Source organism: Papilio machaon, chromosome 21 (genome assembly GCF_912999745.1).
Source record: "Papilio machaon chromosome 21, ilPapMach1.1, whole genome shotgun sequence".
Classification (NCBI taxonomy): Eukaryota; Metazoa; Arthropoda; class Insecta; order Lepidoptera; family Papilionidae; genus Papilio; species Papilio machaon.
In genome coordinates this window covers 6,723,446-6,795,534 of record NC_060006.1, presented here as the reverse complement: position 1 = coordinate 6,795,534, position 72,089 = coordinate 6,723,446, and the positions used below count along the sequence as shown (strand labels likewise).

General features: G+C 34.5%; 4 protein-coding genes across 4 annotated transcripts in view; 2 read left to right on the top strand and 2 right to left on the bottom strand.

Moving 5' to 3' along the window:
* The window catches only part of LOC106712956 (somatomedin-B and thrombospondin type-1 domain-containing protein), an 18,056-nt gene extending 12,872 nt beyond the window's left edge, over nt 1-5,184 (bottom strand). The window contains exon 1 of the mRNA XM_045683200.1: nt 5,020-5,184. The gene's annotated coding sequence lies outside the window, so the exon portion shown is untranslated. The remainder of the gene's footprint in view (nt 1-5,019) is intronic.
* Nucleotides 5,185-25,531: 20,347 nt separating this feature from the next.
* Nucleotides 25,532-26,816, top strand: LOC106713006 (NPC intracellular cholesterol transporter 2). Its single transcript, XM_045683282.1, has 4 exons — nt 25,532-25,659; nt 25,885-25,998; nt 26,219-26,400; nt 26,585-26,816. The coding sequence occupies exons 1-4, from the start codon at nt 25,593-25,595 to the stop codon at nt 26,726-26,728; spliced, it is 507 nt and encodes a 168-aa protein (XP_045539238.1). The 5' UTR covers nt 25,532-25,592; the 3' UTR covers nt 26,729-26,816.
* Nucleotides 26,817-30,035: 3,219 nt separating this feature from the next.
* On the bottom strand, nt 30,036-31,942 carry LOC106712958. Its single transcript, XM_014505646.2, has 5 exons — nt 31,653-31,942; nt 31,076-31,173; nt 30,913-31,003; nt 30,690-30,767; nt 30,036-30,130 (listed from the first exon to the last, which is right to left on the bottom strand). The coding sequence occupies exons 1-5, from the start codon at nt 31,915-31,917 to the stop codon at nt 30,036-30,038; spliced, it is 627 nt and encodes a 208-aa protein (XP_014361132.1). The 5' UTR covers nt 31,918-31,942.
* Nucleotides 31,943-41,409: 9,467 nt separating this feature from the next.
* LOC106713011 (fatty acid synthase-like) lies at nt 41,410-62,262 on the top strand. Its single transcript, XM_045683291.1, has 41 exons — nt 41,410-41,497; nt 44,876-45,028; nt 45,434-45,626; nt 47,435-47,555; nt 48,035-48,238; nt 48,335-48,451; nt 49,040-49,203; nt 49,349-49,491; nt 49,693-49,896; nt 50,225-50,414; nt 50,593-50,752; nt 50,923-51,092; nt 51,350-51,501; nt 51,775-51,958; nt 52,228-52,376; nt 52,586-52,770; nt 53,116-53,235; nt 53,565-53,674; nt 53,755-53,945; nt 54,066-54,235; nt 54,715-54,978; nt 55,152-55,272; nt 55,357-55,647; nt 55,721-56,164; nt 56,264-56,434; nt 56,516-56,646; nt 56,759-56,909; nt 57,064-57,235; nt 57,355-57,467; nt 57,544-57,705; nt 57,876-58,004; nt 58,154-58,233; nt 58,525-58,680; nt 58,977-59,228; nt 59,462-59,615; nt 59,889-60,093; nt 60,333-60,483; nt 60,865-61,036; nt 61,194-61,370; nt 61,448-61,550; nt 61,629-62,262. The coding sequence occupies exons 2-41, from the start codon at nt 44,876-44,878 to the stop codon at nt 62,219-62,221; spliced, it is 7,272 nt and encodes a 2,423-aa protein (XP_045539247.1). The 5' UTR covers nt 41,410-41,497; the 3' UTR covers nt 62,222-62,262.
* The last annotated feature ends 9,827 nt before the right edge of the window (nt 62,263-72,089 follow it).

Here is a 72,089-nt window from a genome sequence, read left to right as displayed (position 1 = left end):
GAGCTTTTGACCGTTGGCGCAAGATGAAAGCACTGAGCGGGTCAATTATTATTTTCTAAAAAAAAAAATAAGTACATTGTCATATTTACAATAAACGATGTTATTGTAATTCTGTTTGGTTTAATTATTATTTGTAATATTTACATTGTAACAATTATTACATTTTTTCATAATAATTAAACAAAAAATTTCTTGTAAATGTATATGTACAACGATAGTCATACTAGATTACTAGATAATATTTAGATATGTTATTGATTGACTTGGGCTTAGATCTATGTAAATTCTCTAATATTCTTATTGTTTTAATAATATTTATTTCCGATACTTGAATACAACAATTAACTCAATTTTGCAGAAATATAAATACAACTACAAGTTTAGAAATGTATTCTGAGTGCGACAAAGTTTGTACTCTGAGAAACAATCATGAGACTGGTAGCGGGAACGTTGCAGTTCAATATAATTACGTAACCGTTCACAAAGAGAAGCGCTTCAATTACCCGCAGTACTTCTGCTTCGTTAGCAGCTGCTGGAGCGAGTGGGTTCTAGTCTGCTAGAGGAAGCGCAGTAGTTGCTGCAGCAAGTGAACCATGCTGCAACGTTTAACGATCATCCGCTCTGTTTGACATCCACTCCGGTATTCACGTAAAGGAATATCTTTCCTTTTGAAAGCTAATACTAACTAACCTGTTCCGTTGCGAATCTAAAACGTTCCAAATTTTTGTGATGCTTTTTTTCTGTTTTTTTTTGTGTGTTTGTAAAATTTTAGATATTGTAATGAACTTTCAACGTGTGGAAAAATACTGAAAAGGCTGTATTTTCGTTCTAATTGTCGATATTCCGCTGTATTGTAATGTTTTTAAACACACCGGCAATTTACAAGATTACATCATAATGTTACATATTATAAAGCTACAACTTTAAATAAAGTATAAATATTTTAAATCAAAATGGTTTCCATCTAACATTTTCAAGAAATACTTAACAATTTGTGATTTTACTTGAATGAACGTCTTTACTGGTTAAACTTTACAAGACATTGTTTATACTTTAGGTAAAATTTATAATTATAATGGTCGTTTAGCTATGGATGGCGGCAAGTCTGTGTACAAAGTGAGAGCAAAGGCAGCCACCGCGTGCCGTGACGTCACCGCCTAATAAATTCACGGCTAAAGGAACCCATTGTTGCGGAAAGCTTTCAGTGACGGCCGCGAGCGATAGGCGACAGCGGGGAACGTGTTGCGCGGTTTGTTGACTTCTTACAAATATTTAAACCAGTTGCATATTTTAGTGTTTTAATTTCGAAGTTATTAATTCTTATCTCTTGTAAACTACTATTATAACTCTTCATTTTTTGTTTGAACAATACAATAACCGAGGCTATTCATAGTTTCCCCCTCACATATTGTTTCTAAGCTAACACTAAACAAATCCCTATCACGAAAACTCCTTTGACAAATCGCTTCCGCTCGCTGAGTTGTTCCGAAATCAGAAAAATTCCGTCGCTCTGGATAACGCAATATCCGGCCCCAGAGGATTCGGGATTCCCTTCGCTCCAGATATTGTCAAGAAATGTCGACACAAAAACCTCTTTAAGCCTTCCACAATAGCTGATACGGCTTTATTAAGTTGTTGAATGCTATTGATAAACTTACAGCCTTCAATATTCTATGAAAGGGAGGATATTAGGTTCCTTTGTTAACCTTAAAGTTAAAGTATCAAGGTTACTATGTTTTACTATAGTTAAATACTATTTAAATGAGGGTAAATTATCTTTGTTTGAAACTTAGAGATGAATGTTTCATTATTTCATAAAACTATGAATCGATTTTGTGGCCAGTAATTAAAAATTTAATAAAAGTATTTTATGTTCTTTATAGAGTTTAATTATTTATAGATAATTTTACCACTTTCCTAAGTTTAAGAGTGGAAGAGAATGATAGAAGCGTAATGTCTTATAATTGAAATAAGATTCCACTCTTTTACTCAACGCAAATATCGTATTACATCCATAAAAGCGTAAAGTAGATAAACTAATTGTAGCACAGAGCGTTGACTTGTTGGATATTGCTCGCTTGACATCCGATGGCCTTTACTAATGATTCGCAGATTTCTTGAAAGAAAGAATTATCATCTTTCATTCATTTTTCATTACTCACTTATTCTACGTAGATATGATGGGACAGACGATTTGTAGGAATATGGAATATAGACTTTGGGTACGAGACATTTTGGGAAATGTAAATTAGATGTTATAAAGGAAATTCGTGTTAGTTACACTACTTATAACTCAAGAACGGCTGAATCGATTTGGCTGATAATTGGTGGGCAGGTAGCTTAGAACCAGGAAAAGGACATAGGATAATTGGAACGAAGTTCCTTATCGCGCGTTGTGAAAGGGGGCTAGACGGAAAAAAATCTTTTTTTACCCCGTTTTATATTTTTTATTCCGCGCGGACGGAGTCGCGGGTAAAAGCCAGTTACAATCTATTGAAAGTTATTAAAATTTTAAGTATACTTTAGTTTAAACTTTTACAGTTAATCGATTTAGCTGAAGGTTGCCCAATTTAAGTGTTTTCAAGAGCCCGTTTCTGAAGAATCTTGAGATGGAACTGAGAACGATCTCTACCGGCGACTGCCGGCCCGGATATTACCGGAGCTGTTGAAAAAATCATCTCGAATCGGATGGAGAAAAACCGTTTAGTTGTAATTGATTTATAAAGAATAGAATAAGTTACTCAATTGTAAGCCATAAAGTGGTAGTCAAAAAAAATAGAAAAAAGCAAACACTGGGGGTTTTTGAAACTTTGGAATGTTATTTTTGATATCTCAACACATCAGAATAAAAATTTTAGAAAAACAAATGAAAACGCATTTTTTCCGAAAATGTTCGAATTGCAATTTCAAAAATGGAACGAAAAAGCAAAACAATATTGAGACGTTCCGTCAAAGGAAGGTCTAATGATCGTTACATTTTCTAATAGGAAACCGCAGTTCGTTCCGGAGATCTCTGCCCCTGTCTATGATAAGAGTTCCTCGGCCTCTTTCTGTAAATTCTCTCTTAGTGATTGCAGATAACAGAGATTTGAGGCCAATGACCTCGCACACCGGGTCAATGATACTAATCATTGTCTAATACATGTAAATAACCGTATTAACTTAAGTATATAAACCGATAGATTGTTTATGTACAAATATATACCTAAAGGTAAATATATTTTTATTTACTTGCATTAGTATGTTTTATTAATTAGACGATTATTTTATACTAATTTAGTTTTAGATCAGTTCCTATTTGTATATTCGCTGAGAAGAATGATAGTTCACTTTCAAAACAAAGAAAGTTTATATAACAAAAAAACATTATTTACAACTTGGAAAAAAAAGGAAAACAATGTAAGCGTGAAATAAAACATAGGAAAGAAAAAGGAAAGCATCGGAATGTTATTGTTTTGTTTGTTTCAACAAGTATTGTTTATCAAAAGGTCCGTTTTAAACGAACTAGAATGACTAAAGCTTGCTTCGATGAATCGAGAATATGTTACCGATAGATTGTGAACTATGTCGATCTGTAAACGGAGTAGGTACAACAGTATATTATCAACTATTAATAATAAAGCATTTTACGATTTGTCAGTTTATAAACTGTAAAAGTGAAACGGTCAATTGAAGTTTTCTTAACGCTAAATTACCTAAGTATCTTTTTATCATGTTTGTTAGTGAGGTAAAGTTTAAGATTTTTTCGGTTTTCTAATCGAATTTGCAAAGCTTTGCCCGCTTATAAATTGACGAAATTTGCAATCGGTCGGTGACAAAATATAGGCGCATCCCAGAGGTGTATAACAATGGAGGACTTGTATTTTTTCATTAGCAAACCGCGGGGAGGCATTTTTGTTCAGTTGTGGTTTCGTTTTGTTTTCATAAAGGACGAGACGAGAGGCAACAAAAGCGAGCGAATGGGGTCTTCCTTTTGTAATTTCGCGACTTGTGTGGCCTCAGCCCGAGGAATGCTTGCAAAATGTGAAGATGTTTTTTAAATGAACGTTTTTAATTAATACGTGTTAGCTATAAGAATAGTAATAGTATTTTTTTACACAAATTACGCGACAATACGCAAGATTTTCACATTTTAGGTTCAAATACAAAAAGATAACGGATCTATCGCCCAAAATATTTCAATACCGGCCAAAAATGTCGCAAAATATTTACGTTTTGCAATATTGTATGTAATAACCTTATAAAATATTATATAAGTCTGTTAATTACGAATTCTATTGCACGTTAATTGAAATAAAAAAATAAACGCTATAAAAGTGTATGTGCAGACATAAGATTGTTTAAACGTAATTTTTCATACTTGGGGGCGCGGTAATGCTTCCGCCGTAGCAAATATATGACATTTTCGAATATTTCTAATAAAAAAACTCAATTCACACGTTATAAATATTCCTTATATATATATATATTCTATTTATATAATTCTGCCAGTGTATAACCTCTTTTGACAATAGTCTTCGCCACTTTGTCAACACACAACTTTCTTATTTGACTTAATACATTCCTTTGTGTGTGTACTCCTACAATGTAATATAACTTTGGTGAATTTCATTTTGTCGCCGCTCTCATTTTACAACCTATGTCAGTCAAGTTGGTGACATCAAAGGGTTGTTATAAGAAACGAGTTCATACGTCACTTAAAGCACAAAACAATAACTTGACAGAAAACTTTGTTTTGTTAAACAAATGAAATTCAGTGAGTTGATTCATAACCTTTATTTAGGTATAGTGCCAATCAAACTTTACGATGGTATTACACGAGACGCTGCTGCAGATATAATTTTACGGATTTTGATTTTTTTGACCAGGAATTGAACTTAGGTTTATTGGTGTATTTATTGAAAATTTTCAGGAATCCTTTTCACATTACATAGAATTCCCAAAGAAACTTTTTTTGTTTTTTGTATGTGTAATTTTATTTCTTAAATTAATATCTTTAAAAAGTAATTTAAAACTTACATTATAAATATCCACGAAGACACAAACTACAATAGCACTCGAAAACTTCGAACGTAAGTGTAAAATATGTAAGCGATGTATAAGCCGGAAGCCGACTCTGTACACGACGCACGTCCGCTCCCCGCGACGTCCGGGGGAGGAATGGCGGACTCCGGGCTTGTGAGCCGCGCGTCGGAGGCAGCTTTCCTGCTCCAGCGGGTCACAGACTAAAAAAAGCAATATGTTTCCTTTTTTAAAAAACAGCCGTAACAATGGCCATGTTTAAAATTTGACTTTAGTTTTATTTTTAATACCGTATCGTAATGGTTAAAAACCCTTATAGATTATTTTTTACGTTTTAGTAATGGAGATCATTTTGAGATAAACTTAGCCATTGTTAATATTTAAATTAAGTACACAAACATTATTTCTAGTGAGTAGGTTCTTTAGGGGTTTTATAAAAAATTTTAACTGATTAAAGCTTTTATAAAATGCTTTTTTTGTAGTCTATTCACTAGGATTCTGTTATAGTTTTACATTACAGCAAAGTTCGTGAATACATTTTTTTTATGAGATTAAAAAGTTTTCTTATGGGTTCTATGACTTATCTCGTAAAAGACATCAACGGGTATGAAGTTAAATTTGTCGATTATATTTACAACGGGTAAAGTAACCGTGGGTTTCTGAGCCCTAAATCATCTTCCTCATCTTTTAACCAAGACAACTTTTCAGAAATTCGCACATTTCCTGTAACATAACATAATAAATAAAAAGTGCCTGTGTGTAAAAACGCGGTAAAATAAGTTTTTTTATTCGTGTATTGTTTCGGAGCAAAGAAACAAATAAGTCACGTGCCATAAAAAGTAATAAAGGTAAAATGTTGGCCGCGGCGTCCGCTAATTGAAACTACTCGAAGCGTGCCGGAGGTTAACGCCTTCGCGCGCTTTTTTAGTCGCCATGACAGTTGTCTTGTCGCCGTAATGACACTTCTGCGGTGCGGGATCACCTTATAAACATTTCATAAACTTTACCAACGCTCCGTCTTAATAAATCTTTGTTAAGCTCAGCTATTATAGAACTTCCTTGTGTAAGTTTGGAGCAAAGTTAAGAGACGCCGCTTTTATTGTTTGTCGGCGTTTTTTCATGGAAATTAATTTTATTCAGCAGCGCACGTATAATATTATTTTAAATACTTAAACGAGGCATTTTTTAAGATTACTTTTTAACTATAGATATGTCTTAACGGTGTCTATTCTATTTTAAACATCAATAGTTTTCGTATTCGAAATTAGACATCAAACCAATATTGTGTTTCTTATTTGAACCGATTCAAGTTTTAGACGGTTTCCCGTTTATTAGGAATCTGTCAGAGACACTTTGATGTGGTTTACAGACTTTACAACTTGGAGTCTAAGTTTGAATGAAGGCTGTGTTTCCGTTTCATGTCAATGAAGTGTTAGCGTACAAATTATGGAATTAAAAGTTTATCAATTTATAAATAGTGTACTCTGCTCTATACATAACTGGTTATAAATAAATGGTATTGATCATCAGGTCATCGACATAAATCTGCGCACCGTATTTAGGTGTGGACATCCCGTTACTTCGCGATCGAGTCCTGTTTCAATCAAAGGTCTTGACGTACAACATTTCTTGATATAAACGAAGAAAAACTTTTACTGAATTTTTATACACCGATTATTTAAATTAAAAAAATTATATCATTAATTTTTTCTCACGATAAACTTCTTTGGTTTGTTTTCTGCTTCTAACCTAAAAGTATTTTACTTTATAGTTAACATTATGAATTGGAATGCTGGAATATTCTCTATATTATGAGTATGTAAAAGCTTACTATTTTCTAAATGTAAATGTCAACTAAAAATCAAGGCCCAATTTTAGTCCTCTTTCCCTTCCCAACCTTTTCCTATTAGGAAAGGATAGGAAGAGGAAGTGGATTTGGCGGAAGAGGGAACGGTAGGAAGTAGAGATATCCTCTTTCTGTGTGTATTCTCCGTTGGTTAAAGGTAGGCAACGCATCTGCATTTGCGGATGTCTATGGGCAACGGAAGCCTCGCTATTTCGGCGAAATCAGGTGGCCGTTTGCTCGTTTGCCACCTTTTGAAATAAAAAAATAATTATTATTATTCAGTTATATGTAAGTCTTTATTGCGTTTAATAAGAAAATATTCTTTCTTTCTTTACAGAGATACAATTTTATAAAATAATATCACAAATGTATTTCTTGAAGTATACTAAAGTTATTTCATTTTGCAGTCAAAGTTTGGACGAGCAATAAATGACATTCAGTTTAAAATGAAGCTAGTTTTATCGATGTGCCTGCAGCGGTAGCCAGAAGTAAAGTTTGCACGTTGACTAGCGAGGTGTGACACAAGTTCTGCTTCGACTTTGTTATTTCCTTAACTTCTATCGAAACTTTGAAATAGATTCTAGTTAAAGTTTTGAATTCAAATGTTATTTAAAGGAAAGAAATTAATCATCTAGCAGAGAGACTTTAAGTTTTTTATTGACCATATCAACAACATTTATCGTGATATGAATGATAATGTTTCCATTGTTGTAATACATGTATAAAAACACTCAGTTATCTACGTTTATTTCTCTGACACTATATTATTATAAAGGGAATCTTTATTATATCTTTGTTTATCTTATGTTCAGTTTAATGTAGTTATTACTGTACGACGGACACAACGTAGCGCGTGCAAGGTTTATTTCTGTCGTAACAATATCATCAGTTGACATGTGGCCACCGCTTAACACTCCCTTGCAGAGATGCGTATTGTACAAAAACATCCAAAGAAAGCTTTTATAATAAATGCATATAAAGTATAAATAGCACTGTAGGTTCTTATAACCAAAGATTCTATATTCCAGCTAACCGCAGTAACGGTTCAATTAAGACTGAATGAATTCAAAGATTAAAAAAAAGATTTTTTTGAGTTTAATTTTAAACAATGTTGCTACGTGCGTTGTGAGAGACCGACGTGATGTAATTACTATAATGTGGTTATTAAATATATGAGAAGTGATTACGTGCTATTCACTACGGGACGCGCTTACCGGCCAGTATTCCAGTTTCAATTCACTCAGTATTCAAGTCGTTTGCACTCTAACTATTATTATTTAATTCACTGTACTAGCGTGGTTAAGTAAGGCCTAGTAATTCCTTAGCGTAGACTCGAGCTTTCTTAAATTAGGATTTGTATAAGCTGATAACAAATTTATTTACAACAACCATTTTAACATGTTCCGTGCTGCTTCTTATAAAGTCTACTCCACAGTGGTATATATTTTTGGTGGACCTAGCACGAATATTTCGAGGTTTAGGCTAAGCGCCATCTGCGCCCGGCCACCTCAAGCCCGGTGAAGCTGTAAATGCCTCTTCAAGGCAAACAGTGACTACTCAGTCACAAAAAAAAGCACGAATATTTGTACTGTCGTAAAGTACATTAAAAATCTCATACTAATATTGACATAATTGTCGATGACGGTACGAAGTCGATGTCAAATATTCGTGTTTGGCTCACTGAACTTGTTTGAACTTGCTAGTCGACCGCACTATATGTGATAAAACTGAAAAATAATTACAAAAAATCAAATTAAATAACGTAGATAATTTAGTTTCATCATTATCAGCATTATCAGCCTGAGTTTATCCACTGCTGGACGTAGGCCTCTCCCATCGATTGCCACAATGCCCGGTCCTGTGCCGCCTGCAACCTTGACCATGTTATCGGTCCATCTTGCAGGAGGTCTACCTACGCTGCGTCGACCTGTCCATCGCATTTAGTTTATTAATTAGTATTACTTAAAACATATCGTGTGTATTTATATAAAATAGAACATTACAATATATAATAATTGTCATATACAAAGACATCGGCTTATATTCAATGATGGATAAACAGGACGTTAAGTTTAATGACAGTATATCACATAGAGTTCCTTCTATTATTAATATTTTACCAATATTAATATATGGTTATTGATAAAGTTTAAAAATGTCTGAGGTGAAAGTTTATTTCAACAAAAAATTATCAACTTTTGATGTTTACATTTTTTTAGTAACAGGAAGTAATTAAACGTGACACATTTTCATTACTTTATCGTGGATTGTATTTTAACACGTAAATAAGAAAGGTCAATGAATCTTGTATAAAGATAAGAATAACTAAACCTCATAATTATTGTTTCATTCTCGGGAGACTAGGACGTTGCATTTGCTATGTTTTTTTAATGTAAAATGTATGTTTTAAAACGAAAATTCAGTAGTGCGATGTTTATTTACTGTTAGCACCAAAGCAACAACAAGCATTGACACTTACCCGGACGCCGGCTAATGCAATAGTGGCGTGGGTTCTTCAACCCTTTCCGACCGACTCCGTTCCTCCTTATCAAATACACGTGGGGTCAGTGTACAAGGTTTTATAAACTTTAATGTATTGATTTAGTTTTTATGGTCGGTCGCCTGCCTGTTACCATCCTTACTTGGGAGAGAAAATTAAATTAAATATTTATTAAGCACATTTCATCATTTTTTTTTCTAAATAACATCTCCATGTATTTCTTTGTTCTATTCATATAATTATATAATATAGCATTAGGCTTATAAGATCAATTACCGTCGTCTTTGCGCGTTATCTCGTTAGATATTTAATACGTTTGATGAAGTGATAATTAATGCCAGTGAGAGCCTACTACGACAAACTCGATGTAATGGTACTCTTGTGTGATTAACGAGTTGATTTGTTTAGTTGATGTAGTTTTTTAAGTATTACAGTTATCGTTTATACACGAAAACCTCGTATTGTTTAACTTTATTGTAGACGCATAAAACCGTCTCAAAAATGTATGGAATTAATGGATGGATTGCAAAAGATTTTAGATGATATTGAAAAAATCTCATGTTATTTAAATAGTAAATTGACTGCAGCATATTTTGTAATCTTATCTTACTAATTGTAAAATTTCGTACAGATAAAGAACACAGTCTGGAAGAACACATAGGCTTCCTATCTCAGACATGTGTCCAATTCCCTTGGAATAAATTTGATTCACATATTTACTCTATAACTCAGCAATGGTTCAACATATCTCATTGAAAATTCGTACAGATATAGAACATAGTCTCGAGTAACACATGGGATACTTTTGATTTTTTTTAATTCTACGCAGGCAAAGTCGCGTGCAAAAGCTAGTAAATAAAAAATACTATTCTTTGAACAATATGCTTGTTATAAATATAATACATATGATGTGTTTCTAATTGTGCAGTGGACTGCAACGTTTGCAGCTCGGCCTTCACGATTAATAAATAAATTTAAGAAAATGTATCATTTTCATATCATTGTAAAGTAAACAAAACAGGCGAGAATATTGTATTTATTGCTTTATATTTTTCTTTATTCCAGAAATATAATAAACTTTAGAAAGAGATTGAAGTTAGTAAATATATAGTTTACTGTATACAAAAAGGAATAAGTAAAACATTTTCATCTCTCAAATTTTTGGGAATTAAATAATTATTATAACCAATTAAAATTTGTCATTACTCAATTATTTCTCTGCTCTAAACTGTCTAGTCTAGAATAATATGTCTGATAATTTTAATAATTCTATTTAAGCTAGGTTTTAAAAAACGCGTTGTAGCGTTTTCGTGTATTTGATATAGAGAGCGCTGCGTACGCAGTAGTAGAGAGCAGAGAACGTTTCACACAACTAACTCTATTACAGCGGTGAGCTTTGCCAAATGCAAGCTTTTAAGGTAAGTAATGAGTGCCACTAACGCCATCTACACGCGGAGTAACAAAACTACGCAAATGAAAATGAACTTTAACGTAAACCAATAAGGTTTAATTTGTTAAAAAAGATTAGTGTAGACTGAAACACGCTGGTGCATTTTTCCATAACGTCTTTCCTGAATGAATAGTAATGCTTAGAGCTGAGAGGAAATATTTGTAAGTCAACTATGTATTTAGATATAGTGCTGGCTTAGGAAAATACGCACAGCTCGTGATTTAAGATTCAAAATAAAAAAGAAAAGGCCAAAGGAATTCTTAGATAAAGCCAGGACGAGTATCTATTCACGAGGTTTCAATGAGTTTCTTTGAAATAGACAGAAAATTAAGTCTGGAATTAAGATGCCTACAACATTAATTACATGTTTATTGAAATAAACGAAGAATTCGTTTTGTAACTCAAACGCCATATTATATTACGAGCTGGCGACTGCTTAAAGTGATTCGAGTCCCTTATATTCCCCTTCCAATTGTCTGAGTATCTATTACTTAATAATCCCTCCCCTGTCACTCACAATACCAAGCTTACATTAATAACATTTAATTGGATTTCAGCAAACGCATTACGTAGCAAATATGACACATTGAGATTCATTACAACGCTTCACATTAGCGGCTTTGTCTCGTTACACAGTAGAATTAAGTTCTGTTGAGGTTTGTAACTTGTGACGTTCAAACTAAGTGACGCGTTAATTGATTAAGTAAAGAGGTTAAGTTATAATGTGCTACGTAAATATTATATTAAGTACCATTTTAGATCAAATAAATTATTTACTAAATATTTATACAATGGGGAGAAAAAATAAAAGCTCTAAGTAGGTGGCGCCAGTGTGCTGTCATCTGTCAAATGTCTTATAAGTCATTCAAGTGATTTAAAAAATATTGGTAAAAATGTATTTCTTATTTTTTCAAATGCGAATATTTGGATATATGGATGGATGTATAGATGTTTGTTACAAGGTAACTTCAGAACGTCTCAACGGTCCTTAGACGTAGCCTGGTAGAAAACATAGGCTATTTATTGCTATAAACAGTTTACTAACGACCTTTAAAATTACTTATTTTTGAATTTTTTTGGAGTATTTTGAAGTATAAGTATTGCACATTTCCTAAGACACAAAAAGGTAAAAAATTTTTTTTTTGGCAAAATTCTTTGAACCACACAACAGTAAATTCTTTAAAATATTTTGAATACTTTGAAATTATAAACTAATACAGTTTGCTACTTTTGAGTAATCTTCATCTTGTATTAATTTTCGATATCGCAATCTGTAGTGACATCGGAGCGCCCCCTGGTGGCTGCAATTCGGGCCACAATTTCCGCGGCAACAGCCTTGTTAGACTTCGCTTTCAATGAACCCTTAAATGTCTCTACATTCTGTCTTTTGAATTTGGAATTTAAAAACAACGAGATAAGGTTGAATATAGCTCTAACACACTTCGCCATATGTTGTGTTTTCTCATCTTCATATTCTCTGATGACGTCACAAATTGATATTGCGATGTTAGTTATCATTAAATTGTAGAGTTAAAAAAATACCTTATGAAGTAGAGGACTTGGAGTGAAAATTATACGTATTAATTTCCAACTACTCGTCTTTCTGTATGTTGAACGAAACTTGTGACTGACAGATGACATTAGCACATTTTTAAAGTAACGCAATCGCAACTTTTTTTCCCTTCTTATTGCAACCATTGTAAAAACGTGATTGAAAATTATACATCTTACACATTATAGAAGCATTTTATTCAAAAGGTTCAAGAACCACATTGCATCCCCAACACTGTATTAGAGGAAATAACTGAGTGATGTAAACATTACATTTGGCCAATTGGAGCAATTATAACTAACTACTAAGCGTCTTTTTGTGGTGAAAGGATGTCACCGAAGTACTTCGAAAACGTTGGCAAAGACTTTTTCTAACTAATATAAGGGTAGCGAAATCAACATTTATTTCAACTGTAAAAGTACATTTTGAAACCAAAGAACGTGTGCTTTTAAGACTTCGCTAAAACGATCCGAGAAGTAATGAATTTTTAAACAAGTGAACGTTCTCGCTATGTAAGAATTTCCTAGAGCTGTATTCATAGTGCGGACGTACTCCTCCTGCAATATTTTAAATTGAGTATACGGCACTCAGAGTCAGACAACGCTTTGTTGAACTTTACCTTTTGAAACTTTGTAAGTACTTTGAAAATAGTAAATTTAGATAAAGTATGTATTGGCTTTATATATAAATAGATATCGCCCGCGACTCCGCGCGGAATTAAAAAGCTTAATAAGTAGTCTATGTTTTCTTCCGCACTATGTTATACATCTGTGCCAAATTTTATCAAGATCCGATAAGCCGTTCCGGAGATACCTTCCTACAAACATCCATCCATCTAAACATTCGTATTTATAATATTAGTAAGGTAGTAAACGATATCTTTCTTTCTAACTTTGATTAACTTTACTCTGAACGCAATCATAATAATTTATGTTTTGATTTATAATAATATTTTATAGTCATTGCAATTTCTTCTTTTAATGTTTTTTTCTATTTAAAATTATACTACTCAATTCTCAGAAAAACGCCTGCAGGAAATATCACTGCAAAATGTTCAAGAAATCGACAGATAGTTCTTGAGTGCTTTACGAAATAAAGAAGTTATTTAAGATTTTAAATTAATCTCTTACATTATGTATCTGTTATCATTTTTTTCTAAACATATATAGTGATAAAGTAAGTCGTTCAATTTTACTAATATTAGGAAGATATGAAAGTTTAGATGGATGAATGGAGGTTTGTTATTACCGTTGAGCCGTTTTGGAGATATTTTCTAACATACCTCCAAAACTCTCCGCATTTCTCCATCAAAGTACAAAATTAACGAGCTCTGTTTATGTTAAATTTAAATGAAGCTCTTGTTTAAATTAGAGACGTTAATAACGTAAAGTATATTGGGGGTTTAGAATAAATATGCGAGACTGGAGAAAGGGAAATTTTTCTGCAATTTCAATCAGGAGCTATGCTGAGCTTAAATTGAAATTGGTATTGAGAAAGGTCCATTTGTAACGCGGTCGCTACACCCCCCGACCCCCCACTCCCGTCCCAACCTCGCTTTGTTTCAGATTAATTTCACTTTGCTTGAAACGTATATATTATTCGTAATTTTTGGGATCAAAGTAAATTATATTTTGTAAAGTAAATATCTATGATTGTATATTTAAACGCTATATTCCTTGGTGGGTAACAGAAAATTACAGAGTACGATTTCATTTAAGTTTTTCTTTCATGTACTAATTCCACAGGTCTATTTTATTGTGCTTCTGATAGTTTAATAGGATAAAATAAAAATTGCAAGTTGTATTTTAACATAGGAACCACACAATTTTATCTTTCAAATTGTTTATTGCATTTTGGGTATCAATTTGTTTAAACTTAGTTCTTATTGACGTGTGTAGACCGGGATCATATTTAATGGCTTCAAATTATTTATCTATATCTAGTGGAAGTGGGACAAGAAAATATGTCGGTCCATTCTTGAACCTGCAACCATTGCTGTTTCTATAAAATGTTGCAGAAAATTGCCTTAATACTTATGATATAACTGAGCTCTAATAAAATTAAGCGCATAAAAAATATTAAAATGAACTCGCGCTCCGCCGCCGCTGAGAGGATCAGAAAAGAGGCGCTGCAACTTCTCTCGTTTCTTTTTTAAATTAATTTGCAGGCTATATAACCTCTTTAGCAAGATTAATGTAATAACGTTATTTTTTTTTTAAAAAGCCGACATGTCATAATTTATTTTAAGTTTCGTACACCATCTTTACTAATGTTTAAATATTGTTATTTCTCTTTTTCAAAAGAGAATAAGAGGGACCGCAATATGTTTTTAGACTAGTATTTCGCTTGTGGAAACGCACAGTTACTTAAAACAATATGCTTAAAGTACATTACTCTATTTTGAAGATAAAAATGTCCCATTGTTATTTTTATAAATAAAATAAGGATAGTTTTTAATTAAATGTAGTTTTATTACGCCTGGATCCATTACTAAAAGAAACAAAGTTGATTTGCTGAGCTAAGTAAACAAGTTAACTTCACTTCAACTTCCTATTAATGTTACTTATTTCCTCTTTCAGTAAACAACACGCAAACTGCATTATACTCGTAGCAGTGAAGATTGGTTATGTTAAATAGTTCTTTTATGTAGTGAATTTTAGTAAAAAGCTGCTCAAAAATACGTCACAAATCTAACCCTTCGATGCACGTATTTTGCTAAAAAGGTTAATAATTTTAAATAAGTATGAAGGGCCTTACTTGAATTTAAACATTAAATCTGTTACACCTTACAAGGGATAAACATTTTAACCGACGAAGGCTTTAAAAGCGGTCACCAACCTTCGTCTTGGTTAAACTTAATGTGTTTGTATAATAAAGGCTAACAGAGGGCGTTGCGTTTGCAATATTGTAGTGGTTATTGAATTTATTAATTTAACATCTTACTAATATTATAAATGCGAATGTTTAAATGTATGGATATTTTTTTGTTTGAAGGAGATTTGGCACAGATGTAGAACATAATCTGGAAGAACACTTGGGTTAATTATTAAGTTATTTTTTAATTCCGCGCGGACGGAGTCGAGGGCGACAGTTAGTTTCTAATAGATTACTGACTTGCTTAATAATGAAAATATTTAGTGTAACTGCCGACCGTATTTTAAGAGAGAAATAGAAAGATTACAATATATGTGTTTGCTACATTTTCATATGTCAAGTTAATATAATACATATATACAAGCTTATCTTTTAATTACCAGAAAAGAGTCATTATTTTTTTATTGAACGATGATTGAATTAAAAACAAATTAAAATTTAAGAAGTCCGTAAATGTGAACACAATACATTTTACAAATAAAAAAAATATTACGAGTCATTTTGTTAATGAAAATGGTTAAGCCGTAGCGAGGTGAAGTGAGTGCGCGGGAAGTAGGTAAATGTCATCGCGGCTTTTTAACAGTATGTGAGGAAACTATAATTATAAGCGTTATCTTTGTGTGCTACGCACATTGATATATTTATTGCAATTAACCAATAGTAAGGTTTTTGTAGGATAATTTTTTGATATTGTTTTACTATGTTTTTTTACGTGGTACAGTCAAAACCGTTTATAGCGACTTCGTTTAGAACAACATACCGGTTAAATTGAGCAAAATCAAAGGTCCTGGCTGAATGTTATATACATATCTTTCCTATTAATACCTGTCACCGGTTGTTACAACTATCGGTTTTTACGACTCAATATGAGTAGTCCCTTCGATGTCGTTATAACAGATTTTGACTGTATTTCCAAAATAACCGTATTTACAGTATACAAGACTATATATAACAGATTCAAAAATTCTTCCATAAGTAAACGAAGCCTGATGTATTATCAATACAACAGACAAACAAACAGACTTCGGTATTTATCCTGTGTTGTCTCCCTTGTGGATTACATGTGTGTACGTTTGCATTGATACGTCAACTTAACCGAATTGAACGACTAATACTAACAATGCTAACAACATATGGTTATATAACCTGATATTTTTATACTTTGGATTGTATATAAACTTGGCAGAGGAAAAGATTTATAAGAAAGGGAAATATCCTGGTGTAAATACTGTTTCCTTTCCTGTAAAGATCTCTTCGTCATTTTACCCACTTTAGGTGACCACTCGTTAGGCACCTTATATATATATATATATATATATATATATATATATATATTTTTGTGGAGAGAAGGCTCAAGAGAATACATTTTGTGAGGAAGAAAAACATTTTATAACAAGGTAATATTCCACAAACTTTGTAACTTTCATCTTCATAAATTGTTAGTAAGTTAAAATTGAATCAAGTTTTCATACATGGGAATGTTATAACTTGGCAGTAAGTTAGGCTGACGTAACTTTATTGTTTTATTAAGACATCACGCTGTGCGCCTACCGCTGACTTGAATATTTTAATGACCTTTATTATAGCAAGAAATACATATGTTAAAACTTGGTTAAAAAAATAAAGTTGGAAGCTCAGTATTTAATGTTAAAGCTTCAGGATGTAGAAGTACCGAAGACATGTCAAATTTAAGTTTAACTTTAAAAATATATCTAATGTTGAATTTTTTAATTCTAGACAATTTAACGAAGCAAACTTAATATTTATTTATATGTTATAAGGTAGCAAACGAGTTTGGGGGCACCTGAATTCGCCGAAACAGCGAAGCCACCGCTGCCCAATAAACATCTGCAATTGCATTTGTTGTCTACCTTGAATTGACAGGGTAGTTTCATTTCACGCTTGTTTTCTGCGTTTATTGGTTGAGCCACTATCTTTAACGGTGAAGCAAGAGTAGGGTAACTAATGCATATAAAAATCTGTACATAAAACTGATTCCTCACAAAACCTTTCAATTGTATATGTTATCAAAGATATATCTTCTTTGTAAGTTTTAAGTAAAATTAATAACATTATTTTTTTTAGATGTTTTGCACAATTAATATTTTAATATGCTTCAAGCACAGCACGTATTTGTGCAGTCGTTATACCCTGAGGGATGTCGGGGGGTAGGTGGGAAGCTGTCGAGGGGAAGGCGGGGGGATAGCGGAGCTTTTAATATAATAATTTCCAACAAGCTGTGAAGGAGTAACTTGCATTTTTATACAAATAGTGTAACACTTTAAATGTTGAAGAAATGAAATTATCTCTAGTTAGTTATTTACCCGAAATGTTACTGAAATAATAAGCGAATAATATAACCCCCACTATTCAAAGAGTTAGGTATGATTTATTGTTTTAATTTGAAATATTTTATACTATTTAAAAAGTAAGCATAATATTCTAGTCCCTGTAAAAAACCTAACCTTACCAAGTAACATGAAAGTTTATTCCAACAGCTTCTAAACATGTTCATTGTTTACTAAACCGTTTTGTAAACAGTTAAGGTTATTTTGTGAGTATTGTTATTACTGGGTAAGTATCAAGGTTGCTCTTACACCGTCCCCGTCCTCGAAATGAACCCCAGAGCGGATTCCCCTAACTTATATTTTATACCCTTCGAATAAATTTATTAAAAACCAGTCTACGAAATATTGCCTTGAAATATTTTCTCTTATGAAAAGAAAGAAGAATGGACAAAGTTAATTAATTATTTACTTGTATTTTAAATTAATATGTAAGGCGAAAACAATAATTTTATTTTATGATTAGCCCGAGACTTCGTTAAAGAATAATTGAAAAAAAAAAATAGCCTAAGTCACTCTCACAAAAGTACCTTCCAATAAATGTCCTATTACAATAGGTATATCAGTTTTGGAGATTACTCGTAACATACGCGGACTTGCGAAGAGACATACAATAAAATTTAAAAAATTGAATTTTCGTTTTAAACAACTCAAACACACCAATTTTATTAAATGTATAGACAAATAAATCATAGGCAATTTTAAATTATACGTATATTAATGAGAAATAAAGCAATACGAAAAATATTTAGGTCTTTTGTTAATAGTTATTAAAAAAACTAAAGTGAACGAGCTTACAAAATTATTTAATTTACAATCTTGTCTAATATCTTTGATTTACTTATTTCACTACATATCATTCGATTGATACAATTTAATCTAAAAATATATTAAATCTAAAAAAAGGTTGTTAACAATAGCTTTGTATCGATGTCGTGTCTCCGGCGCAGCATTTTGTTTAAGAGCCCTCAGAGTCCACTTGGCGACCACTCGGCGTCCATTGGGCGACCACTCGCGAACCGAAGTGCGCACTCGCCTTATACGACTTTTCCACACATTGGTTACTACATAATTTAGCTTTAAATTGTCCTCAAACATAAGCAAAGAAATAATATAAAAAGCTATTTGCGTTCCTTATGATTGCATAATGTGTTTGACCGTTGAGTATTACCGTAAGGTTTTAGAGCGACATTATATTTATATCCCATACAAGTATTTCGGGACAGAAGCCCACTTTAAAATATGATAAATGTCACTTATTTTTGAATAGTAAAAGAAAAATAATTATTTACATTAATATGAAAATACGCTAAAAAATTGAATGAATCTAACTAAAGGTTATTTCTAAACATTCTCTGGTTTTCAAATTCTGAGACACAGAATGTTGCATAGCCCTTTGCTTTTAATAATAACCTATAAACAAGATGGCCGCTGTTTTGTTTGCGCGGTAAACCTAACCTCTGCAGCGCCGCTCCTTATGATAAGGCGCGGTTAGCACACTGGTAACTGGTAATAAATATTGCCGTGATATTCGTTTCACGACCTCTGAAGTACAGAACGCATCTAATTAAATGGTCCTTGCTATTTCGTTCACATTATAATATTTTGTTTCCTATTGAATAAAATCCGTTGAATAAAATAAAGTTAACTTTAATAAATACTTCACCTATCCAATTAAGAGTATGTAAAAGGTTTGTGTGAAATGTGTAGTCTTTTATATAAAAAAATAAAAGGAAAAAACGTGCGCTCCGACACTCAAAGCGAGTCAGTCGTAGAGAGTGCAGAGAGCTTTGAAACTAAACGCTTCACACTCCGCCGATAGGGGGCGTTGCGGACGGTCATTCACATCTGCAGTATACTACATTGGATTGCAGTAGTCCAACAAAGTTATCTGAACCAGTGGGCATATAATGAAACTAAATTACAAGTAGAGTTCTTAATCAAAAAAAGCGTTACACAAGAAACTTATCGGACTATAGTCTGTTCATATCTAACTGCGATCAAAGAGTCTCTATCATCGGGTTAGTTAAGTTTTTAGCACTGTAATTATATACCGCTGTAAAAGATTGTAGAAAATATAATTGTAGTTGGAATTTGATACATTTTTAATATCAATTTGTAAATGTCAGAAGTGAAACTTTGTCAACCCTTTCTATTTCTCACGCGATCACAAAACCTAGGGAAGGTCGTCGGAGCGACATTGTATACCTATATTAGACACATTGATTGCATTCCCGCTTATGTTTATGCATTTGCACCGTTTTGATTATTACTTGAAGCTAGGTTTTAAAATTCTTTAAATTTAAGTGCAGCACGTGCTATCGTGTTTAATAGATGGCTTTCAACACGAATGTTTATATTTTAAAGAATTTTTTTTTAGGTATTTTCTTCTTATTAGTAAAAAAACAAATTATATTAAATGCTATAACTTTACCGAGAGTAACAATCTAGGTATTTACGTCTGTCTCGTAAAGGAATCAGTGAACACATTTTGTTCAGTTTCAATACATCTCAACATACAACTTTGAGACAGAATTTAATTTGATATAAGATAATATTACTTGAATATTACTTGAATATATTTTACATAGATAAATAATATAAAGTGGTGTGCGATGCTATTTTTATAAAAAATATACACAAATAATACATAGAGTAAAAAATCAGTTCAGTGAAGCTCAGATACAGTTTCGAGTGAATCCATTCCGGTTCACTCACGTCCAGGTAATTAATTAAATTCTACCTTAGGTTGCTCATCACTGAGTTTTTTTTTTCAAGGAACATAGGATAGGATGACATGTATAAGACGTTTTACAACAGAAGTAACTTTACGTAGCAGTCTATTATAAATAATAGCTGTTCCCGTAAAGCTTCATCTGTATGAAATTTCATACATATATTTGTTTGTTTTATTGTTGACGTTCCGTAAAATTGCGTAAAACTTTCAATTGTTAACGAAAATACAAAAAAATCAAATGACAACGCCATTGGCTGACAATTACCGTTACCATGGCCAAAGAGTATGTAACTACTTCGTAGTAACCATGACCATGGCAACCATCCATTGCTGCTATTGGCTTGCAATTTTTTTCCTTTTCTCGCATTACATTTATTTTAATTTATTAACTCCCTTTTTTAAGAAATAAACAAACAGTTCAATTTTAAAACCTCTATTTCAATTTCTCTACTTTGACAATCAACAAAATCACTGCCATAGCAACCCACAATACACGTTACACTGCCAATGGCGTGTAAATATGTATCCTAAAGCGTGTCGTAAATATAGGACTTTTTATTATATGTAAAAATAATTATTCAAAAATATGCCGTGATTGCTACGATCCTGGTTATAAAGAATTGTGTTAATCTTATAACAAGCAGGGAATATTTATTATTAAATAAACATTCTTTGATGATAAAATTGGATCATAAATTAAAATTGGGGTCTAGAACTTATTCCTAAAATAAGCAATTTCGTTCACCAATCTCTAGAATATAACAAATGATCTTAATTTAGATTATATTTCAGACAGACCACACCTGTGCTGATGACGAAATAAGCCGAACTTATAGTAATATCAAATTTAATCAAAACTCGCACGTGTCCGATATACAAATTTGTATACTTCAATTAGCAAAGTAAGTAGACAATTTTCACCGTTATATTGTCACTGAGAGCTACTCTTAGCGTAGATAACCACTTAGGGTCTGCCTAAGTTACCAATTAACAAGTTTTAGTGCGGCACTTAAACGAATCAATTAAAAATAATACTTAACTAATGGAAACAAGGTAGAGTTTCCCATTTACTTCTATTATGAGATGAGCAAATTGCCCGTTTATATTTAGTATCGGCCAGTTACGATTTTCTTTTATTATAAGTAAAATTATGAAACAAATTCTCATTTTTAAAGACATTTAAAATATACCAATTAACTTGTATTACACATAAGAGTACGTTTTAGATTTTTAAATACTTTCGTTTTAATAAAATTGCAGCATTCCATTACAGCAAATGAATTTCAAAGCTCTTGTTGCTAGTTTTAACTTAAATATGTTCTATGAAAATTTATTATCAGTTTATATTTAATACAGTTTTCTGTGTACTGTGTACTATCATTTACCCTCCTCTAATCGGAAAAAAGTTGAATTCTATTTCAAAAGTAACACTAAATTCACTTTGTAAAATGTAAGATAAAGTGTAAAGTTAATGAACTGCGAACTGAGATGTAACTCTCAAATAGAGTTCTCTTTGTGAATCTCTGAAGTGGTAGAGTGAAGATAGAGTGTTGTAGCTTTTATACCGCACTTTGTTAATTGACTTTATTTCACTCATTCAAGGTCTATCTGCCGCACTCAGAGTGCACTAAGTCTGCAATGAGGGTTTTCCTCAGTGACCAATTAACGAGTCTGCATGAGGCAGTTAGTAACAAATTTATTCCAGTCAAATAATCGCACTGCCTTAATGCTGAAAGTCCAATTTTCTTGTTTCAAAACTAGCAAGCTGAAAAATAGGTAATTAGTAAATTAAGTTTTACCTTTTCTTCCCGTATGAGTGCAGTTTTGAAGAATTAATTGGAGCGGGCGAGTTTTATTTACAACAACGAAACAACAACAACAATATCTCAGAGGGGTAGGTAGAGATCACGGATCTCCATTAGGCGCGGTCCTGACATACCTTTCTCGCTTCCTCCACATTCATACATTTATGCATACATACACTGTGTTACTTTCCTTTACTTTATTATGATTGTTTCTGTCATTTCGCTTCTTAACTAAAAATTAAACATGTCATGTAAAGTGGCTAACTTTGAACACTAACCAAACCGCTGTATAGTCGCGTACACCAATCTCCGTGTAACAGCTTTGTACTCGTCAGTTGTGACCAGTAGTGACGGCCGGTCTAATTTCGACTGACAGCTGAGACGTGCGCAATCCATTCGTCTGCAGACCACAGAGCTACTGCTACTGTAGACCCGGCTTATTAATAGTACTATGAACCGCACTTGATGTATAACAAAACTTAACATTGAGAATTGAGATTTTCGTTTTAAAATTTTCCTCTTTAGAGGCGTGGACGTTACACTTACAATGTACTTTTAACATAGGAAAGGAAATAGAAAACAGTATTAGTCATAGAACGGTCTTATATAAAAAGGGCTTAAAAGATTCCGTACCTTATATTTGCGTACTCACAACGATCCAATTCATGTAATAAACTATAAAGTTAACAGAAACGCTCTGCCATTATGTTGCATAAAGCCATCCATTAATTATTGTCCAATGAACACAATACGCGACAATGGAAACAATTTATACGAAACTTTAAAAACTACGACAATAGAAACAAAGAACTGTAGTATTGGAATTAAAATATTTTCCGAATGTCTTACGATGACAGTCTTTGTCAAGCAAATCATCTAATTCTAGTCTAGTCTTTAGCGTATTTTATATTTAATTCTAAAAAGTATAATGTAATAAGTTTAAATCAGTATGAATTATGTTATTATGCCGACTAGAACGAACATCGGTATAGAAATGCACTATCGTCGTTTACCATCATATACCTTTTGCCAACGGAGAGTCGGCACATTGTGTACTACATGTGAATAAACAGCATATTTATAAACCCCCTTAAAATTTATCTTTTTGACTTACGTATGCTAAACCGTTAGAGTTACATAAAAATGAGAATTTTAGATCTCAAAAAGTGCTACAATAAAGTCAGCGATGGCATATCTCTTCTCACAATAATCACTTTTTTAGAAAAAACAATTTAAAAAAATCACGTGATTTGCGGCGGATGTTTTTCGATCTCACATTAAATCGTTATCCAAATAAAAAAAAAATGTTAGTTATCAGAATTTAATGATAATAAGATTAAATACATTTTTTTATAGTTGGCAAACAAGTAAGCTGCCACCTGAATACGCTGTAATAGCGAAGCGACCACTGCCCATAGACATTCGTAATTACAGATGCATTGATTGACAGAGGAGGGGACGCACAGAAAAGAGATATATCGCCTTCCTATGCTACCCCTTTTCCGTTAAAATTCTTATAAAATTCTTTTTAAGAAAAGGGTGGGAAGGGTAAGAGGACTAAAATTAGGCCTCCGGCACGCACATTCATGAGATGTAACTCGGAATTGCTTCCACTTGACGCCTGTCTTCTGCATGGTAGTGGTATTTCACGGGCGAGGCATATTCGTGCAACTGATGTTGTTGCTGGCGTCAACCACTGTTAAACCACTGCCTTTTACAATATATAATTTAGACAAATATTTTAAACGATATTATGATCACAAACTATAAGCGTAACCGAAAAAGATGACGGATCGGGCGCGGCTGTGGTTACAAGGTGTTTTCTACTTATAGACGGAACATCACCGGGAAGGGCAGTGATATGACAGAAAAGATATGACATATTACATTCTTTGCCACCCGGTCGAAGTCGAGGCAGATCGCTAGTCGGATACAAACTTAGTTCCTATACCAACAAGCGATGATACGTGAGATATAATCTGAGATAAGACGGGAATTAGTTGCATTACTTGGGTAGTGATTGATAACGCTATGTTGATAACAGGACATTGATTTTAACACCTGCAGACTGTTTACAACATGACTGATTGAATTGTTTTTTAGATAACGCTTTTCTATTTTTAATTTTATAAAGTCGTTAACACTGAAGTAGGAGGTGGTAGGAAATTTTCATATTTTTACCCGACACATAGAAGGGTAATTCATGGATATGTCCGATAGTAAATTCTTCTTCTTTTCGTGCCATCTTCTAACGAAGATTGGCGATTATCATAGCAACTTGAACTCTGGATACATAACGAAATATAGAACGCGTACTTTTACATTAGTACATGTACATTTCATTGTCATCTTGATTAATCCATGCCGTGTTCGTGTCATCAGTTAAGTTTCTTGTTGTTTATTTAATAAGTATTTTAAAGTAGTGTACCATTTGAATTATTACAGAAATTGGTGGACATAACAAACAGAAATATTATAACAAATTATAGTGTTAGCTTTTGTCGATCGAAGTTGTTGAAGGACGAAAATCTGATGTAAAAACGATTTAATTTACAATCTAAATCACCTCGGATTACAAAAAAAGGTAAATATATTCGAGAGTGATTACATCGCTCTGCACCTGTATTTATGTTTGATTATTATCTTTGCATACATCCATATTACATATTATTTATATCTACTAGATATAAATAATATGTAATATTACTATATCTGTCGCCTGCGACTCCGTCCGCGCGGCATTAAAAAAACATTATAAGTAGCCTATGTGTTCTTCCAGACAATGTTCTACAACCGTACCAAATTTCATCAAGATCCGTTGGGCCGTTCTGCAGATACCTTCAATCAAACATCCATCCTTCCACATATAAGATTTTTTTTTTACATATGTTTCCTACCTTTAAAGGATAGACATGAAGATGTACAGAAAAGGGATATTTCTCTTTCCCATACGTCCAATACTCCGCCAAACCATCTCTTTCAAATACTTTCCTTATAAGAAAAGGCTGGGAAAGGGGGAAGGAGACAAGAATTTGGCCTCCATCACGGCCTCTCATCAAACGAAACGTAGAAATAATGTAGCGATTGACACCTGATTTCTATCTAGTCGTGGTATTGCACCAGGCGAGGGCCTTTCTGCGGACTCTATAAATAATATTAAAATTATTTACATAAAATTAATTCAGATATATTGATTTAAAGTATAGCATAACATGTTTATTTAATTTGTATGAGCTCTTCTAACTTTCTTTGTTCCTTATATCTGGCTGAGATATGAAGGTCTGCAACAGTTCAGGCGTCAACAAAACAGATAACAATAAAATTAATCACTAATTAACATCACCCGCTGAGATACTGCACACCTGTTTGATAAGATTTTTGTATAAAAACTGAAACTATCATCAACAATGCATCAAATCAAGTTGTCAAAGTAACTGGTAGTTACAACCACAAACAGCAAAATGATGAAATTCGTGTTTGCTTTGTGCCTCGCCCTGGCCGTTGCTGATGCCACCAACGTACAGAGATGTAAGTATATCTCAACTTCGCATTTATCTAATTTCTGCCTTATCTGGACAACCCTAGTTAAATTCTTGGCTCTGTTTAGTATCATCATACTATAGCTGTAGAAATTCACCATGATCGTTGTTGCTATGAGAACTTTTACCTGAAACTGACCAATCACAATGTGTGTTTGTGTGTATTATTGATACTTTTTCAAAATCATTAACTACATATATTGTTACTTGATAGGCGTTCACCACTCTGGCAACTTGCCACAGAGCACCCGCATCGAGGGCTGCACCAACCCGCCCTGCGTGCTGCAGCAGCTGCGCAACGCCGTCATCCACATGACCTTCAGAGCTCGTGAGTACATCTTTACTGACAGAACTGCATATGACAAAAATGTTTCCACGTCGGCTCTACGAGTAACTATTGTATTGTGCCTATGTCTCTGTTTGTTTAGATATTAAGTAATTGATCTCCAAGTCTCTCAAGTCTTCACTTATTCTTTTTGACATACTCTTGTTGTTTTTGTGGGATCATGTCTATAAACATACTACAATATTTGCAATATCCTGGTTAGCCCGCAACATGCAGTCAATGCGCACTTTGGCGACGGCGTACTTGGGCGCTGTGCCGGTGCCCTACAACCTGGGCAACAACGCCAACACGTGCAACTTCCTCACCAACACCCGCTGCCCCGTCAGCTCCGGCACCAGCGTCAACTACACCCTCAGGATGTACATCGAGTCCTGGTTCCCTGTGGTAACACTCTCTCTCATAATATTATTTGTCATCTTTCAATACAATATTGGCGTAACTCTGCAACTATTCAAAATATATTTTGAGATCATAAACTGTTGTACGAACTCCTTTTAGCGCTCCTCTCATAGTTATCAAAAGACAAAATAACAAATTCATAGTATTAACATATGGCATGATATTTCAGGGCACCTCCGCGACAATTGAGTTCAGGATTGTAGACGACAGGAACCAGCCTGTGGTGTGCGTGCGCGTGCCCATCCGTATCAGCCGCTCTGGCAAGTTCATAGAGGGCGAGAACGAGCTGCCCCGCGGCATCGAAGCCCAATAGACTGCAACAACATCTACCGACCAACTGATGCGATCTACTACTTCCCTGATGCCATCTATTGACAACTCAAGAAACAACTTGTATCTGATTTATTATATTTTTTTATTGATAATTCTATGTATATTTGTATCACATCTACTAATTTATTTCTCTTACTTTTTTTTAAATATTTAATAAGTGGTTCCAAATAAATTGCTCCTAACAATAAAATTCGCTTTTATTTCAATCGACTAGGTTTAAAGTCCCTAGAAGATCTTTACACCAAGAATTTTGAATTCTTAAAAGAAGCTTTTAAGACCCATAAAGTTATTCGCTAGAAATAGCAACCAATCACAAGCCGTCTAATTTAAAAATAAACAACCATAAAAACCGTAACCGGGAATTTTCAATGTGTGAGCTGTAAAAAGTCTTAACATATGACGTACACATTGACAGCGGGTTTGGTATGATTTGCAAAAACATTGCGAATTCAATGTTTACTAAACGAGGAGGTATCGCAAAATGCACGCAATTTACATTTATTGCTAAGCTAAATCTCACCTGAAGTTAATCTATGATATAGTCGAAAGACGGTAAGCGCTAGCTTAGTAAATGCCTGTTTACAGTCATTGTCATGGTTGGACAGAAAAACTGACGCTGGAAAATTGTGCCAATCATTTGCAGTACTCACAAGGAATTTGTTGATAATATGACTTCGCTGTCGAAGTTAGCTGGCTACTTCATTTCCTACCATCACCTATTGAAAAATATACTATGGAAGAAAACACTAAGTATATGTCACTTGTGAAAGAAACAAAGTGCACCAAATTAGAAGTGCAAGACAAGCATCTAGATGACAGAGAGTCTCGTTTGTTCCTGCTTGTTACCACAACACTACGTCACGTCAAGTGTCAGTCTGACGCGAGAACTGCAATGTCTCACTTCCTAGTGGGTACTAATGTAACTTTTAAAAAATTACTAGATTCTTTAACATAGTAGGCCAAATTAAAATTAGAAGTTATAATTAAAAAAAATCTACTTATGTAACACTGGAATACTGTTTACTGTATACATTTTAAGTAGAACTTCTTTGATATTATTTTACTATTTATATTTTATTGAACATTGGTGCTTATCATGAACCAGATTCCTATAATAGCTACCCACCTCAAGTAACATATAATAAGCCCCTTGTATAAATCAGGAATAAACCTGCATTAAATAATAATTCTGTCAATGTTTGTGACAACTGACTACTTTTTTTAATTTATTTTTTACAAATTACAAAATAGATTAAAAATTAATTCTACATTTATGAGGTGTACATTAAAAATCATTGCTGGCCATTTAGAATTAGGAGTTTATTTTTTATCTGAATTTAATCTTACTAATATTATAAATGCGAATGTTTGGATGGATGGATGGATGGATGGATGGATGGATGGATGTTTGTTTGAAGGTATTTTTGAACACAAATGTAGATTATAGTCTAGAAGAATACATAGGCTACTTATTACGTTTTTTTTTAATTCCGCGCGGACGGAGTCGCGTTTGCAGCTAGTGTGTCCTAATTCTGAGACATAATTAAGATGTTTTCAGTGTGCTCATACACTTAATTTAGTCTATTTCCATACAACAATTTTAATAAATTTGTCACAATATCGTTTCAGTGTATTTTAGTATGGGAAAGTCGTTTATAGTACCAGGCAATCATAAATAACAAGCGTTTTGTTACACATGTCGAGCTATAAATCTATATTCGCTTTTGAATATTATGACACTAATTTGATTTATTGTTCACAGTACGATTGATGTAAATATTTTATATAATATGTTGTTCATTAGATTTAATATCAATAAGCTAATAAATATTATATGTATAAAGTATTAAAAAATATTTTACTGATATTATAAATACGGAAGTTTAGATGGATGAATGTTTGTTAGAAGGTATCTCCAAAACGGCTCAACAGATGTCAATTAAATTTGCCATAGATGTAGAACATAGTCTAAAAGAACAAATAGACTACTAATTAAGTTTTTTTTAATTCCGCGCGAACAGAGTCGCTAACGTAATGAATTTATATTTTATAAATAATTACGACAGTAGTAAAAGATCTTTATTATGTCTACTGACGTCAGTTTTTTCAATGATTCGTACTTTTGTTTTTAAATTAATTTCGATGTTTCCACCGAACCACCAGTTTATTTAAAACAACCTTTAAATTTGTATATTAAATAGCTTATGTCAATGCAAAGTTATTGAATTTTAAATATTTCAATGAAATGTTTTTGTATTTAAATTATATTTAAAAAAGTTACAGTAAAATTCAAATCAAATTAAATCGTATTCCTTGGTAATTGACAATGTTGTAAAGATATTCAGATGTTCAGTAAATCGCTTGTATTAAAAACATCGACAAGCACAATTAAGTTTGTTAAGTATGACTTTTGTTAAAAATACATAAAAGTTAGTTATTATGATTAACATTTTTGTATTAACTAGTGGTTGTCAAAATTCGTCAATAATTTATAATCATTTAAACTTTATGTTAAATTAGCTGAACGTGGTAGAAATTGATATATTTTTCACTATGAAATCTATATCTATATATATAAAAGAAAGTCGTGTTAGTTACACTATTTATAACTCAAGAACGGCTGAATCGATTTGACTGAAAATTGGTGGGCAAGTAGCTTAGAACCAGGAAAAGGACATAGGATATTTTTTATACCGCGCGGACGGAGTCGCGGGTAAAAGCTAGTTTAATATAAAAAGACAGGAACAAGATAAAGTTATATCAAGTCAAAATGTACAAGATATAAAACAAAAGTCCATAACGAAATATGTCAAATAAAAGATAAATATTTTAAAATAATTTATACGTATTAATATAATTTAAAACGTAATAAAATTTCGGTTAATTAATACGCTGATTATACATTAGACATCTATTGACATTACACGAATTACAAACAACGAATATATCCTCAAATTAAATTTCAATGTTTCTTTGGATATTGATTTGGAATTTCATGGGATTTTCACACTTAGGTATTTGCTCACAACGTACTATTTCGCGTGATCGCTACGCCTAGTTACGCCGACATTGTCCAGACTAAGCTGAACTCCATTTATATAAAAACAGAACAAAGCCGAGGTCATTTTTGACAATGTAAAAACATTGGAAATCAACCTTACCATTTTAATTTATTATTTGAAATGCTACTGGTTATAAATTAAAGAAAAATAAATTTTTGACATTAAAATAATATTTTAGTAAAATATGACATAGTTTGTATAAAAAATACAAGATTAACTCAAGTTCTACTCGCACTCTGCCTCGTGCATAAGAATGGCACGTCGCACGTACCGGAAATGGTAGAAACTGAACACCACCACAAAAGAGAAGAAATACAGCACTGCAAAGAGACATACTGTGATACAAATCTATGTTATTTGTTTTCGACAAGATATAAATATCCTTATCAATACATATGAGACAAAGAAATGGCTTGGAAATTACTCATATATTGTTATAAAAAAAACAACAATATGCTACAAAACTTACGTCTTCATATAACACAATAAAATCCACCTTTTACTAAAAGACTTTAAATAAATTTGCTAAATATGAAATTCAATTAACGTAATAATTTTGCTTTCAGAAGCTTGTGAATAATATTAAATTTTAACGAGGTAATCATACGAGAAAGGATTAAGGCGATATTTTGTTTTCACAGCAAATTTTAATTTGGTTAATGTAAACTTACTACATCAAGAGGAGCGTAATTTGTTAAATGTTCTATATGTTTTTGGAACACTTCAATGTTACCAACGATAAAGTAATATTTATTTTCTAGAACGCTTAGTATTTTAGTCTTTAAAATTAACCATAACTTTGTCTATGACAATATTGATCACGTAGTTAATGTGAAAGCAGAAGAAGTAAAGTACAATCAGACGAAATGTTGCTCTCACCTGCTCCGAAAAATGTGAACAATCCGCTAACACAAGCCAGGTTCACTAACCTATGCTGCTCGTCTTTTATTTTGGAAGCTGAAATATACAACAAATACTGAAGTTAACAAAACTTTACTGTCAGAATACAGCTTAGTTGAGCATTTATAAGCCTTAATTTCTCATAATTATTTCTTAATGTAATTTAAAAGTAGAATGGATAATAAATAAAGGAAATAAATACCGTCTTTAAACCGTATACAGGAGCGTCCAATCTTAGCAACTGCCAGAGATACAATCCCCATCAGGACAAACATCGCGACCAGTAAATAAATCTGAAAATGTTTATTCTGATATGATTCCAGTCTTAATTTATTAAGTTACATTAAATATTTATCATAAAATACCAGCATAGCTCTACAGTTCTCCGTGAGGGCGACTATTATGAGCAAGAATCCAGCGCCGGTCACGCCGCTCAGCATGGCGCCGGTGCCCAGGCTCATGACTGCGCAATAAAAATCATTTTATGTTATATGTGAAAATAAAACATGTCGATCGATAAGCGTTTACAAAAGCTATATTTTACATAGAAAAAATATGTAATTTAGTTTTTCTTTTACTTGTACATATAGTATACTACCACTATACCGTATCTACCACTGGGAGTGGGAGGAATTGTTTGGAACAATTCCTGCCGCCGAGTTCCCTCATAGGAAGACGCGACAGACCGCCAAATTCCATCCACACCATTTCGATGGCTGGCAATCCACACACAGTGGAATAGTCTGTCCTCGGCGGTATTTCGAAACCGCTACGACTTAGGGTCCTTCAAGAAGCGAGCGTATCATCATCTCAAAGGCCGGCAACGCATCTGCGATTCCTCTGGTATTGCAGATGTCCATGGGCGTCGATGAACACCTTGGTGTTCCCGCTGCTCGTTTGCCCCCTTCTCATATAAAAAAAAAATAGTAAAGTGAAACTAACTTTGCGAGTCTGGCGTGTTATGTATCTTGTCGTACTGCTTGCCATGAGTCAGTATGAGCGTGAGGAGAACGGAGCCGACCAACACTTGACAGAAAGCTATCAGCAGTACACCTGGGAATAGGTTACACACGCCGCAGCAGCTCTCGAAGTGACACCCGGGCTTGTGCACCGTAAAGTGAAGGGGGACTCGGGGGCTGACTTCACTACCACTCCTTGGTCTTCTATCTGAAGACTTTGTGACATCTTCTGTACAACTTTTAGTCATTGTAAATAAAATGACATAGGAAATAATTTTGACACATCTGAGACGTCAGTTTGACTTTTTTGCATATAAGGTTTTGATTATTTTTATAAGAAAAATATATTAAAGCGTGAAGTAAAGCAAAATGACATTAATTTAATATTCACTTTACTAACTGGTTGTAATTATTAATTAATAAACTAGAATATTACAAACACAGTAAGTAAAAAATATCTTCCATAGAATTTTCAATAATTAACATATCTAATTAGTTAAAATAACAACTAGCTGTTGCCCGCGACTCTTTCCGGGCGGAATTAAAAAAAAAACTTAATAAGTAGCTAATGTGTTCTTCCAGACTATGTTCTACATCAATCAACGTGTCAAATTTCATCGAGATCCGTTGAACTGTTTCGGAGATACCTTCTAACAAACATCCATCCATCCATCTAAACATTCGCATTTATAATATTAGTAAGAAAATAAAGACAATGAGAAATAGCCTGAGATAAATGTAAATTTAATATTATGGAACAATGTTTAGAATCTTGTACAAACAAGTAATTAAATATAAATTCCCACATAACGTAAAGTGATGTAGCGTGTCGATTGTGTTATGTTTCATTCAAAGTTTCATTATCAAAATACACAAGCGAATTACAGATCCATTAAAATACTGTCTGCAACACGCGCCTGGCATTAATCAAATTGACTGGGCCCTTATACAGCCTACAATAATGTCGGTAAACGACTAAATATAGTCACGTAACAGCCAAATTACTGGTACACTAGCTTTTGCCCGCAACTCCATCCGCACGTAACTAAAAAAAAATAACTTATTAAGTAGCCTAAATGTTCTTACAGACGATGTTCTACATCTATGCCAAATAAAAAAAGCCTTTTATTCCATGCAAGAAAACTAATTACAAAAATCAAATATTATATATTAAAATCAAATATATATATATATATATATTTAACAGCTATTTTTAAGATCGAAGAAATAGCATACTCGTAATTATAAAAAAAAAATACAGTCGAATTGATAACCTCCTTCTTTTTGAAGTCGGCTAAAAACACGATTCAAAAATCATAAAATTGTAAATTTCCAGTTTTCAGTTCGCAATTTAACGATTAATATCTGCTCACCTTCGCATCGTTTTTCTGAGTCTATGTGCAACACGTTATTACTACGTTAAAATAATAAATATAAGCGTCAGAGAAAATTTTAATCAAGTTAATGTAACACGAAGCACGAAGCTGTCCCGGCGACCTCTGGCGGCGAATTAATTATGCTATTTTAAATTATGCCTTCCCTAATTGATGACCTAAACATTTTTACACCAAACTGAATACACAAAGATAAGTATATAAGGTAACTAAGGCGTTTAAAATTTGATTAGAGGATTTTTAAAATTAATTTACGATACTTTTTATTCGTCAGTTGACATTTTAAGAAAAGCTGACTGACGTTGACATCTAAATATTGCCGGTTCCCCCTGACCTCCAGATCTCCGGGCCTTCGTAGCCCCCTGGCACCCCCAAAGCCCACCTGCCCGCCGTCACTATTACCTCGAATATTGCGTTTTAAAATTATTTCTGCATTTTCCGACGTAAAATATGTATTCCTTCATTTTCAAAATGAATAAATTAACAGTTCGTGCGCTTTCACTAGCTGCTTATTAATTTGAAGACTCAAAATGCAATAAAAAGCAGCCTCACAATATTCTGTGAGAAAGTCTTAAAATAAAAATATAGTATACCAATTTTAAATTTAATTCAATAATAGCTAGATGCCTAAAGATTTTATTCATTTGATAAATAAATGCACTAGTGTACACGTGACGCTCATTTAAAAATAATTTACTCCCGCTTGACTACGTAACTATGAAAAAACTTCTTTGAAAAAACAACGATCTATCTATACCTTTATCTACCTTTATCAATCGTCTTCCTCGCCCTATATCGTAGCCATCTCTACAACAAACCCAATTTGCCGTGTCACATGTATTTGCATGAATATTGGATCACCGGAAAGGAGACACGTCGGGAATGGAAATAGGGAAGAGGGGAGACAATAAGTTCGTATCCCGAACGATCCTGGGACACTTTCACATATTGTTTCACGTAGAAAACGAGTATTGTGTTTAAAATTGCCGAAAATATTTATATGAACACACTAAGTTAATTTAAATGTAATCAACTTGTTTACAACAGTTAAACATACGTTCATAAGTTTAACACAACAGCAAGAAATATTTTTATACTCAAGTTTATTTAGTTGCAAAAACTGATAAACGCTTTTAATTTCCCTAAAAATAATGTCAATTCTTATTGCCTTATAAAATGTGTAGCACAATAATAGCATTTTGGAAGTTACCTAAAAACAAAATGGCGGACATTAATTGAGTGCAAGCGATTTGTTACCGGCTCGTTTGAGAATGCCTAATCATTAATTTTGGTCAAAATGTTTATTACATCTAATATACAATATTAAGTTTAGATATAATTAAAGAACGTAAATTGAAATTCTTCCGACGTTCTTACGATCAAGGAAAACATCGTGATGCAACCTGCACATATCTGAGAAGAAATTCGATGACACGTGTAGTCAACCAACCCGCACTGGGTCAGCGTGGTTGACTACGGCCTAGTCATCCCTAACTTAGGGTAAGCTCCGAGCCACTCAGTGGGGACGTATAGTGAGCTGATGATGATGAAATTGAAATTTATCTTATACTAACTGTCGTCCGCGACTCTGCTTCCGTGCTTACAGACATAATTAGTCTATTGCCTAAGAAATTAAATAGTTATAAATTACTTGTAAAAACAATATATGTAATTCAATATTAAAAATATTAAAATTAGTTCAAGTTATCGGTTTTTAACATGGTATCTATTTGTAAATTGTAATTAGGTGAAGCATACCACAGGGTGAAATGAAAACGTGGTTTATCTTCAACTTAACTAAAGCAGTGACTCTGTGGGGAAACATTTAAAAACGATGGTACGAATTAAGTGTAACTACCCGCAAAATGGGTTATATAAACTTTAATAAGATAATTTTAAATGTACTGCGGGAAATAGATGTTTTTGCCTCACACATTGTTACCTATACGAAAAAAACTTAACGATTCAGTTTAAAAAGCTTATACACTAGCAAGATTTAAAGCTTACAGTAGTGAGCTTTTAAAAAGTTAGGTGTCGATTATTTATTAAGAATCAACATAAAAGTCCAACCGAACTTCCGCACTTTCGTTAGTTATACACAAATATAAGGGACTTTTAAGAATCTTTGTGACGGTAAATAATACACAATATTTCATTAACCGTGTATTTCTGAGACCAAAACCCTCTTTTAAAACATATTTTATCTCTGTCATTGTCTTTGACACAAAAGAGATAACAATATATGGTGTGGTGGAAGACATCCAATATGTTGTATTGGAGTGTGCTCGGAACGAACGGTTTAGACTTAATTATTTTAAGGTTTTAAGGACCGATGACCTGGTCAAGGTTGCGGGAGTGCACTGGATGCGGGCGGCTCAGGACCGGTCATCGTGGCAATCGATGGGGGAGGCCTATGTCCAGCAGTGGACAAATTCGGGCTGACAATGATGATGATGATGATGATTTTAAGGTTTTCGGGTGTTATGTCAGTCAGATGAACACTATCCTGCCTTACCCGTTTAGTGACTAGGCCAGGATGATGTTTAAGACTGACTGACAGACTGACTGACAGACTGACTGACAGACTGACTGACAGACTGACTGACAGACTGACTGACAGACTGACTGACAGACTGACATATGTTTATGAAATAATGTACACGATTAGATGTGTTAAAAATATTAAAACAGAGATATTGGTCTTAGAAACCCACAGTTAAAGAGCTATTTACTTCAATTAAAAAATAAATATGTCATGTAAACGTTTATTTAGAAGTTGAAAATATAAATCATTTGGTGAAAGCTTTGAACACGAGTCGTGTATTTATATATAAAAGCCTATTATTTCTAAACGAAACGTTTTCGGCGAGAAAGCATAATAACGGAGATACTTATTGCCTTTTAGACTCACCTAAGCATAACAAGACGACCAATTTAAAACGTAAAGTGCTCTTTGTGTGTATTTTATACTTTTTTTTTCTTGTACTAATCGTATTCGTCAAATATATACTTTGTAAATAAAAAAAACTTGAGAGGTGTCAAGGGACACCCGGATGGAACGAAGTTCCTTTCTATTAATTAGTGAAGGAACCAATGTTTATTCTATGAATAAAAAACTTAAGTCTTCATAAGAAGTACATTTTATTTCTACGAATTTTCGTTATATATTGTCACGTCGTTGCCATGGTGAAGTAGCGCTCATTCGTCGTTAACATACTTACTATAGCAAAAAATGTCGTGACAACTTTTCGTAAGAATTTTTTCCGTCTAGCCCCCTTTCACAACGCGCGATAAGGAACTTCGTTCCAAAAATAAATAGCTATTTTACCTTGTTTTCCTTTAAATTTTATCATACTAAAAATCATTAAATTACACATCGAAAGAAAAATTTAATAGAATTTTTTTTTCAATTTTCAGGACACAAACCTTTTCTGGCGTCCTTAGAACATCATACCAAGAGTATCGTTAAATTCTGCTATTAGTTTATAAAAGCGTATTAAACAAACACACAAGCATTTATTTATATGTATATAGGTTTAATTATTAAGACGTAAATCTTAAACATTCCTATAATTAATCCCGGAGGTTGTCAAGCTGATGTTATTTTCCGGGTACCAACATGACTTCAAAGGACCAAGTCCGCATGATATAATTGATTTCTCGAAGACAATCTTAGTATCACAAGACGTCAACTTTAGGCTACTAATTGAAAATTTACAAGGGCTATTACAATATTCAGTTTTGACATGATACTATTAATAAACTAACTAGTTAAGGAGTCGGCATAGATGAACGTAAATCAGTCAGATTGGTGTAATACTTACGTGGCAGATACAGGGTGCTATAGCTAACTAATTTAAATGTTTTTTTTCATTGTCATCAAACACACCATCTTGTTAATCTTACTAATATTATAAATGCGAATGTTTAGATGGAATGATGTTTTATTGAAGATATCTCCAGAACGGCTGTATGGATCTCGATGAAATTTGGCGTATAGGTAGAGCATAGTCTGGAAGAATACATAGGGTACTTACTAAGTTTATTTTTAATTCTGCGCGGACGGAGTTGCGGGCAACAGCTAATAGGTTTATATGTTAGTATTGATTATGTTCGAAATTGAAAAATAGAAAAAAAAAACATTCCAAATAAAATCAAATACTAATTTTAAGTTTTCCAATATTAAATGTCGTAGCAATTCTGCCTACTCGATTAAACTAATTAAAATAGCTACCATATCAATAACTTTAAAACTGACAAACTACCCGCATCACACCAAACTACCCTCAACTTGCTTACAACTTAAAACAATATATTTTGTCGGCTCTCTAACTTAGCTAAATGCCTTTAGGACAAGTTGTCCTAAGTGATACCAATACTTAAACGTATGATAATACTTTGAACTTGTTTGTGAATTTCAATTGCGGACAAGGGGATGTAGAAACTGAATAATGACTACACAAAATTTAGTTTACTTTATTTGTACCGTTTTTAATTACCTTATAGTAATTAAAAAGAAACAAAAGAGCAGCAATTGATAGCAAGAAGTTTCATTAAAACGAAAAAGTATTTTGTTTCAATTTTTTCAGTTTTTCTTTTAATTTCAGTCTTAGTTAAGGAACATAGAAGTTGTAAATGATGATTCTTGAAGTAAACTAACTATATATAGACGACTAACTGTCGCCCGCGACTCTGTCCGCACGGAATTAAAAAACTTTATTAGTAGCCTATGTGTTCTTCCAGACTATGCTTCAATCTATGCCAAATTTCATCAGGATCTGTTGAGCCGTTCTGGAGATACCTTCAAACAAACATCCATTTAGTAAGATTTGTCATGAGAAAAAAAGATCCCACTTTTTTTGTTCTGCAATTCGCAGAACTTGTTTTTTTGAAATCGATTATTTAGACGTTGAAATGAGTTTTTTTATGATATGAAAATCTATATTTTGTATACAGAAGTATTTTATGCATTTCGATAATTTTAATAGTTAAATATGTAATTTAACTATGAATATAAAAAAACTAAACATAAAAATCTTATGTGACTGTTTAATTAATTAATGAATAAATAAATAAAAAAAAAACATATTGAAAACGCCTTATTTTTTTAATATTGTTTTCGTAAAATGTTAAGTGGAGTGAACTTTAGTGAACAATACGTGTCATGAAATTACAATAAGACATACGTTATAATATGTATTATTGTTTTTAACTGTATACCACTCCAGTCTTTAATAGTTTCGGGGTGTTTATATCCCAGTGTAAAATAACCTGAGATTTCTATAAAGATTACTTTTACTCAACGCCTCCTCCACCCGACACTGCATCCCTCTATTTGTAGGGGTTTATAAAGAGGAAAGATTCGATTGTTTGCATTGAATAGGCTACGAAACTACTGAAGCGATTTGGAAAATTCTTTCACTGATGGGTACACTATACCCGGTGACATAGGCTATAGTAGTTACAAACGACTTCGTCCGCGCGGAATTCTCAACAGTGAAAGAATTTTACACATCAGTTCAGTAGTTTCGGAGACTTCAATACAAATAAACAATTAAATCTTTCCAATGGGGCAGTACTATATTGTGTAATAGTATATAGTACCAGAGTAATTAGTAAAGACTGTTGTTTTTTGTAATAAAATACTCTTGTCTGAATGAATGTCTAGACAGAAGTTTTTATTACATATAAAAATTGAAAACATAGCGTGATTTAATTTATAAGTTGTTTACAATACTTGACTACATCTTTTATTACAGTTTTATAAAGTTAAAATACAAATGCGTATACGTATGCGTAACATTGCATGTTAATGGAACTCATAATGCTTGAAAATCTCTGGTATAATATTAAATGAAAAAATGAAATAAAATGGGAAAGAAAGGTGAACTAAAGGTAGGGAAACGCATCTGCATATAAGTAAGTCTATGAGCAGGAGTCTACGGCCGCTTGTTAGTTTGCTACATTACGAGTATGATATGTATCATAATCATACGAAAAATTAGGTTAACAAGACAAATTAGTTATGCCAGAATTTAAATTCAGAATTTTGTTTTCGCAACAGTACAAAAAATTATAATAATAAATACAGTATTTATAATAGTGAGAATTGATGTGACATCAAAAACTAATAAAATTTTACTAATTCGATATTTGGCGAATCCCGTTACGACCCTTCTTTACGAGACACCCCCCCTATCAATATCAATCTCTGTATTTAATATTTCTTGACCACTTTTCCGACGTTTTGGTGAAGTTTAAAAAGATACAATGTGAGTCGACGCTCCCCAAAATAACGTTAGGAAATATTTGAACTGTCTCTAAGTAAATATGCAAAGATATAATAATGTTTAGGGTAATGTAGGCGACCTGGGGGACAGAGTCACCGGACTCTATCGACGTTCCGTATTAACATACAATACTCGAATATACTACATCATTGTTACATTAAAATATTGAATATAGACAAAACAAGAAACGTACTAATCTATTAGTAATTATTTATCTATGCTTTCAGTTGCTATTTAATGATGCTATTAAAAATATAATAAAGCTGTTAAACAATCTGGCACAGAATTTGCTGATATTTCAAAACGTGCCGCTAATAGACTGGAGGCCAAATTTTAGTTCTCTTTCCCTTCCCATCCCTTTCTTATGAGGAAAATGGGAAGGAGAGGTGGATTTAATAGAGCAAGGGATGCATAAGAAAGAATAATATCCTCTGTCTATGCGTCTTCTCTATCGATTAAAGATGTCTGCGGGCAGTGGTTAGTTTGCTGTTAAGGCTGAATTCAAGTGGCTGCTTATCCATCTAAACTTTAGCATTAAAATTTTATAAGAGTGATATATCCAGAACAGCTGTATAGGTCTCGATGAAATTCAGCATAGATGTAGACCATAGTCTGGAACAACACATAGGTTACTAATTAAGTTTTTTTAATTCCGCGCTGACGTAGTCGCGGGCGACACCTAGTAACATATATTTTCAATTTACTGTAGCACAGAACAATTATATGCAGCTTTGTTTATCTATACAAGCTGTCGCTCAGGGTTCCGTCCGAGCGGCATTAAAAAAACGTAATTAGTAGCCTATGTGTTCTTTCAGACTATGTTCTACATCTATGTCAAATTGTCAATATGGCCGTTTTAAAACATCCAAACACTCGCATTTATAATATTAGTAAGAAATTAATGTAGAAATAATATCACATTTCGTATACTTCATGTATTTGCGTTGCTGATGACGAAAAAAGATTTTTTTTTTCTGTCTGTCTGTCTGTCTGACGGCCGGGTTTGTTCCGGGTGATCTCCGTAACAGCTGGACTTTTACCAGACTGTGACAGGATGGCAGCTATACATATGTTATAGGCTGTTTTTTTTTTTAATTTTGAGTTAAAAAAGACGAAAGCGACTGCTAGTTTCAAAATATAAAACAATGCTGTAAAGTAAAAGTATAATTTTCAAAGCTTTGATAACGGATTAAGTTGAAACTTATTTATTTTGTTTACTCTAAACACGTGTTATTTCGCAATGTAAATAGAAAACGAACCCTTTATTAAAACTTGGCCTATTTGACCCGTATTGGGATTTTCTAAAACGTGACCGAGGATCCGAAGCAAGGGTTAACGAAAATTAAATTTTGATTCCATAAGTGGTAAGGTTACCTTGCTAAAAATGTCATCAAAAGGAATGTGAAGCTAGCGATAGTTTAAATTAATTATAGAGCTGGGATAAGCAAATTCTGCATGGTTTTTATATATAGATTAGAAAGATAAACTGTCTATAGTCGTCAGTGGGTTTTACACTCGCTTTTGATAAAATTAACACTTATTTCTATATCACTTCCTTTACACAATCAAACTGTTTAATTTTAGTTACTATAATATTTAAAAAAAAAGATTTCGTGATTTTTTTAAAGCTAACACTAAAGCTGGTGTACACAAAAAAATGAATTCTGAATACTATATTCAGATATTGCTAAGATATAATACGCACGGTCATGGTTTTAATCAAAGTAGAATATATATTTTAAATGGAATTTTTTTTGAACGTCATTAAATTATTTTTCGTCAGTCGTCAAAAGTTAATGAACTAGATTTATTTAAATGCATAACAGTTTTTAATTAAGGGCTACCAAACACGGATGTCTTGATGCAGTTGCCAGCGGCAGCGTTTTTAACCGCTGCAATACTACTGGTAGCTCACCGACTGCTTAGAGGTGTCGCTGTCGACTGTCTAAAGCGGTCCGCGTACGGCGGCCCTTAGTATCGCGTAACGTAACATCCTGTATATTTTTTTTCTTAACCATTTTATAAACAAGGTGCTCGCTAACGCCCCTGCCACACGTACAGTGGACAGGTCGACGTCAACGCATCTCCTTATTAAAGTTTTCTTTTAAAATTTACTTTGAAACCACTCTGTGAAATATATCAAGGTAAGTTTGGTGTTTTTTTTTCTACTGTTTTTATAAGTTACGTGTCAAAGTAATTTAATTACCAAAATTAATTTGACAATTAACGGACAAGTTTACGTTGATAATTGTAGACATAACTTGAAATGATGATCGTTTCAATAATCTTAATAATATTACAAATGCGAAAGTTTAGATGTATGGACGGATGGATGGATGTTTGTTTGAAGGTATCTTCGGAATTGGTCAACGGATCTTGATGAAATTTGGCACAGACGTAGAATATAGTCTAGAACATATAGGTTACTATTTTTTTTTTTAATTCGGTGCGTACGGAGTGGCGGGCTACAATTACTCAAAAATAGATATGAGAAATCTTACCTAGATTTATAAATAATGGTGATAAGGAACGAAAGAGTTAATCATATCAGGAACGTGCCAAATATAAGTCCATAATCTTTTCATAGCTTCTTTGGTCACATGCTGTATTGTAGGTGTGACTAGGCCATAGTAAAACACGCTGGTCTAATGCCGGTTGGTTTGACGTTAACATGAAATAGTGAGACAGATTCAAATATTACGAGAAGTACTACTGCGCCATAGTCCGATGGTTAAGAATACAGACATCTGATCACATAATCGAAGGTTCAAATCCCGACATTCGACTATTGTCAATAACACCCTAACACAAGCCTAGAGTTTAGTTTTAATGGTTAAAAGGTATATAAGTTAACAAACAAAAATCTACTAAAATTATATTTTATATATAAAAAGAAAAAACTTGAAGCATTAAATTGCTTTAATATTAATTAATAGAAAAAAACGTTATTTATTTTCATATATTTTATTAACTGTGTTTTTTTTATTTTTAATTATTTATTTATTTCATGTAACATTAGGTAGATACACATATTGGAAAAATATTACATTAGTTTTTTATATAAAATTACAATATTACACACACACTGCAAAACTTAACATTAGAAGATTCATTATACTACATACAACCAAAAAAAAAAACAATAATTTTCCTCCATCTCGTCAACAGATTGATTTTATTTTTGGTTCTTCAGTTTAGGTTCTGATTTAAATTTAGTACATTCATTATAATTGTAAATCCAAAATGGCCGCCACCACAAAATCACCAGTAATATATTAAACACCTCAATATGTATATCAAATGATAGGTGTTGGCTTAAGATTGTTAATAAACATAAACAAGATATTAAAAATGTCAATCGAACTAGTAACTCTAATTTATATAAACATTATTTTAAAAACATCATCATCATCTTACTGGCTTTATCCTACTCACGTGGGGCCAGTGTACAACACACACAGTGGTTTACACTTTAAAGGTTTGGCATCATTTTTACGGCAGGCCTCCTGAATATCACCAACCCTTCTTGGAATACCTTACAATTAAATCTATCTATATATATAAAAGAAATTCGTGTTAGTTACACTATTTATAACTCAAGAACGGCTGAATCGATTTGACTGAAAATTGGTGGGCAGGTAGCTTAGAACCAGGAAACGGACATAGGATAATTTTTACCCCGTTTTCTATTTTTTATTCCGCGCGGACGGAGTCGCGGGTAAAAGCTAGTGGAATATAAACTTAATTATTATAGCTAAATAATTCAAAATTTCTTGTTAATATACACCTACAATAAAAATAAGTAATAAGACAATATAACTATTATTACTAGGTGAAAACTGTGGACGGAATTAAAAGAAAAAAAATCACTTAATCAAAATATATTTAAACAATGTATCGTTTTAATTTATACGGATTTAAATTCCGTGAAAGGGCAACGAAGTGAACTCTGCGCGGCCATTTGCAAGGCAAAACTGATTATAAAGTGTAACAGCACTGCTCGAAAATGCAAAATTATAATTTATGATGACGGCTCTTTTGTCACCTTTCACCTTCAAAAAGTACGTATCACCTCACTGAAGAATCGTTAAAATTCTGTAATTCCGCTTCAGGTTAAAAAAAAAAACAATTTTAACAGTGAGGTGATACGTACTTTTTGAAGGTGAAAGGTGACAAAAGAGCCGTCATCAAAGGAGTTAGGCTGAATCCAAGCAAACCTTGGATTACATGAACCTTAATTTACTTATCATCATGAAAACTCCGTGGAAAAGTCTGAAAACGTACAAGTTAACGCATTTATTACCCTTAGAGGTCTATAGGGGTTATATCCAAGTATACCCCCTATGAAAAATTTAAAATTCTACATTATGTCAGTCATCTGTACTATCTATCATAAATATAAGTGTTATTAAATTAATTTATTTAAAAACGAAAAAATATTTTAAAACAAACGTCTAATATTAGTAACTTAAGTACAACAAATCTCGACTCCGCGTGCATACGGAGTTAATCTCTTAATAATTGTCACCGCGATTGTACAAAACTACAAAGGATGATAGAATTTTAGACAAGGGATTACTTGAACATCTAACATCCATTAGGGTTATATTTCAGGGGGGAGGGGTTAACCAAAATGTACTGATGTTTCTATGTTTCCATTAAAAAATTGGCTACATCATTCTAAGGTTAACTTACGTCCAAAATAAATATTCAATCTTAAAACAATTTTACTTATCCGTCGTATTTCTACTTTACATTTAAATATCGCAAATACGCAATTTATTATAGACAACGGTCGAATAATTTTTTTATTCCGTTTTAAAATAGTTACAAAAAAAAAACGGCTAGATCTCAACGATTCAATGTTTACTTAGGCTTTAAAAGTTACTTTTTAGTTTTATAAATTTTTGGAAATAAATTTAAAACACGTGTGTTAACGCTTATTTGTGTTTCATACCGCATTTGAAATTCCAATTTCGGAATTTTCCATATTGGTAACAATGAACAGTCATTTAACAATAATAATAATAGGTGAGGTCGCTAGGACAAACACGTGACCTTGTATAATTTAGTAAATTTAAATTCACATACACTTTATAACATTTTAATGTGAGATTTTATTTTTTTATAATTGTAATTCATTAGCCTTTATTACTATTTATTTGTTACAATAATAACTTTATAAATTCTATCTTTTTTTTTTTTCAAATATTCACACACTTATATAGTCATTTATAATAACAAGACAAGGTACCGACGGTTGAAAAAGCTTCTCATTAAAATCAACGTAACTATTCATCATCTGATTTATACAACAAATAGCAGTAACATATCTTCTATGAGTACTCTAGGAGGCGAACCATTCAATAATATACATCACAGTATAACGTTTAGCAGTCAGCGGTGGCAGCACTTCACAAAATCTCAGTTTGCTGCACCGACGCCAAATGTTTGAATTCTGCTATCGGCAGTATGATAGCTGACGGTAACCAACTGCGATCTACCATCGTACGATGTTACAGATGCCGCCGACCACCGTGGCAGAAGACCGGCTGACGTCCGGACACCGGCTGTCGCACCCCACTCCCGGGGACGAAGTCCTCATCACGGGATGCTCCGGATACTTCCCGGACTCAGACTCTGTTATACATCTGCAGGAAAACCTCTTCAATAAGGTAATCATATCTGATTTATTTAATATTACTCAGAATAGTTTCTACTATATTATATATATATATAGGTACACTATATTATCGACTCGAATTTTTATAATCCATCTACATAAAGAATGAAATGAAACAGACTTGCGATTTACAAGAAATGATCCTTTTTCGATCAGTTTATTTAATCTACTTATTGTGGGTTGCTGAGACCAAAATCTCCGTTTAAACCATATTGTGTTATCTCTGCTTTCAAAGATATATTAGAGATATGATGATGTGTTTTGTATGGGGATTTTGAGTCACAGTAACTAACGATTAGTTATGGAAATTCATCTGCGATAGGGGCTAGCTTTACAACCACGACAAAGCTCGCTGTTTATTGAGCTCAAGTTTCCTGATGTTATTTCTGATCACCAGGTGGACCTGATCTCTGGAGACGGGCGCCGATGGAAGCTAGCCCATCCTGAGATCCCGCAGCGAACGGGCAAGATCAACAATGTAAACAAGTTCGACGCCTCCTTCTTCGGCGTGCACTTTAAGCAGGCGCACACCATGGACCCCATGTGCAGGATACTTCTAGAGAAGGCCTACGAAGCAGTTATTGACGCCGGTATGTCTGCACCAGTAAAATATTTTTTTAGCGAATAAACTACGGTTAAAGTTACGGTTTAAATAATTCTTTAAACGAATTCTGAATAAATTATCTGCATGGACGGTATTGAAGATATTCGCCTGACCTCAGTTGTCACATACGTGATCCGCACAATACGACAACAATCTAATTTACCCAAATAAAAAACTTGTCGTCTTTCTATAGGAAATAACGAAACAAATTGTGCCGCAGAATAAGGAAACCGAAAGCATCTGAATTACAACATCTAGTCAACCCCCACCCCCGTTCACTCTCCCTACATCGTAATGAGGCCAATTTATCTGAAGTCGGAGGCTTTCGTAAGATTAAATTCGTCGCGGTCATTCGCTAACATTGACTTCTGCTTTCCAAAATAAAACCCTCACGTATGAAATAATACTCTCCGAAATTAAACAATTAAACAAGTAATGTAAAAAATTTCGTCAATTCATTTTGTAAATCTGTTTTTAGAAATTGTAATTGTATCTGGAGTTATGAACTTATTTAACCGCGATACAATGCACTACACCACCGCAATTATTGTACTAATATATATTGCCATTCCTTGCATTCGCTTTGACAACGACAAGCTCACTATACGTCCCCACTGAGGTCGGAACCTACCCTAAGTTACGGGTGACTAGGCCATATTCAACCACGCTGGCCCAGTGCGGGTTGACTTTACATATATCTTTGAATTTCTTTGTAAAACGATGTTTTCCTTCATCGTGAAAATATCGGATAAATGTACATATGAAAATTGAAAAACACATTGGTACATGGCAGGATTCAAACCCAGAACCTGTAGATTACGAGTCAAGTACTTAATCCTGAGTCACCGACGCTCACAAAAATATGTATCAATAATCTAATTACGTAATAAAAATGATAACACTTGTAATTTAATAAAATAAAAAGACTTGGGCGCGCTAAAAACGCCCAATGTAATGTTTTATCTGTTCACCAGCTGTCTTTTGTTACACTTAAATCGATTTATAGGGTTCCGTTATTGGATTTAATATAATAAAAACTTCACTCAAGCACCGCCAACTATAGTTATTCTGTATTTGAATTCAACGATGAATACAATCAAAGCAAGTTAGGAAACCATTTCATCATGAAGTACAATTTAATCAACATCTAATTTCAAACAACGGAACACAATACTGCAGAACCATTCGCCGGCTCTGAAGTGGCGCCTCTTATCTACGAATCCATTAAAACTTTTACGCTGACAGTAATTATAAGTAGATATTGTCACAGCGAACATTGCCGAGAGCCGGTGGAATCTAAATTCCTTCATTAATGTCAATTTAATCTGTATTCGGTAGCGTAGTCGTATTTTAATAGACGAATCCCTCTTCAAAATTTTCTTGTTTCAAACCAGAGATTTCCAAACTTTTTTCTGGTAGACCTCCTTACGTAATGATACTGGTTTCTGTGAACCACCAGTTGCTACATTTTTTCTTTAATTAGTGAACTCTTAACTTTTTACCGCTATTGTAGACTGGACGATCCGTGGACCCAACGGGATCCTGTACTATTTATCTAGTTTGACATTCACTGGTATAAAGAATTTTAACTTTTACGATTGTTCGTGAAAAGTTAAAAGTGATCGATTCGTCTACAATTTTAAATCAAAAAGTAATTTTAAATGTAGACGGATAAAGCTACTGAAACTAAGAGCTAATTAAAAAAAATAACAGTGTAATAAAGTTTGCTGAAAGTTGACCTTATTAAAGACATAAGTTTTTAAAGTTGTTATTTTTATGTTTATATTGTTTCAGGTTTCAACCCCAAAGAACTTCGCAATACAAAGACTGGCGTTTTTATCGGCGCTTGTTTTTCCGAATCTGAGAAAACTTGGTTTTATGAGAAAATGCAGGTCAACGGCTTTGGTGTCACTGGGTGAGATATGCTTCAATATTTTTTAAGAATTAATTTAATATTGTTGTTTTATTATCACTGATAAATAATTACATTTATTTATAAGACAATTGATAAATTTATAAAGATATTACTCCTTCGTTATTTTGAACTTAAAACTAAGCTCAGCTAAAAGTTTTAACAAAGTCCAGGTGAGGAAGACAGCGCTTATCTGAATAATGAAAGTTGAAACGACTTTCCTATTAGCTTTGGTTACAAAGTATTACTGAGTGTTGTAAAATTTACATTTGAAAAAATGGATGAATGGTTTAGATAAAATACGGAACAGTAAGAAATAGTAAATAATATAAGGCTACCTTTTCTATGTTTTTTCTTTTTACACAGTAATTGAAATACAGATTTTTACTTTCACGGGAACGAAGTCGGAGGCAAAAGCTTGTAAAAGCCAAAAGTAAACTTTCAAAACGTGAAGTTTTTGAATTCTATTGTGTCACCAACAGATGTTCTCGCGCCATGTTAGCAAATCGTATCTCCTATTGGCTGGGAGTAACCGGTCCTTCATACACGGTGGACTCGGCCTGCTCCAGCTCGCTATACGCCCTAGAGCACGCCTTCAGAGCCATTCGTGATGGTCACTGCGACGCCGCCATCGTCGGCGGCTCCAACCTCTGTCTGCACCCCTATGTCTCTCTACAGTTCTCGAGGTAAATTGTGAAAATATCTTTATTTTTAGTTCCTAATATTATGTTCTTGCTTTCTTCTTGGATAAATTTTATTGTATTATTTGATTTCTTTACCAGATTGGGAGTGTTGTCGCCTGACGGTCGCTGCAAAAGTTTTGACAATAATGCAAACGGCTACGCGCGCTCTGAAGCAATCGTCGTATGTTTCCTACAAAAAGCTAAAGATTCCCGAAGGTGAATAATACAAAAAACCTAGTTTCTCGTTTGATTTTTCTTGTGGGAAAATAGATAACAGTGACAATGTCTTATAGATATAAAAACTATCTTTTTTTAAATGAATAATCATAACATTTGACTATTGTTATTTTTTTTAATAAAATTACGTTACGTTGCTATTAATCTTATTTTAGCTGTTTTTTAAAATGAACTGTTTAGCATACTAACAAGCTTCAGTAAAAACTAATTAAAAATAAAATGGATTCATACAATATAAGCGAATCTAGTTTCTTGTATTAAATGTTTAACTATCATTTTCCTTTCGTATCCGCGTAAAAGGATTTTTCTTGTGTTTTAAAATTAAAAATTGTATTAGCAATTTATAAGACTTTAAAAGTCGTCTAATCGTCTGTAGACGAATTATGATGTTACAAATTAAAGCCAATTTATCTATACTCAATTATAGGTTTTGTCTGTAGACGAGTATAATAGTTAAAGCCCTTGAACGTGTTATTACAAAATCTTACACACTAATGCCCTCTACGGACAATGCACACAACATTAATTTAAATTAAGCATAATGAACAATTAAGGTTTTCCTTGCAGAGTATATGCTCAGCTGCTCCACGCGAAAACGAACTGTGACGGGTACAAGGAGCAGGGTATCACGTATCCCGCGGGACAGATCCAGAAGCTGCTCCTCAACGAGTTCTACGAGGAGTGCTCCATACCACCATCTACATTAGAATTCGTCGAAGCTCACGGCACTGGTATATAGATCTAATCGGATCTAAAGTCATCCCACACGAATATCACCGTCAACCCTAGGAGGACCTGTCTTAACATGAACTTAATTTTTTAGTGCTTCGTAAATAAATTACAGTTTGTTTGGAAGTCCATCATTGTGTTTTACAGGTACTCGTGTGGGCGACCCCGAAGAGCTGCTGGCCATCGACGAGGTGTTCTGCACGGGGCGCTCCGAACCACTCATGATTGGCTCCATTAAGTCCAACCTGGGTCACAGCGAGCCCGCCTCCGGACTTTGTTCTATCGCTAAAGTTAGTCCATAAATCATATCACCTCTCATAACGATACATGAATTCTACCTTTTTTCAAATTGTATACTACATAAAAAAATGATAAATGTGCATCATCGTCATCATCTGCCTGTGTCTGTCTACTGTGAGCTTTCCTCAATGAATTCCACAACGGTCATCTGCATGGTCAATAGTGTACCAAATTCTGTACTTAATTTTCAGCTCTGCATAGCATACAGCACTGGATACATCCCCCCAAATTTAAACTACAAAGTACCGCGCGAGGGCGTGGCAGCGCTGTCGGAGGGCCGTATGCAGGTGGTGACAGACAAGCAGCCCTGGGGCCGTGGTCTCTCCGGCATCAACAGCTTCGGCTTCGGCGGTGCCAACGCGCACGTGCTTCTCAAGAACGTCGGCAAACAAAAGGTCACCATTACAAAGAGATATTAATACAAGTTTACTTTAGCCAGAAATTAGGTTCACGTATTTAAATATGAAAAGTAGAGTATATTCGTAACGGACAAGCTTTTCCCCTGATGTTAAGCAACTGCAATATACAGGTGCTGTAAAACCCAGAATTAGGTGGGTCGTGGTTACAGAATTATTGCCACCTACCTATATAGAACGAAGAATAGAGAAGGCAGGTATCAGAAGCATTTAAAGTCAGCAAAGAAAAAGACCACACTATAACGTGCTTATTTGATCTATTCTATATCAAGACGTTATTAAGATAAATCGAACCAAATGTCTATAGGTAAACAATGGAATGCCGTCGGATGACTTACCGCGGCTGGTGTGCGTGTCAGGGCGCACGGAGGCCGCAGTCGCTCGCCTACTGGACGATCTGGAGTCCCGCACCGTCGACGTAGAGCTGGTCCGCCTGCTGCACGCCATACACAACGAGGACATCGCCGGACACGTCGTGCGAGGGTACACATTACTCGGTAAGTAAGAACATTTGATAAAGAACACATAATTTATGGAGTAACGATTCAAATTCTGGTGCAACAATACATAGTACTAATAAAATAGAAATCAAATTAAATGTTCTTAAGAGCACAATAAATGTTGTGATTGCATATGCATTTGATTAAAACATGCTTATTTCTGTTTCTGCTGTAGGATCGACTCCAACAAAGAGTGTGAGCTTATTCCGCGACATCCAGTACTTCTCCGGCGTGCAGCGGCCTGTGTGGTTCGTGTACTCCGGCATGGGCTCCCAGTGGGCTGGTATGGCCACCCAGCTCATGAGGATACCGGTCTTTGCCGCCGCTATACACAAGTCAGTACACATCTCTAAACACAATTTATCTGCCATACTATTATTTTATTCGTTCTTAGATGTTAGATGAGTCTTGCTGACATTAAGTGACTACCTTAGTGATCACCTTATAACTCTAGTTTGTTTTTCAAGTGACATATTTATTATACTCTTTAACTTCGTTTTTATAGATGTCATAAAGTGTTAGAACCGAAAGGCATCAACCTGACAAAGATAGTGACGGATCCTGACCCGCGTATATACGACAACATCCTCAACTCCTTTATTGGTATCGCGGCTGTGCAGATAGGCCTCACCGACGTGCTCAGAGCTGTCGGCATCCAGCCAGACTACATCATTGGTAAGTCTAAATGACTCTTAAGTTATGTCAGTACATACTTCAGCTCTATCATCATCCTGCCTTTTCTCTACAAAGGGTCGGCACAAAATGTTACTACTCTTTCATACACCTCTATCAGCCGTCGTAAATAGATTCGCCTCCTTCTAATGAATATCCTCTTACACACAACCTATCCATACTTTTTTCAGTCTTCCTTCATAAATAATAATTTGACCAAATTACAGAATTTGTTAACTATATAATGTATTGGCAACCAGGTCACAGTGTGGGTGAGCTGGGATGTGCGTATGCTGACGGTTGCTTCACTGCGGAGGAGATGATCCTGTCGGCCTACAGCCGCGGCCTCGCCTCCATTGAGACGCCCTTCATCAAAGGATCTATGGCTGCAGTCGGATTAGGATACAATCAGGTTACTTTTCTTTGTTAAATAAAAGTAAAAGAAATTATATTTCATCATCATCAGCTCACTATACGTCCCCACTGAGGGGGTCGGAGCCTACCCTAAGTCAGGGGTGACTAGGCCATAGTCAACCACGCAGGTCCAGTGCGAGGTGACTTCACACATATCTTTGACTTTCTTCTCAGATAAATTACATGAAATCTAATTAAAAGAGTGTACGAATAATTTGAGATGGAAACAAACTATTGAGAAGGAAAATTAATGAAATTTTTGTGGGAACAGATCAAATCAATGTGCCCGCCGGAGATCGAGGTAGCGTGTCACAACGGACCCGACTCGAGCACCATCTCGGGCCCCGCCGACATCATGCAGAAATTCGTGGCGCAGCTGAGCCAACAGGGGGTGTTCGCCAAGGAGGTGCCCTGCTCCAACATCGCATACCACTCCAGATACATCGCTGATGCTGGTAACTATTTTGTTACAAGAAAAATTAAATTTCTTAAAAAATTACCCTTAGTATTCAAAAAAAGTTTTGAAAGAAAAAACATTATGATTAAAATCTTAAAAAGTAAAACAAAAAATGTAAAGAAAAAATCAAAACTAAATAAAACATTTCAAAATTAGTTAATTTACATAATTTTAAATAAATGATAAGATTAAAATTAAATTAAATTGAAAAAATATTAAAATAAAAAGAATGTGTAGCTTTCTATATCTTATTTATTTCTTAAAAAGGTCCCAAATTACTGAAATACCTACGAGAAGTGATCAAGGACCCCAAGCCCAGGTCCGAGCGCTGGGTGTCGACTTCTGTGCCTCAAGCTTTATGGAAAGACCCTAGAGCTGAACTATCATCAGCAGAATACCACACCAACAACCTATTGGTAATAACTTATAATCGTCTTTTTTAAAACTAACGCCTCGTTTCTCTCCGTTATTTATTTAACTGTTCCAAGACTATCTTTCCATGGTATTACGATTATCGAAGTAAGGCGGATTCCGTGAATGATAAATGATCGATCAGAAGGCTGTCTTAATTATTTCGTATAAGAGATACGATTAACGATGTTTTAATTCTAATTAAATTCCTCAGAGTCCAGTGCTATTCGAAGAAGCGGCGCGCCTCATCCATCCCAACGCGATTACAGTCGAAATAGCTCCGCATGGTCTGCTGCAAGCCATCCTGCGCCGTTCGCTCAAGGAGGAAGTAATGAACGTCGCCCTCACGCAGAGGAAGCACGAAGATAATGTTCAAGTACTGTTAAACGCCTTAGGAAAGTAAGTTATATGTTCCCAAAATATTTATGTTATAGGAGATCAGTGGACCTAGCACGAATGTTTGCGTTAATCGTCGTCGTATCGTCATTATCAATGATGTCAAAATTAATATGAGATTTTTGGTTTACTTTATGCCCTATAGGTACACTGCACAAATATTCGTGCTAGTCCCACAGACAAGAAGAAAATATTACAAAAAGTTATTAATGAATAATATTCTGAGTATATAAAATTAAGTAAATAAAGAAAAGCAAAATACTGTAAACACCAAAATGTCTGATGAACATCAATTATTAGGATTACGAAAAGATTGATAAATTTAATATGTCACAATAATATTTTTAGGTTATACGAGACGGGACTGAACCCGCAGCTGGCTAACTTGTACCCGCACGTCGAGTTCCCTGTGTCACAGGGCACGCCGATGTTATCGCACCTTGTCGAATGGGAACACAGTGAAGATTGGTGAGATTTTTTAAAGTTTTAATATCGACGAGTGTCAATCTCATTATTATTAAAACAATTCCACTTTACAAAGAACGTTACCATGAGGTAAAATGTTAGTGATGCCATCTTTTTCTCTGTACATGTAATTCTTTGATGCTATTTATTTTACTTGTCACTTCACTAATAATATTTGTGGTATTCTTTTATAATAATGTTGGAAGCAATTCCATATCTCAGACCTCTGATAGGATTTGCAAAATATTGTCTACCAATAGTAATTTTTTTAAGTACAAATGTCATCTTATGAATTTTAAATAATGATTTGACGATATCCCGTGTACTCTTAGGTACGTAACATCATACAAGGCACAAGAGAAAATGAAGTCCGGGGAAAGGACAGTCAGAATGTCTATCATCGATGAAGACAGCGAGTACATGGCTGGACACGTTGTCGATGGTAATATATTCTTAATATTATATTTCCCTTAATTTAACAATTCCAAGAATAAAATATATATGCGTTTATGTTAATCACAGGTCGCAACCTCTACCCTGCCACCGGGTACCTGGTACTAGTGTGGGAGACGCTGGGCATGATGATGGGCGAGCTCTACACGGAAGTGTCCGTTGTCTTCGAGAACGTCCGCTTCCAGAGAGCCACCAACATACCTAAAGAGGGCAACTTGGAGTTTATCGTCATGATACAGAAGGGCAGTGGGAACTTTGAGGTTAGAATTTGTTGTTGATATCAAAAAATTTACACCTTTTTCTTTTAAAATATATTTAAGGACTTAAGATTGTTATCCGTTATAAATATAACCGTAAAGCCCTCTTTCCTTGTATTGCAGATTGTAGAAAGCGGTGCGTCAATAGTGACAGGTCGCATTTACGCCAAGAAGAATGTTGGACAAGAATACCGCGTGCTCCCCGCGCCGCCCGAGGTCACAGGACCCGAAGTCAGACACATGCTTACCAAAGACTTCTACAAGGAATTGCGTCTTAGAGGTTACCAATATAGGTAAAAAATTGCATTATAAACAAATGTTTTTAATATTTAGTTTCGTTTTTGTTCTTTCGTAATTTTACTATAATTAATTCATATGATTTTGGCGGAATTTATCATAACGCCTCGGGTTCTGTGGGCCTAACACGAATAATTGTGACATGTGCCATCGTATCGTCATCGACAGAATATGGATTAAAATTTTTGCAGCGCCCCCAGTTGGGCGTAAAGTACACCAGCAAATCTCATACAAATTTTGAAATAATTGTCGCAAATATTCGTGCTAGGCCCACTGTATTCAATTTTGAAGCGTAATTACCAAACATCATTTGCACATTAATCACTTTAACAATAACGCTCAAACGGCCATGATAAATTAGTTTGTCAACACATAAGACCGTAATACTTAGTTGTTTAATTTCTGATATTTACTGGTAAAATCTATTGAAGTTCAGTCCTAGCTTCAACAATATTTAATAATAAATTCATTTCAGTGGCCTGTTCCGTGGCGTAATCGGTTGCAATGTGGAAGGCACTCGAGGCCGCCTCGCGTGGGTCAACAACTGGGTCACCTTCATGGACTGCATGCTGCAGCTCAAGATCGTAGGACAGGACACGCGCGGCCTCTTCGTGCCTACCAGGATAGAGAAGCTCTGCATCGACGCCGCCATGCACTACAGCGCCATCTCTAACATGAACCCGGACTCCAACAGACAATCATTTGAAATACGCGTCTACCCAGATGTCGACGTTATCAGGTAAATGAACAAGTAAAACGAATAACGAAACTCATTGAAAGAATACGTATCGAATGACAGCTCAGTTTACAAAATTGATTCAGTTCTAGGCTCCAGACAGAAGGGATATAATTAAAGGGATTAATATATTTATATTGCTTTATTATATTTCTACTTCTTATTGTAATTCTCAGAGCTGGTGGTGTTGAAATCAGAGGTCTTCACGCAACACCCATATCTAAGAAGATACCACTAGGAGTTCCTGTTCTTGAGAAAAATGAATTTGTTGCTAACTTTGGTCAAAACAAGATGAAGGTAAATTACAAAATAACACAATAAGTTATGATGTAACTATTTCTGATACATTTCGTTACTAATAATGAGTTTGTTATTACACAGATGGAAGATATCCTGCGTGCTAATATTCAAATAATTCTAGAAAACATACAAACATACAAAGTCAAGAGCATCGAAGTTGTCGACGAAGAATACAAAACAAATGAACTTAGTCCAGTCATCGAGACAGTCGCTGACGTGCTTGGAGATCTGCCGCTAGTGCAGGCAGAACTACTAGTTGTATCAGAGGAACCACTTGAAATGCCTTCCCACATTACCGTAGAAAATAAAAAATTAACCGGCGAAAGCAATACTGTTATTTTCGTTGGAGCAAATCTTTTACAAAGACCAGATGTAATTAGATAATTTCTTACTAAAATAATTATTATCGTGTTTAAACTTAATACTGACGAAATAATATTTTCAGGTTCTTCAACAAGCCGTGTCAACATTAAGAGACAAATGTTTCATTATTAGTCGCGAAAAAAACCGTCCCAATCCAAAAGAATACTCGGATAAGTACGACATAGTAACTATTCATGATACTGGGCTAGAATTTGTCGTCATGTTCAGAAAAAGAATTGGAGCTAAACCTGCTAAATTCATTAGAATTATGGCAGCAGATCAGGAATTCTCTTGGATCGACAAAGTCAAGGATGAACTCAAAGAGGGACAGAAACTAGTACTATACAGTCAAGACGAGCCTATTAACGGTCTTTTGGGTCTTGTCAATTGTTTGAGAAGGGAACCTGGTGGGGAAATTGTGTACGGTCTACTTATAGCCGACCCATCCGCACCACCTTTTAACCCAGACTTGGAATTCTATGAGGAACAATTAGATAAGGATCTTGCTTTGAATGTTTATCAAGATGTAAGTGGCATTACTAAGAAACTGTGATAGAAGTTTTCCCACTGTCATAGGTAACCACCACTTAACATAATTTTGTTACATCTGGATCTGATTTTTCAGGGTCAATGGGGAACTTACCGGCACTTGTTGCTGGGAGATTTGGAAACTGTGAAGGCTGCACACGCTTTTGTTAACACGACAACTATCGGTGATCTCTCTTCATTGAAATGGTTAGAAGGTAGCCTTAAGCAAAATCATCAATTCAAAAATCCAGAAAAGATTCTTATTCAAGTAAGTAACCATGCATTAAATTGAAATATGAGACAAAATTATTGCTTTTCTTTTATATCACTTAATAAAATTAACTTTCAGGTTTACTGCGCGGCTTTGAACTTCCGTGATGTAATGACAGCAATGGGCCGCGTCACAGTCGACGCGGTAGCTCGTGGCAGGCTGAACCAGGAATGCGTGCAGGGTTTCGAAGTTGTAGGCAGGACGCCCAAGTTAGTTCCACTTACAGTCTTACGTGCATAATTTTTTAGATTTAGGAATTTGTTACATTACACTTTTTTTTTGTAAGTTTCACACAAAGTAATGATAATTGTTACTTAACAGTGGTTCCCGTGTCATGGCCATGGTCCGCAACAGTGGTATGGCAAACATGGTGGCCGGTGACAAGATTCTCATGTGGAGCATTCCTGACGAATGGACTTTCGAAGAGGCTTGCAGCGTTCCAGTGGCTTACGGAACTGTCTACTACGCATTTGTATGTAAATTTGTATTTTTGTCATCTAAAGCAAACAACGTGAGAAAACAAAACTGTGAATTCATGATACAATAATGTTACAAATTTTATATAAATGGCATGAAGATTAGTAGAAATGCTTGCTGTTATTAACCATCAACACCTTGTATGGTAGGTGATGGTGGCGCAGCTGCAGCGTGGCGAGTCAGTGCTGATTCATGCGGGGTCCGGCGGTGTGGGCCAGGCTGCCATCAACGTGGCGCTGCACTACGGCTGCGAGGTCTTCACCACCGTCGGCACACCTGAGAAGAGGGCCTTCATCAAGAAACTCTTCCCGCAACTTAAAGGTTTGAGGAAATCTATAACATACTAGCAATTTACCTTGTTTAGCTAAGTAAATGTATAGAAAAATAAATGGTGAAGCTTTTTATAAGTGTGTTAATTCTTACTTTTTTGTTTTTAATAGACAGTCATATTGGCAATTCTCGTGACACATCATTCGAAGACATGATTCGACGTGAGACCAAAGGAAAGGGCGTAGACGTAGTACTGAATTCCCTGTCCGATGAGAAGTTGCAGGTAAATGCTATAAAATTGTTATAGTGAGAAAGTATAAAAATATAGTACATATGAATTAACTTTTCCTTGTTCCCAGGCGTCAGTGCGTTGCCTAGGCTACCGCGGCAGATTCCTGGAGATCGGAAAGTTCGACATCAGCAATAACACACCCATCGGCATGTACTACTTCCTCAAGGAGACTTCCTTCCACGGCATCATGTTGGACTATATCTTCGATCAGAACGTTGAGTTCAGAAAGGTCAGTCGTAGGTCGCATTAGAAGACATAGAAATAAATTTGAAGACATTGTGAAGTGCTTGCCAAACAAGCTTTTAGTCATCAATTTGTATTTACACGACATAGTTTCCAAAATTCCTTATCATTGGTTTGTAAAAATCTGATGTTACAATTGAGTATGTTATTGTTTAGAAACTACAAGATCTTTTGCTGACGGGCATCGAGAGCGGTGCCGTGCGACCCCTCACTTACTGCATCTTCGAGAAGGACGAAGTGGAACAGGCCTTCAGATACATGGCGGCCGGCAAACACATCGGCAAGGTAACCATCACACAAACATTAAACACTTATCCAGATACATATCTAAACAATGAACTAGACTCGTTAGCTTATAACAATAAATAAATTTCTATAAAGGGAAATAAGGTTTAAGGAGTCTTGACTGACTGATTTGAGTTTATTCTTTTTAGGTGATTGTAAAAATCCGAGATGAGGAGCGCATCAACCGACCAGTCAAACCCACAACCGTGTTCATGGATGCTGTCCCAAGGTAAAAATTAATCTGTTATTAAGTACTTATTAAAAGTAAAGGACAATTGGCTAACGGTTGAAATCATTTTTTTTGCACAAATCAAATATTAGTATGGTATTACTTATTAATTTGGCTTATTTATCTATAAATTATTGAATAATTTTTGTATCGTACAATGTAATTAAATAAGTTTTGGATCGATTTCGAGAATCGAATATTTCGCCAGTATATTACATTCGCCTCATTAAATCTTCCGATTTTCTCTTCCAACTCACACTTTATGCTAACGAGAGAGTTTCCATATTCCAGGTATACTTGTCAGGAAGAACTAGTATACGTAGTGGTAGGAGGCCTGGGCGGCTTCGGTTTAGAACTGGCAGACTGGCTTATCATGCGCGGCGCCAGGAAAGTACTCCTTACCTCGCGCAGAGGAATCAGCAACGGATACCAATCCAGCAGAATAAGGTTTGTTCTTGTTTATTTAATTCTTAATCATAATTTTAACTATTAAATTAAAAATAAATTTAAAAGTTTAAAAACAATTTCGATCGTAGTAAAAGAATGTTCAATATTAATAAATGTGTTGAAAATATTTTTTATTTGAAAGTAAATTAAATGTCACTGCCCCGGTAAGAAGCGATTAAAAATCACTTACAATGGCGTTGAGTTTTCTTAAGGCTTTAGGACGAGACTAGTACGTCAATAGTAAGAGTTGACTAGCTCTGAGTACGACGCAACGGTAAAATTAATATTTATTTTAGAGCGTGGTCCGCATACGGCGCCGATGTCCGTATCTCAACTCATGATATTGTGACGGAGTCGGGCTGCGAGGAAATGCTGAAGATGGCCAACTCCATGGGCCCCGTGGAGGCGATCTTCAACCTGGCAGTCATCCTCAAAGACTCCATATTCCAGAATCAGACGCCGGAAACTTTCAAAATATCGTTCGGACCAAAAGCGATCGCCACAATGAACTTGGACAAATTATCAAGAAAACTTTGTCCGAGATTGAAGTGAGTTTCTTTTACGATTAAATTCAATTAAATAAGGCAGCTTATTATAAGGAAGTGTAAATATTACAACACAAAAGTCCGATAAGACCCACAACTTAGCAGATGAAATGAAACAAAGAAATTAAAACGAAAGCAAAACCTTTCAAAGTTTAAAAGCTAATAACTTTCATAATTTTTGTAACGTCACATTTAACACGATTTCTAATTTCCATAATTTGATTTGATTTTTTCAGGGACTTTGTAATATTTTCATCTGTGTCTTGCGGGCGAGGTAACGCCGGACAGACCAATTACGGTCTCTCGAACTCCGTCATGGAGAGGATCTGCGAGTGGAGGAAGAAACTTGGTCTTCCTGCGCTTGCCGTGCAGTGGGGCGCTGTTGGCGATGTTAGCATAAATTTATTAATTTTGAACTCGATTTAATTGCGACGTTTTATAAACGTCTAGGCCATTTTTGAGTATGAAATAATTTCCCATTGTATTACAAAGGAAATAGACATTATAATAAAAGCTAAGAACTCCACAAGTAGTTACACAGTTTTTATTTATATCTTGTTGATTCCTAATTGAGAATCAGCATTTTAAATTATTCATAACCTGCAAAATCTTTAATTTTCAATTTTAGGTAATAAATGTTTCTGCAATATTGCTTTTTTGCAGGTGGGTTTGGTAGCAGACATGCAAGACGAGGACGTGCAGTTGGAAATCGGTGGCACGCTGCAGCAGAGGATCTCCTCATGCCTGCTGTCGCTGGACAAATTCCTCAAGCAGGATGCGCCAATCGTCTCCTCCATCGTAGTCGCCGAGAAGAAAGCAGGCGGCTCCGGCTGCGGGAACATAGTTGACACTGTCGCACAAATTATGGGTAAAGAAAAAGACAGCTCACTCTGCATGTCTTGGCATCTCATTGCCACTCTCACTAAAAATCGCTTACTCAGGTTTCGCTTACTGTAGATATTTAGTAGGAACCAACACTAAGTGACTATTAGGGAAAATAAATACAAACATACCAAAATAAATGAAATAGGTAAAAAAGTATGAAAATTGTGGCTTCTTCGATTGAAATTTCTAATTAGAAGTAATAAAGTGTACATTAACGTACAGGTATCAAGGATTTGAAGACTGTATCGCAGCAAGTGTCCCTGGCCGAGCTGGGCATGGACAGCATGATGGCGGTCGAGATCAAACAGACGCTCGAAAGAGAGTTCGAGATCTTCCTCACGGCGCAGGACATCAGGACACTCACCTTCGCTAGGTATATTAGACTAACTTAAGCAGTAACCTGGTAACTTCGGTCAGAGAGCGGATGTGGGATTCGTACCGTGGTAAATAGGGACGATTGATTTCGGGCTTACAAGTTGAAGAAGAACTAAAGTAGCAAAATGTTTACCGATACAGAGAAATATTTTTAAAAATGTATTTTATATCACTAACAAAGTTCATGTGCTCGACTAACGGCTATATAATACGTATACGTATATATCCATAATATATCATATAACAGATACTATGTCAAACTCGTTGTTCACAATTACAGTAAAAGTCAAAAGAAAGGAAATAAAAGAAAGCAATAATGCAATTATAGTTAAATTGAGACATAATAAATGAATACAATTAAACAATTGAATTGTTATAGATTAGTGGAGTTAACGGCGCAGAGAGAGGCGGCGGCATCAACGTCGGCGGCGCGGCCTGTGCAGGCGGACGCGGCCGCCGGACTACGTGTCTTCATCCGGAACTTCGGCGACGAGAAACTCGCTTCCGAGCCCCTCATCTACATGTCTACCATGGTCTCAGATGGCGGAGATGTAAGTAAACATGCAAGAATGAAGAACGCAATTCAAATAGAAAAAAATCTGCCTGTCTACACTACATTTTCATTTCTATGTCTATTAGCAGAAATGCATGTATATTTACGAATACAGCAATAATAACGATTTACTTAATATTATGTATGTGTTGCAGAATGAAGTTCCGATCGACGAGTTGGAGCCTGTGATGTTCATGGTGCCGGGGTTGGAGGGTTGCGCGGCGGTCATGGAGCCGCTCTGCCGTAGACTCAAGATCAAGATATGCGCGCTGCAGCTCGGCATCGAGTTCAGGAACGATAACCTCGACTCCATGGTTGACAGGCTGCACCAGGTATGATTGGTCAGATATCAGACCCCTTTATGTAAGTAAAGTTGTATGAAAATTAACGCATTTATATTTTGCTTTAGACAATGAAGAGCCGGCTAGTCCCGGGCGCGCCCTTCATCTTGCTCGGCTATAGCTTCGGCACCTTGCCCGTCCTCAGGTTGGCGTCTGCACTTGAAAACGATGGTACGTTTTTAACTAATACTAATATTTTAAGTTTATAAAAAAGATATATGTAATACAACGCTCATTACTTTCTTCCAGGTCACAACGGTATCGTATTCTGCATTGACGGAGCACCCGACTTCCTGTACAGTCTGCTCACCATGACACTGGATACCAAAGATGACGTACTGCTGCAGAACACCTTGATCTGCCACACCGTTGACACCGTGGCTCCTAACAATGACGTCACCAGCACTCTCATGCAGAAACTCAGCGAGATAGAGTCCTACGAAGAAAGGATAAAGTACGCAATAACAGTGGCACCCGTACGTCAAAAGTATTCAGATAACTTCGTGAGCGCGGTCGCAGCGGCCAGTTTCGACAGACTGAAGATGGTGTTAGACTTCAAGCCTCTGGAGAAGAAGCTCTCAGCTCCCATATTCCTTCTGAGACCTAAAGATCCACCGCCGTTCGTGACGTGCGAGGAGAACTACGGCCTCGACAAATACACCGAAAGCCAAGTAACCGTACACAATTTGGAAGGCAACCACATTACAATTATTGAAAACAAAGATTGCGCCAATATTATCAATAGAATTTTATTAGAAAAAGATAAAAATATTGATACCGGCAAAACTGCTCTTAATGTTGTTACCAGTATGGTTGAAAATCAAAGAACCGTACAAATCTAGGTTATAAAATAATTCTGTAGTTAATTTTACGGTTTTAACTGTTTATTATATTTACATAGAATTTATTTATTGTTGTAACTTATATTTATTTAGTTCATAATATTGTTTTAATTTGACACAAAGGCCAGTACCAAATAAAATATTCATTAGATAATTTATATTTTGTAATTGCGTAAAATATTTTGTAACTGGGTCTTAGGTGAGTGTTTTTGCATTGTTTTTTTATTAAGTAACTTGTGGTAGTTCATTAAACTAATAAGCTTTTGTTATTTATGTGATGGGATTTAAAAATAAAATATTAATCTTTTGTATTTTATTGTTTTTATTTTCTTACATTTTACTTATTTTGTAATGCCTTTTTTGAGAATTAATGCTCAGAACTCAGATTCAAATTTAATTATCTACTTAATTAAAACTAGCCGTATAAATTTAAACTGAATTCTTATTAAAAATACTAGAAACTTTACTGTTATTTAAACACAAGTAACATATGTTTCAAGCACAAACAAGAGTCCACAAAGTTACATCAGTAATACCAAGGTGCCGCTGCTTGAATGTAATTTCTGTTCTCGCGGGACTTTCATTACGCGCCGGGAATAATTAGCGCCTACGTCCGCATCTGTACTGTTTTGACGTTTACATTGGAGTCATTTACAAAAACCCACGTGTTTACACTTTATGTAATAGATTGGCATTAATATATAAGCTAGTGGCCACCTGAATACGGCTAAATAGCACCGTTGTCCATAGACATCCATAATTTTAGATGCTTGTCTACCTTCAATCGATACATGAGTTGACGCACAGGGGATATCCCCTTCCTATGCGTCCCTTCCTTCGTCAAATCCACTTCTACTTCACTTCCTTTCCTTACAAGAAAAGGATGGGAAGGGAAAGGGGTCTAAAATTAAGCCACCATCACGCACACTCAGACGAAACGTGCAATTGCTTCCACTTCAAGCCCTTCTTCTGTGTGGTCGTTGTATTACACCGGACGAGCCGGCCAATTCCTGCAATGGATTTTGTTGTTGCTGGCGTCTACCACTGTTAAAAGATTTCTTTCTTTTACTAAAGGAAAAGGTATTACTTCATAATGGTGACTAGCCAGTACGAAACAAACCTTGTATACCTAATTATAGTTAGTTACTACAGTGTAAACTCTTTATAACGAAACTCAAGGGACTGAGCATTTTTGTCGTTATAGAGAGTTATCGTTATATGGAGTGAACAAAAAAAACAACCAAATTAACAAGATAACATAACATAAACAATAATACCGATAACAAATATTTACTGTCTACAAATATGAACACATTTCTTCGTAATAGAGAATGGCGTATCGCTATAAAGAGTGTTACATTATGTGGGTTTTAACGCAAACCAACCAAATTGGGCTCACTTCAACGTTACAGGGAGTTTATTGTTATAAAGGATAACGTTATAAAGAGTTAACACTGTATTCATGTGTTGATACAAAATTATTATATAAAGAGTTAAAATTTAGTTATTCCTCACAATAATATATAAGTTGGCGTTAATATAGAAATAATACTTTAGAATTAGTAAATCAGGAACACTCAAATATATATTTTAAATTTATTATAATTAGGGATTTATTTGGGTAAGGTTTTATCAACTGGTTGTAACGTATGTTACAAAAATTCAATAAGCTGACATTTCTGAACGGATTGATGACTCTGTGGCGCGAGCTGTCAGTTGATTTTACGACTTGTCACTGTCACTTTTTACCTTGACCTCGATGCGAAGGGCATCGACCCTGTATAACCTATAATTTTGATATCTTTATTTAATCTTATACCAAATTCTTACTTCTTATCGAAATAAGAATTGCTCCCCGTACTGGGTAAGTTGTGCAAAATATATTTTATTATTTCACTGTTATTTTTTCACTTCATTTCACCATGCTATGCTTTCCTATTTAAATATGAATTTTGCTCTTTTCTATATAATTGTAAGACTGCAACGGCCCGGAACAGCTATACTACGTACCGTCCTTGCTTCGCTTTCGGTTAAAACTAGTAACGGCTGCCGGGCACGAATTTATAACCGTGCCTCAATTTGTGCCATGTCCATTACAGGGAGTAAGTTTGGAATTTTACAACATCTACATCCGACGGCCGACTGGCTTGATAAAGCCTAACGACCACTGATTGCTACTCACTCCTGGCATCGCTTCGCAACCAGGCTCAGCTCACGACTGGCTTGATATAGCCTAACGACCACCGATCACTACTCACTCCTGGCATCGCTTCGCACCCAGGCTCAGCGCGTTACAACTAGCAAGGAGCGTGCGGTACCTCAGGAACAGGGCCAGACCTTGGCGGAACCCTCTTTTATTAGTTTAATTTCTTTATAAAATTGATCAATATTTTTTATTATTATTCATTTTATTTACTAATATAACTTATATTCTTTTCTAATTTTTGTCACTTTTATTTATTTTCTTTTCCCTCAAAAAAAAAAAAAGAAATAACGTGACAAAATGGCGCCCAACGTGGGGCCATTTTGTCACGTTATTTCTGACGAATTAGTATTTTTACCGCGTGATATTTACGCGGAAAATCTGGGACACTTGGGCCCAGTGTTCGACGCAGTGCAGGCCGCTCTTTGGCAAAGCCACATTAAAAATTCTAAGCGGTACAATCTTAGGCGAATTGACGCAGACTTTAACGTTGGTGATATTGTTTGGAAGCGTTGTTACTTCCTAAGTGATAAAGATTCCCATTTCAGTAAGAAGCTCGCGCCCAAATTCCAAAAATGCAAAATTGTAAAAAAAAGGTCACCTCTGGTTTATGTGTTAGAAGACATGACCGGTCGCAATTTAGGGGCATGGCATGTTAAAGATTTAAAGTTGTTGCAAGACCGTGTTGGCGCGTCAAGTAAAACTCCTTGAAAGGATTTTCCCGAGGTAAAATCCTCCCTGAGGAGGGGGGTATGTGTAACGTATGTTACAAAAATTCAATAAGCTGACATTTCTGAACGGATTGATGACTCTGTGGCGCGAGCTGTCAGTTGATTTTACGACTTGTCACTGTCACTTTTTACCTTGACCTCGATGCGAAGGGCATCGACCCTGTATAACCTATAATTTTGATATCTTTATTTAATCTTATACCAAATTCTTACTTCTTATCGAAATAAGAATTGCTCCCCGTACTGGGTAAGTTGTGCAAAATATATTTTATTATTTCACTGTTATTTTTTCACTTCATTTCACCATGCTATGCTTTCCTATTTAAATATGAATTTTGCTCTTTTCTATATAATTGTAAGACTGCAACGGCCCGGAACAGCTATACTACGTACCGTCCTTGCTTCGCTTTCGGTTAAAACTAGTAACGGCTGCCGGGCACGAATTTATAACCGTGCCTCAATTTGTGCCATGTCCATTACAGGGAGTAAGTTTGGAATTTTACAACATCTACATCCGACGGCCGACTGGCTTGATAAAGCCTAACGACCACTGATTGCTACTCACTCCTGGCATCGCTTCGCAACCAGGCTCAGCTCACGACTGGCTTGATATAGCCTAACGACCACCGATCACTACTCACTCCTGGCATCGCTTCGCACCCAGGCTCAGCGCGTTACAACTAGCAAGGAGCGTGCGGTACCTCAGGAACAGGGCCAGACCTTGGCGGAACCCTCTTTTATTAGTTTAATTTCTTTATAAAATTGATCAATATTTTTTATTATTATTCATTTTATTTACTAATATAACTTATATTCTTTTCTAATTTTTGTCACTTTTATTTATTTTCTTTTCCCTCAAAAAAAAAAAAAGAAATAACGTGACATGGTTTATTTATTCGGGATCAAATAATATGAATACGGAACGTCTATGTCGTTTCTCTTGGTAGTAAAATGTTATTGTTTCTATACATAGTAATTTCAAACGTATTTTGTAAGCCATAAGGATTAATTTTGATAGAAATAATTCAAAGGGAATTAACTTCGTGCTTATAAGTGTTAAATGAAGTAATAATTTTGAGAAATTGTTGAAATTAATTTTACATTTACATTGGACAAATTATTGTATTTGTACAAGATACACTTTTAATCTGTGTTTACACTGTTGCAACACATTTCAAAACATCTTTATTTCACAATTTTTTCATCGCTTTTTTTATTCGAAAAAAAAAGACAGCAAAACCTCCTTGTTATTTGCATGATATTATACTGAATCCGATTTCCGACCAGAGGCTAAATTTATTTCAAAACTTCTCACCAGCTCGGGTGTTATTTTATTATGCCATACAATTGATTTCATTAAAAAAAAGGTCCAAGCGTTCTTTTCAAATATCTCATTAGAATTGTACAAATTCCTTTTCATAACAATAAAATTCTCGCAAAAAAATTCTAACAAGTAATTAAAATTATTTCTATAAGAATTTATTACCTATAAAGTTATGTTACAAAACTTCTACAAACACGTAACATATTTTCATCTTTGGTATCATAATATTTTTTTGATACTGGCAATAAACTTTCTCCATAAAACATTCTTGTGGGAATTCCTTTAGCGTGGTTCTTTGAAAATTGATTAAAATGATAAGATGAGTTCACGTCTGACATTCTTCATTTTTGTTATTTCAATTATATTTATTATTTTAATACCCTTACGGTTAAAGAATCCATCTTTATAAAAGAATATTATCTTTTCTTTATATTACCGGAGGAATAATTTTACTCCTCTGTTTCTTCACACTTTTATTATGAGGAAAAGATGAGAAGGAGAAGTGGATTTGACGGAGGAGGGGATGCATGGGAAGGGGAAATATTCTCTTTCTATGCGTCCCCTACTCCGTCAATTAAAGGTAGACAACGCGTCTGCAATTGCGGATGACTTTGGGTAGCGGTCGCTTCACTATTTAGGCGGATACAGGCGGCTGCTCGCTCGTTTGTCATCTTATTGTAACATTTATTAGTATACTATTAAATATTACTACTCGTATATCTGTCCAACATTTAATTACGATATACGCTAATGAACATGATCAATCAAGCTAAAAATTCAACAAAAAACAAAGTTGTAGTTTTGGCTTGATGATAAATTAATTGTATTAGAATAAACTCTAAATTAATTTTAAAGATGATTTAAAAATATAGGTCAAAACATAGTTTAACCACTGCAATATCCTTCTAACACACTGCATAGCTACAAAATGAGTTGTCCAAACAACATCGCTCAGCGCGTCTGATGTCGGAGCAGCGCTTGGCGTGTTCAAATACCTAAGTGAATTAAATTCGCTTGATTTATTCCTCCACTGGAGCGATTATTGCAGGATTTCCTCGAGAATTCTCTTCTCACTAACCATTGATTAACTTATGTAGTCTACAATGTTTAAATCTTACTAATATTACCTCTATAAATGCGAATGTTTGTTTGAAGGTAGCTCCGGAATTGCTCAACGGATCTTGATGAAATTTGGCACAGATGTAGAACAAAGTCTGGAAGAAAAAATAGGTTACTTATTACGATTTTTTAATTACGCGCGGACGGAAACGCGGTCGACAACTAGTTCAAAATGTTATCCTTAAAATATTATTCTTTGAGATCAGTAAAATCAAAGCAGTTTTTCAAAATATTTTTTCTCTTAGTATGTACGCAGCGATTCCACGAAGGGCCGTAAATATTAATAAATTTGACATTAGAAAGATTTAAGGGTAAGTTAGTGCCACGCAACGATACGTGCATTGAGAACTAAGTTAATCCGGCTCGAAGGACCATTTGTTTAGGCCAAACACAATTGCTTGGTTGTAATGGTTTATTTTGGAATTAACAAAGTTGCAAAAAGACAAATTATACGGTGCGCGTATGCATCGGCAGCCGGTTGAGATTTTGAGTGACGTTTTTTCACCCACACGCCGCTCCGCCCGCTTATAGTGTTGCCCGCATCTCGGGCGCGAACACAATTTGTTAAGAGAATGAAATAGAGAACAAACAAGCCGATATAACACAATATTTGAAAACTTACTAATATTTCTTGTAACCACTGTAACAGGCTTGTTGTAAGATATGGTTTACAGTAGTAGAGTGGCGGGATTCGAACTTTACCAATTGATCGGATGTCCGTACTTCAACCACTGGCGTTTATAATTACAATTTTGTTTCTTTCTATTTACGCTATTTATTTATGAAGTCGTCAAGATAAAATAGTACAGTATCTTAAAATTTAAAATAAAAACTTTAATATAAACAACTTTGAGTATTACGTGACAATTTTTAATTGGCACTACATAGACTTGGCCTGCATTGACGTAGCTCTCAGAATGGCACTTCATTAGTATATAGTAACTTCTCATTAAGGAAGGCGAATGTGCCTTCACTCGTATTTCCATAACACCAATATTTCATATATTGATATCGTACAAACTTCTATGTAATTATGTCAATAATAAGCTTGTCTGATTTTGATTGCGAGAAAAGATGGAATTAACAAACAAAGGGTGACAATATAAAAAAAACTATTCCACTAAAGTAACCAGCAGTGTCCTTATAGAATGTTCTAGCCAAAATTATACCGGCCTGATTCACATAGACCCAGAAAAACTATAGGATAAGAGCATCAGAAAGCATCGAACAATATCAGCGGTACACGCATGAGAGATACCAGCTTCCCTATACAATACGGAGCGAATCTGAAGCGATTCCATAACGTATTTGAAAATTGTATGAAACTAAAACGTTGCAATCTTATTGAAAGTTATTTTTAATTTTAAACATTTTTGAAGTTCGTTGTAGAATCATTTCGGAGTTATTGCACTTTGTCTAAGTTGCAGGGCCAAATAACATACAATTTTTTCTGTATACATCTTGTAATTTCAAATGTAAACCTATTGATTCATTCATCACAATTAGATCGAAACAAAACATTGTTTTTAAAGTCTTAACTTGAAGTTTCTAGTGTCGTAATACCTTTGCAAAGCTTATTTTTACCTTTATTTATCACATAGAATGACAAAGATGATAACATATTTTACCCATGTATAAAATTAATATGTTAAATTGCACGTAGTCCCCGTATTTAGCTGAACTGTCTGAATTCTATTACAGAAGTATTTCCCTCGTTTAAAGTTTTAATTATTTAGGGGCAGGGTCGGACTCGGGCTGTCGAGTAATTGTTTTAATTTGTCACACGCGCGGTGCACACAGCGTGCCTAGCATTGCTACAATACAGCAGTGAAAACTTACTACAATACTAACTTTTCATTTGATTCGAAAATGTACAAAGTAAAATCAATCCAGTATGTAATTTTTATACATTAATATGTACTTAATGTCCTATTGAATAAGATTCAAATTCCTATTACACAAATCACGTATTTAAAATTAATCCGCACAATGATCAAATTAATTTTGTCCAAAAATATATTTAAAATGGATTTTGTTCAAATTTAGATTTTATGATCAAGTGTTAAGGATGTTTTTTCATTATTTTGTTACGTCCAGCAATTCTTCCTTCAGGTTAATATCGCTTAATTGACTTTTGATCTCCATTGGATTTGCGTTCATATAAATCAAACAAGATATTAAGTTGATAACTTAATTACATAACTTAATAATAATATGTTAAATAAATAAAACAAAAATTAGTCTGTCTTCATTGAAATGTTATTAAATATGTAAATGTTTGTTTGTATTTTTACCCTGAGTGTTAAGCAGACAACGGAAACAATTTAATATTTAAAAAGTTACAGCATAACATGTGTAAAATTTTAAAACATTTTACACGTAATGCGTTTGACAGCCGCCCCGGCACAATTTATCATAAGTTTGGGATGAGGGTCAGACAGCGTAGCAAAATCTGCGCTAGCCTCTAACATTTTACATACTTTATTTTAAGAATAGTTACTATTATCTTACTAATATTATAAATGCGAATATTTAGATGGATGGATGTTGTAGGTATCTTGTAATTGGCTCAACATATCTTGATGAAATTCGGTACATGTGGAACAAAGTCTGGAAGAATACATAGGCTTCTTATTAGGTTTATTTTTAATTCCGCGCGGACAGCGTCGCGAGCGACATCTATTGAGTGAGTATTATTATGTTCAAACACAAAGAAAAGACACATTAATGTATGTACAATCAAAGCTAAGTGAATTAAGTTATTTTGATTAGATTAATAAAATTATTTTATATCATGAAATAAATATAAAAGTTATTAACACACATTATCCTTTTAATTTCTGTCCTAACAATTTCTATTACAGATTAATTTAACTTGGCAATAGGCACGACTGCGTCAAAAGACTTCTAACCAAATGTAGGACTAAATTTTCTCTTTTAAGGTCGTTTCTAATTAACCTATTTCTCTCTTCTAGTTAGTAATTATAAAATACGAATTTATGAAGCAAATAGCATTATAATTTTGTATACTAACTACACTTAGAAGTTATTTATGAAATGGTTAAAAAATTACGCTTTTCAATAATTTACTGATTACTATGCTGTTCAAAAAATAAGTAAACCTGTAATAATAGACATTAATAACAGTAAATTAATTATCGTTGGTTTCTGAGATCAAATTCCATATCTTATTTATATAAAAGAAAGTCGTGTTAGTTACACCATTTATAACTCAAGAACGGCTGAATCGATTTGACTGAAAATTGGTGGGCAGGTAGCTTAGAATCAGGAAAAGGACATAGGATAATTTTTACCCCGTTTTCTATTTTTTATTCAGCGCGGACGGAGTCGCGGGTAAAAGCTAGTATAAAATAAAATATATTGCTACTTCTGTTTTGTCAAAGTTAATGAGATGGATTATGCAAGATATTTTGGTATCAGAAACCAACGATTAATAACCAAATAGATGAATTAAATAAAAAATAAAATATTCAACAACAAAGAAACCATTAAAATACAAACAGATATGTTACTAGAAAAATCTTGAAAACAAAAAGATCTTTTTAAATTGGAAAACTCGGTCGCCTTTGATCGAAATGAGCATGTGGTGTGTCAAAGAAATCAGTTTCCACGTGACCTGGTTCCCGGGGGAACTTCCCTCTCCCCCCAGTCCCCACTGACACGTGACTGACACCAACCTTGCGACTCTAATGCAACACAAAAAATGTGGTTATTGCAGAACAAACGAAAACAGATTTAAAGAAATTTTTACCAATTGTTACAATATTATTTTAATTTAATGGCTTTTTATCCGACCTACAGAAGAGGGCAATGTTTTCGCACGTGTCATTCGATTTTTATTCCCCGAGTGTCATAGGCGTACAGTGTCGAATCATTGTTTTTTTATTAATTACTTTTAATTCCTTGCTATCGTATATTAATAATTTATCAAATCATGACCTATTTGTTTATATTTCAAATAAAAAAAAACATATTACGGATGCGATGAATTGAGAAAAGGGTCAAAGGGAAAAACATCGGGAAAGCCTCTTTAAATTGGCAAAGTCGGAAATGTTAGATTACAGTGAAAAGTTAGATGTCAAGAGTCCCATGAGATTCGAGTAACGAAGATGAATGAAATGCGGCCCAAAGATAAAGATGGAATTGATGAACAGTAGCGGCGTTAGGGTAGAGCATTAGGCGACCGCCTACGACGCTGGACAGAAAGGACTCCGCGGTGTGAATAACCCAGTCTCCCAAAACTCTGTTAAACCCATGATATAAAAAGGGGGATACTCATTCTGAATGTATACAATTAGAGGCAATATAAACTAGATAGGTAATTGTTCCGCTAATAAAGAATTTAAGCTGTTGGAAATAAATTCATAATTTATTCGAATGTAATTCAATTGGGATTTAGTAGCTCTGTGGCCAGCGGGATGACGCTGGCGTGCGGGAATCAAATGCACGTCAATTTAAACAATATGGATT

What these genes read in the sequence shown, in the direction of transcription:
- LOC106713006 (XM_045683282.1), top strand. Translation starts at nt 25,593, where the DNA reads ATGATGAAATTCGTGTTTGCTTTGTGCCTCGCCCTGGCCGTTGCTGAT. An exon ending in TGCCACCAACGTACAGAGAT is followed by an intron (nt 25,660 to 25,884) that starts GTAAGTATATCT and finishes GTTACTTGATAG; the next exon opens with GCGTTCACCACTCTGGCAAC. An exon ending in CCACATGACCTTCAGAGCTC is followed by an intron (nt 25,999 to 26,218) that starts GTGAGTACATCT and finishes TATCCTGGTTAG; the next exon opens with CCCGCAACATGCAGTCAATG.
- LOC106712958 (XM_014505646.2), bottom strand. Translation starts at nt 31,917, where the DNA reads ATGACTAAAAGTTGTACAGAAGATGTCACAAAGTCTTCAGATAGAAGA. An exon ending in TAACACGCCAGACTCGCAAA is followed by an intron (nt 31,174 to 31,652) that starts GTTAGTTTCACT and finishes TTTATTGCGCAG; the next exon opens with TCATGAGCCTGGGCACCGGC. An exon ending in GTTCACATTTTTCGGAGCAG is followed by an intron (nt 30,131 to 30,689) that starts GTGAGAGCAACA and finishes GTCTCTTTGCAG; the next exon opens with TGCTGTATTTCTTCTCTTTT.
- LOC106713011 (XM_045683291.1), top strand. Translation starts at nt 44,876, where the DNA reads ATGCCGCCGACCACCGTGGCAGAAGACCGGCTGACGTCCGGACACCGG. An exon ending in TTTGCCGCCGCTATACACAA is followed by an intron (nt 50,753 to 50,922) that starts GTCAGTACACAT and finishes TCGTTTTTATAG; the next exon opens with ATGTCATAAAGTGTTAGAAC. An exon ending in CTTAGAGGTTACCAATATAG is followed by an intron (nt 54,236 to 54,714) that starts GTAAAAAATTGC and finishes AATTCATTTCAG; the next exon opens with TGGCCTGTTCCGTGGCGTAA.